The sequence below is a fragment of the Argentina silus genome, assembly GCF_951799395.1.
Source record: "Argentina silus genome assembly, chromosome: Y".
NCBI lineage: Eukaryota > Metazoa > Chordata > Actinopteri > Argentiniformes > Argentinidae > Argentina > Argentina silus.
In genome coordinates, this window is record NC_139654.1 from 8,007,789 (window position 1) to 8,079,877 (window position 72,089).

At 44.2% G+C, this 72,089-nt stretch overlaps 2 protein-coding genes across 2 annotated transcripts in view; one reads left to right on the top strand and one right to left on the bottom strand.

Annotated features, from left to right (window-relative positions):
• Nucleotides 1-4,544: 4,544 nt before the first annotated feature.
• Nucleotides 4,545-53,863, top strand: LOC310824320 (PTB-containing, cubilin and LRP1-interacting protein-like; the record flags this gene model as incomplete). Its single annotated transcript, XM_083697207.1, has 3 exons — nt 4,545-4,665; nt 14,697-14,843; nt 53,387-53,863. The coding sequence occupies exons 1-3, from the start codon at nt 4,636-4,638 to the stop codon at nt 53,861-53,863; spliced, it is 654 nt and encodes a 217-aa protein (XP_083553333.1). The 5' UTR covers nt 4,545-4,635.
• A 16,869-nt stretch (nt 53,864-70,732) lies between these two features.
• The window catches only part of LOC310824311 (somatostatin-2-like), a gene marked incomplete at both ends in the record, with an annotated part of 1,372 nt that continues 15 nt past the window's right edge, over nt 70,733-72,089 (bottom strand). The window contains 2 exons of the mRNA XM_083697192.1: nt 70,733-70,942; nt 71,958-72,089. The exon at nt 71,958-72,089 is cut by the window's right edge and continues 15 nt beyond it. Coding sequence (XP_083553318.1) covers nt 70,733-70,942; nt 71,958-72,089 — 342 coding nt within the window. The remainder of the gene's footprint in view (nt 70,943-71,957) is intronic.

Below are 72,089 nucleotides of genomic sequence, written 5' to 3' on the forward strand. Positions count from 1 at the left end.
CCCAGTCCGACACACATCCCTGCAGCCGTACAAACTGTGGTCTGTTGGTCAAGTAGTTCGTAATCCAGGAAACAATGGGGGAGTCCACCTGCATCCTCAGCAGCTTATCCGCAAGTAGTAAGGGCTGTATGGTGTTAAATGCACTGGAGAAGTCAAAGAACATGACCCTCACAGTGCTGCCAGCCTTATCTAAATGGGAGTGAGCTCTGTGTAGCAGGTAGATGATGGCATCATCCACACCAATGTCTGCCTGGTAGGCAAACTGCAAGGGGTCCAAGGATGTCTTCACCAGGGGCCTCATTTGTGCTAGCACCAGTCTTTCCATGGTCTTTATGGTGTGGGATGTCAAGGCTACTGGTCTATAGTCATTCAGAACACTGAGGTTTTTCTTTTCTTTGGTACCGGTACCAGGCAAGATGTTTTCCACATTGATGGGACCTTTTCCAGACTGAGGCTCAGGTTAAAGAGGTACTGGAGTACTCCACACAGCTGGTCCGCGTGGACTTTGAGCACCCTCTGGCTCACACCGTCAGGGCCCGCAGCCTTCCTGGTGTGGAGTTTCCCCAGCTCTATCTTCACCTGAGCCATAAAGCCACTATTAGGTGAAAGCTGTTAAAACAATGTTTTTCAATAAACTTTTGTTGTCATGTTGTGTTATTTACATGCAAGTTAATAATATGTGCAAATCTAGGAGGAGTAATTCAGTGTTGTATGGTTTCCCTATGAGAACAGTGTTTTTCTAGGAGTGGCCTGTGGCTCTCGGCTGATTGAATAAGAAGGTGGAGGTCAGCTGGTCTATGCTCCAGTATATGTGTTTCAGGTACAGGTTTCTCTGTCTGTGTGCGGTTGTGTTGTTCCTCTCAGGGTCAACCCCTCTATCTTTCCTGTTGGGGCCTGACCTGACTGATGTTTTGCCTTGGGTCATCCTCATATCTTTAAAGAGAAGAACCACATGATTCCTATTTATGTTGAATGATGTAGCAATACAGAATTACGTGAACACTACCTGTCTGTTGTCTTGTGTGAGTTCTGTGTTGATTTACATCCCTGTATGAAATGAATCCCTCACTATGAAATAACATACATTTAATCAACATTTGAGTTGAGAGGAGGGTAGAAATTCTTGAACGAAGCACAAGACTAGTTTAAAAGACAGATTTGTATGTCATAAAAAGGCAATGCCTGGAAACCAGTACTGTATATTTCCAGTATATATTATTATACCAGTACTGTATATTTCTAAATCCAAAGGAACCCCGGAAAACATAATCATTGTTTATTGTTCCACTGGGAAAAAACAAGATGTGAGCACAGCGCTGAGATTATCTTTATCAACCACAAAGCAACCCACAGACCACAACAGTTGACCACAACAAACAAGCAGTGGCCTGGAAAACACAGGCCTGTCTATAGAGTTAGCGTCAACACCCACTCATGAATATCTCTTTCCATCAGATCACTGTCCCCTCATGCAAATAGAGAAAATTGTTACGGTTCCCCCTTCTAACCAACCCTCTGTCACCACCTCGAGGCCGCGGTGGTCATCATTGGAGTGTCTTCCTCCCAGTTGACAGCGCACCTGGACCCGATCCCCAATCAGCACATCTGCGACCCACCCCAATCAGCACCCTACATAGACCCAGCCTGAACTCCACTCCAGTGCCAGAATGTACTGTGACCATATGGTAACCCTAGAGTATTCTCATCGCTACGCTTCAGCCCTTCAGTGTTTTCGTCTCCTTGTCGTTGCCTTACCCCTTGTCTCCTGTATCTCCTCCTGCAGTCCTGACCCCCCTTGGATTCCGCCTCGACCCTTCCACGGACCTAGCCCTTTCCTGTCTGATTACCCTTCTGCCTGCTCGACCCCTGCCTGTCCGATTACCCATCTGCCTGCTCGACCCCTGCCTGTCTGACTACCCGTCTGCCTGCCCGACCCCTGCCTGTCTGACTACCCGCCCGCCTGCCGAACCCTGAACCGACCCTCGACTATTCTCTCTGGATTATCCACTCTTCCCCCTTCCCTTTTCCCTATTATTATTATTAAAGACGCCTTCGGGCATAACCGTATTGTCCACTCTCTGTGCCGTCATTGGTTCCACCCGAACGTCTCTGCGTAACAAAAATTACAAAATATCAGCAATGGAAATGCCCATAAGTGTTGAGTGTCTTGAGACTTGTGTGAGGCCTAGGCCTATGACCTCTTGCTTTTATCCAGATGTTCTCTATGTAAATATCTATAAATACAGGCTAGCTGTGGCGTCATGTCACTCATCGTATATTTGTATAAACTGGATTGTAAACAAAATATTTATATTATAATATTATTCCAAGGATAAACATGACTCTTACTACCATTGTACTCCACAACACTTCTAGTATACATATCAACTGAGTTTCAACCATGAAGGATGTCATACAAACAATTATTGACCCTTTACCGTGGCCAAACAGTTCAAAGTGCCTAGTCTAGATTGCATAGGGAATACATCATGGACTGTCCACAAAAAAAAAATCTAAAGCTAAAGATGATTTTCATTACCACTGTACTCGACAACATTTCTAGTATACAGTGCCTATAGAAAGTCATCATACCCCTTTGAAATAGTTACTATATTTGTCGTACAGCCTGAAATCAAAACCCATTAAAAAAAAAACTTTTTCCAGCTTTATGTACAAATTTAGCCATACAACATCAAACTAATGAAAAAAAAGGCGACAGTTTAAATTTATAAAAAATTAAAAACAAGAATAACAGGGTTGGAAAAGTCATCAGTCCCCTGATTTAATATTTTGTAGAGCCACCTTTTGCTGCACTTACAGCCATCAATCTGTTTGGATATGTCTCTACTAGCTTTGCACACCGAGATTGGAGAATATTTGCCCATTCTTCCTTGCAGAATTGTTCGAGTTCAGTCAAATTCCGTGGTGAGCGGCAATGGACTGCTCTCTTCAAGTCCATCCACAGATTTTCTATCGGATTTATCGGCCACTCAAGGACATTCACCTTTCTATCCTTAAGCCACTGCGTTGTTCTTTTGGCGGTATGTTTAGGATCGTTGTCGTGTTGGAAGGTGAATGACCTGCCCATCTTCAGCTGTCTAGCAGAGGGACGCAGGTTGTCCTCAAGAATTTTGGTGTACTTGGCAGCATCCATTTTCCCTTCAATCCTGACCAATTGCCCAGTCCTCGCTGAAGAGAAACATCCCCACAACATAATGTTGCCACCACCATGCTTCACAGTAGGTATGGTGTGTTTTGGGTGGTGTGCTGTGTTTGGTTTTCGCCAAACATAGCGCTTGGAGTTCAGTCCAAAAAGTTCAATCTTAGTCTCGTCTGACCATAAAACCTTTTTCCACATGGCAACAGAATCTTCCAGGTGTGTTTTTGCATAGCACAAACGAGACTGAATGTGGCACTTTTTCAGAAAAGGCTTCTTTCTTGCTACCCTGCCATACAGGCCAGCTTGTGAGATTGTTGTCACATGCACAGACAGACCAGTCCCAGCCATAAAGACTTGTAAGTCCTTCAAAGTTGCCTTTGGCCTCTTGGTAGCTTCTCTGATCAATGTCCTCCTGGCTCGGTCATCCAGTTTGGACGGACGGCCTGATCTAGGCAAGGTGTTGGTGGTGCCATACGCCTTCCACTTCTTAATGATGCTCTGAACGGTACTCAGAGGGATAGCTAAAGCCTTCTAAATCTTTTTGTAGCCTTCACCTAACTTGTGCCTTCCTACAACTTTATCCCAGAGGCCTTTTGAAAGTACTTTTCCAACCATGGTGAATTCTTTGCAGAACCATGCACTTCTAGTAGTGGAATCCTCAAGAAACAGCTGGTTTTATTCTGAAGTAATCAAAACCACTATAATTGATGTCAGGTGGGGGGCAATTAGCCTGGTGTTTGATCTGGAAGTTGATTGGTGGCACCTGAGCAAGTTTATAATGGTATACTCTAAGGGGCTGATCACTTAACCAAACCAGGTATTTCACTAATTAATTTGTAATAATTGTCCAGAATTTTTAAATTTTTAATTTTCACTTTGATGATGAGGGTTATAATGTGTACATACAGCTCAAAAAAGTTAGATTTGATTTATTTTAATTTCTAGGGTGTAATGTGACAAAAGGTAAATATTTCACAGGGGTATGATGACTTTCTATAGGCACTGTACATATCAGATGAGTTTCAACCATGAGCGTTGTCATACGAACAATTATTGACCCTTTACTGTGTTCCAACAGTTCAAAGCGCCACCTCTAAATTGCATAGGGAACACATTATGGACTGTACACACACAAAAAAATCAAAGGCTAAACATGATTTAGCTGTCTCGGGGCCCAGCTCCTATAACATGACCAGAGCGCGTTAATGTGTTGGCTAACACGGTCAATAGTCCTCTGCAACTCCAGCATTGTATTGACTGGCTCCTCTGGCTGACTTCTAAAACCCTGCCCTCTGCAGGCTAGACCGGTAAATTCACGCAGGCGGAGCTTCGTCCTCGCGCTCCATTGGAATCACTGTCAGTTTTTTCCAGATTGCAGGAGAGAAGAAGCGAGCGCCGAAAGTGAACAGATGTGAGTTGGACTACAAATAGAAGAACACGCTGTCGTAGAGACGGAAACCTTTGATTCTACTAATATGTGGCAGCCAGCGACAGAGCGATTGCAGGTATGATTTCATCAATTCGTATTCCCGACAAACACAGACACAGGGGGTGGTTGTCTGTCTGATGTTGAACGGTATGAAACGCCATCGTGCATTAATTGAGCTGGTGTCTGTGCTGAATGAACTTACCAGTGCTTAATTCTTACTGCACGATATCGTTTTATCGTCTGAAGTCAGTTTTATTGTCAGACCGGCGCGATAGTGATCATTTTATGAATTCATGCCACCTCCTCCCTCCCCCGACTATCCCCATTACCCAACTACCTTGGATCGCGTTCATACAGTATGTTACGCAAGCCGAGGTTCAACGTTGGCTATCGCGCTTGTTATTGTACTTTTTTTTCACGTCTGTCGTCAAGCTTTTTTTCGGTTCAGATTAATGTTTTGTATTGGATTACTGTAGCAAGGGCTTGCCCAGGCGTTAAGAAGACTGAATAGCGTAGTAAACTTTGGTGGAGATACTATCTACATGTTTTACAACTGCAAGCAGTGAAATACCGCCACTTTTAGGTGAATGTTTTCTTTCTGTAACCTACAGGGACTTAATCTTCGAGTGATCCTCTCTTCTTGGTCACATACATTTTTTAGGTTTTAAACTGGTTTTGTTCTTTGTGAGCCACGGTTCTGTCTCGTTCGGTTTCTTCCCCTGTGTTTAGTCAGTGTGGCCTGCATTGGTACCAGTGTGTGTTTCTGGTGGTTATTTCCATCTGGGCTGGCCAAGGATGTATGAAGTATATTTCGCGAGGGGTTGCTGCCTAAAATGTTCTACCCAGAGAAAATGTTGCATATCACCTGTTAAACAAGTGAGTTTTTATGGGAGCATAACGTCGTGGTTAATTTAAGTGAAAAGCATGAAATGATCGGGTCTCAAGCGATCGCATGTAGTGAGAGAGAGCAATGTAATGCGAGACGGAGATGGAGTAAGGAACACTTTACATTTTGGCTATTTGCCCCGATTCCGACAATGACAGCCGAGCAACCATTTTATAGGGACAGCAACACATGCACAGTTTAATAACGAGAGGCGCCCTTTGGGTCAAGGTGGCCTTGCACCTAAATTTGTACCGTTACTGCATAGTCATTCTAGTTTTACACAAAATCATAAATGAGTATAATACTGATCATAAGTCATCCAACAGTGTCTATAGACTGATCATAACATAATCATTGAACCGTGTATGACTGAACAAAATCTAATCATCATGGTTATACAGATTGAAATAGATTGTTGTATGGCTATATTGCCAATATTGAATATAATAAATGACAGATAAGAAATCTGTCCCCCCTCACAGGGGGAAAGTGCTGAAATGAGGGTTCCAGAAAGCCATTTATCAAATAGTAATGGGGCTGTTCCAGCTCGCTGCGCAATAATGCCCCTTGTCACATGACGCCATGGCTGGAATTCCTGGCTGTTAACTGTGCCCCTAACGATGGTCATCGTAAGCACAGCATCTTGATGATGAAACCCTTATTATATAAGGGTCAGTGAAAAGATGGCCTAGTTAGTGGTGGGGACTCTTGAGATGGAGAAGAATCGACTCCAATTTGAGTCGACTCCCACAAATCTGTGACTCCAAATTCCAATGCTAATTTATGTCTGAGACAACAAAAACAGAAGCTAATGTCTTGTAAAGAATGGCAATCTTCTCCCAATGCATCACTAGGCCATTGCAATCGTTTTTATGCACACATCCGGACATCGCAGTAGTATTCATTTTAGGACAGTTTCTCCCCAGCTTTGGAGTCTGAGTCGAGAAAATAGTTGACTCCATCAACTCTGAAAGCAGGAGTCGGAGTCAGGGTCCAAAAATCCTGGAGTCGTACACCACTAGGCCTAGTAACCTTGGTGATGCTTGCTTGCTTGCTTGCTCACTGCACTGTTGCTATGGTGATGATCAGTCGCTTAGCCCTTTGACTACTGTAGTCCTTTATCTCTGTTCCTTAACAGTGGTGTTCTAGAGTTGTCATCTACCCTATTCATTGGTGTTTATTTTACTGTTTACCAAGGCCTCCTTTGCTCTGTTGCCATGGTAATGTCTGGCTGCATTTTTAATAAGAGCAGGAAGAGGAAATATGAGCAGCTGTGAGCAAGTGTTTTCAGGATATGTGGAGCCGTTTTTGCTCCATATACAGTGGCTTCGGAAAGCCGAAATGCTGCCATATAGCAGCAGTGGCATTTTTTTTAGGGACCAAGTCATTAGTGCTAGTCATCTTTTTTCTTTTTTTTTCTCTAACCTTAGGTGGAAGGGGTCACGTGCAACACCCTAGAAGTTACACTCATGAAGGTGAAATATTGTAATTCTTTCTCAGATCGCGCTGTCACACATTGTGAATTGACAAACAGCGCTTAATTTAGCAGTTTGACAGATAATGGAGCAGAAATTGTATGACAGTGTTGAAAAGCACACCGTGGACATTTTCAAATCCCGTGGATTTAAATGGTGGATAATAAACGGTGATGGTCGCACTGATATGCTCATTTGTTGAACATTAGTTAAAAAAATAGGCCAATGTGGAAGAAAGTCCATGCTGAAATAAAAATAGAAAATAAATATTTAAAATCCTATACAGTGACAGTGAACATTAGGCTGATTGAACAATAAGCCAAAAGTGTATGGATTATGGATAGGTATTTATATGGATTTATTGATGCATTGTTTTCCCTAATGCTAAGGCTAACCTGCCCGCCACCCAACCCGACCTGAGATAGCGTGGTGGTAGGAAATGGATTCTAATTGCCCATATTGTTGCAACAGGATGCAGGCTATCATGCAGGGTCTACGTCCTCTACCCATCATCTATTCCTTACTCAACCACATCCGTCTGCAAAATCAGTTTCAAGAGCTCCTTCTCTCCAGATCACAATGTGTACACACAGACATGCATATGAACATGCTCCACATTGTACCTGACGAGGATGGACAGCCCCGTCATTGAGGTTGTGTGCAGAATGTGTGCAAAAAAAATGCCAACACCACCAACCTGCAAAATCATCTGCGCAATAAACATGCTGCCGCCTATGCACAACTGGGGTTAACCACAGCCACTGCATCTTCTTCATCCACCTCTGGCCAGCGACAACTCAGTGTGGCCCAGGCGTTTGCGCTAGGGGTTAAATACATACGGGACAGCGACAAATGTCGAGGGCTGACAGTGTAACACGCTTTCTGGCAATAGAGATGGTTCTGTTCTGAACGGTCGAGAAAAAAAAAAAAAAAAGCATTTAAACTGTTGCTGAAATTCAACAAACAATATAAATTGCTGGGAAGAAAGTACTTCTCTCAAACAGCTGTCCCAAATCTGTATAATAAATTGAAGGATGAGGTACAGGCAGAGCTCAGAGACATCAACCACTTTGCGGTGACAACGGATATGTGGTCGAGTGTGAATATGACCCCTTACATGAGCCTGACTGTTCACGACCTCACCAAAGACTGGTCGCTCAAGTCCCGCTGTTTGGAAACTAGCTATATGCCAGAGAGTCACACAACCGACAACCTGGCTGAATGCCTGCAGTCGGGGTTGTGGGACTGGGCCCTGGATGAGAAAAAACTGTCCTGTATTGCCACTGATAACGGGGTGAACATTGTGGCTGCAGTGAGGCAACTCAAATGGTCTTGGTGAATTGTTTTGGCCACAATCTACATTTAGCTGTGACCAACGGTGTGGTCAGCGAGAGTACCCGTGCTATAGGCCTATGCAGGAGTCTGGTGAGCACTTTCTTGCAAAGCTGGCGAAAAAAGAGAGACCTTCTGAAAGCACAGACGGAGCTCCAACTCCCAAAGCACAGCCTTATTCTGGTGAGATATTAAGTTTCATCAGTTTTAATAATAACTATCTAATTTATAGTGTAGACTATGCTAGCCTATCCTAAATTAATGTTAATGTTGTTATTCAAATATGCCTTAGCCAATAATAACAAATAATTTTGTTGTGAAAATATGATGGGCCTATGAGTTTAAGTATCTTATAATTCCTATCATGCTCTAATTTATTTTATATTTTATTCCGCAGGATTGCGCAACACGGTGGGGGACTAAACAAAAAATGGATGGGGGCAGAAGCGGGGTCAGTGGTGCCACTGCTACTGCGCCCAGAGATGATGGCTCTAAAGATGGTGACTCTGCGCCACCCCCTGCCAAGAAGAGGAACCTCTGGGATCTCCTCAATCAGCAAAAGGGCCAGCAAAGCACTGCCCCTCTACCGAAGAGTGCGTGCTGTCACTGAAATGACGTGCTACCTACAAGAAGAGCCGCTGGACTCCACTGATGATCTCCTGACATGGTGGTGCAACAACCAGGGTCGCTTTCCTTTGATGGCGAAACTTGCTAGAAAATACATGTGTATTTGCGCAACGATTACAGCCTCAGAGAGAGTTTTTAGTACAGCGGGGAACATTGTTAGGGAAACGTACAACAGTCTACTTGCACTGACTACGGTAGGCTTAACGTATCTTTTGTGATCGTAATTTTTCTATTCATCAAGCGGCAGCTGCTTGATAAATAGAAAAATTATGAACACAAAAGATACGCTCAGCCTACCGTAGTCAGTGCAAATAGACAGCTGCTTGTTGTTATTTTATTTGCCTAGACTATTTAGTAAAAAGCAATATTTCTGCTGCATGCATTCATATGGCAGGCACTTTTGTTAAATATGTGTGGACTTTATTTTATGCCTGATGTTCTTGCTTTCTGTTGAATCAATAAATAGGTCTTCTTAAAAACGTTGGATGTGTTCATTAGTTATTCAGTAATAGCAACAGCAGTCCACCACAAGGTTATTCTGTCTCTGTCATGCATTAGAGTTGTGTCCCTGTTGTGAAACGGTTATAATGATTATTTGCATGACAACCGACCGTTACCCAAAATTCCATGACCGTCACAGCCCTAGAGAAGACAAAACGTGCAGAAATAGCGGTTGACTGTGGGCCTGCCTTGAGGTGTCACATGGTGAGTATAGGCCTATTCCTGCCTCAAGGATGGAAGAATTGAGATCCAAATTGCTAAAATTATACTAGGCAATGCTGCCACATGACCAATCAAGATGCAGGCTTTTGTATTAGCCCATGCTTATGACTCAAAGTCTGTTGATGTATTAGTTTGCTTTGGAAACTAGATGTTGAACACTGCGTAAGGATCATGTGTCACAGGTTTTGTCACTGTCAGAGTAGTTAATGTGTTGTGGTACTGTATATGTGTGGGTGGGTTAACTATGGTCATTTGCGTCAGAGTTGATTATGTTTTTATGGCCAGCCAGAGATGCCACCCTCGGGGTCTGAGGTTTGGTCCTGTCGATGCCCACATCCCACAGAACTGACCCACCAATCACAGCACAGGACCTCCCACGGATCTCTCTGGAGCCCGTTAACATAGGCTGACAGGTTCAGTGTGATACGGCTGGCTCATACCATGCTAGGAAGAGGGGTCTGAGTTGTGGTTTTGGAGCCAACCACTGTATGGGTTGGGGCAGCTTCCTGCTCTACCTGTCTGCCCTTGCTCCAGCTGTGTTTTTAATGCCTCGGTCAGACCGCAGATGTAGTAGGAATGTGTGTGTCAGACTGAAGAGGGTCGGACTGATGTTGGTTTATGTGAGTGTCTGGCCAGACTGAGATGGTCTGATAACAGTCTGAGACCAGTTTGAGATGGGCCACTGTCTCGCCTGCAGTCAACACCCTAGGTCTTAAACATCTGGTAGTGTGCTCTGCTCACTCATTCATCTTCAGACTGTGTGCATGTGTTTCTGCTCCCTTGTTGGAAACCTGGCCAAACCCCAGGCTCAAAGGGAACTGGTCTGTCAGCGACTGCCCCAGGTCTCCCTGGTCTCCCCCTCCACTGCCAGGACAGAAACAGGAAGCAACCACAGGCATACGTATGAGATTCACTGACCAGTATATACACTCACCGGCCACTTTATTAGGTACACCTTGCTGGTACTGGGTTGGACCCCCTTTTGTAGCCCATCTGCTTTAAGGTTCGACGTGTTGTGCGTTCAGAGATGGTCTTTTGCATACCTTGGTTGTAACAAGTGGTTATTTGAGTTACTGTTGCCTTTCTATCATCTCAAACCAGTCTGGCCATTTTACTCTGAGCTCTGGCATCAACAAGGCATTTTTCGGACCATTCTCTGTAAACCCTAGAGATGGGTGTGTGTGAAAATGCCGGTAGATCAGACCAGCCCGTCTGGCACCAACAACCATGCCATGTTCAAAGTCACTTAAATCACCTTTCTTCCCCATTCTGGTGTTTTGTTTGAACTTCAGCAGGTCGTCTTGACCATGTCTACATGTCTAAATGCATTGAGTTGCTGCCATGTGATTGGCTGATTAGATATTTGCGTTATTGAGCAGTTGAACAGGTGTACCTAATAAAGTGGCCGGTGAGTGTAGATTGCCATGTTATTGCTAGTGCAATGTGAATTGGAATGTTCAATACTGACCAGTAGACTAAATGTATTTGATGGCTGCATATGGATGTAATGTGAATGTGTTTTGTGGATTGTGCTTATGTGTTTGGGTGCCTTGTGTTTTTAAGATGTTGATGTTGGGCAGTTCTGTGTAAAAGCCCATGATGACCAAAATGTGAAATTCATCAGAGCATATGAAATTAGATGTCAAATGAATGCTATTTTGGGGAAACTAAGTAAAAAAATACATTTCTCAACCATCTTCCATCATACAAATAGGGATAAGAAAAGGCTTTGACTTCTGGTCAAACATATGGAAAACATCTTCCATAAAAAGTATTTAAAGGTGTTAAGGAAAACATCAAACCTCATTAATGTTAAAGTGTAGATCCTGGTGAACTAATATCAAAACCCACTGTTTTTCGGCTGTCCTTGTGGAACCCTTTTAAGTTCCATGTAGAACCCTCTGTGAAAAGGGGTCTACTGTACACAGAACCCAAAAGGGTTCTACATGGAACTCAAAAGGGTTCCTTAAAGGGTTCCATAGGGATAGCCGAAGAACCCTTTTAGGTTCTGTACAACCTGAACAAAAAGTGAATGTAGCCAATTCAATTTGAGTGATTCCGTTACCGATTTGATTTGGTCATTCTGTTACTGATTTGATAACAGAATGACCAGTTTTAATCACTTAATAATTCATAAACTAAATTGATATCATATCAGTATAAACACCATGTACTTGGTAGGTCTATCTATACTATTTACTTTTGTTAACTTTTATTATCCTCACTTCTCATGAGGCCAATAGTGAGAGATTTAACAGAATGATCCTGAGACTGGGCAACAATTCTTAAATTTACAGAAGCCAAACCATTTCCTAAAAACAAAATATAAGTGTTGATTTTAGTTGACCGGGGTCTGTACTTGAACATTAATGACATTTGATGTTTTTCTTAGACGCTTTTCCATATGTGTGACCAGAAGTTAAAGCCTTTGCTTATCCCTATTTTTATGATGGAAGATGATGAGAAATGGATATCTCACTTAATTTCCCCAAAATATAGATTCTCTTGACACCCAATTTGATATGTTCTGATGAATTTCACATTTTTGTCCTCATGGGTCCTTTTACACGGAACTGCCCATTACATAATGAAGACCTGCGAAGGCAGATTTATATTTCTTGTATTTTATGAGTTCTATCAATGACCGTTTTTAATGTTGTATATAAGTTGATAAAAGAAGACATTATTACCTTAATGAGAGTGTCTATTGTACTTTGTTTCCCTATTTTACCTACATCATCATGTACAGAATGACATTCAAATCCATAAATAATGAATTTCTGTGGGGGACCCATTTAGTCATTCTGTTACTGTCATTGTGTTACCAGATGTAAATCCACTTCACTTACTGTATCTCAATAACCAAAAGATAATTTTTCAAATTGAAGGTATCATATGATAGCTAACACCCCAGTCTTTCTGCAGACATGTTTTTTTAATTTGTTTTTGGGAAACATGGTTACATATATGGAAAAGCGAATAGTGAATCATCTTTGAATGTGTTTTTTTCCAGTGGGAATTGTTAGAAGTAGTCCTTGCGCATCGAGATGTATGGTTTGTTAGACTTTGCTCTGAAGTACTGTATACTCTTCTCTAGAGTGCCAGCCTTTTATCACATCAGAATGGTCACCATGTCCACTATGGAAAATGTTTTTTACATTTACATTTATGGCATTTAGCAGATGCCTTTATCCAAAGCGACTTACAACAAACACATTTGTTTAAGTAAGTGAATCATCTATCCAACAGTCATAAGACAAAGTAATCAATGCTCATACCAGGGGCCATTGGCAGTCGTAATGCCAGAAGCCTTTTTTTTTTTTTTTTTTTTTTTTTATGTATTTTTTTTTTTTTTTTTAATTATTAACAGGAGAGAACTTGTACAGGGGGGTAGTGGGGGTGAAGAGGTCTCTAGGGTATGGGGTAGGGTTAGTACAGGGGGGGTAGTGGGGGTGAAGAGTCTTTAGGAAGAAATGTTCTCTGTTGGTCCGAAATGATCTCTCAATCCGTCAAATTCAGGCAAAAGTTATTTGGGAAAAGTCACGTGCCTCACTCAAGCATGAAATGTATACCAGCGTTTACAAGGAAATCTGGGCTGTTCCTGAAAATGTGGTGTACCTTTCAAAAACACATGTCGCATGAGAGTATGAAATTCATCTTAGGATGTCAGCTAATGGTCTAGATGAGGAACAGACTGTACAGAGCCTAGCCTGAGAGAACACACTGTGTATTGGATGTCTGAGGAGCATCCTGCCTGGACAATACAACATTGTCAGTTCTTTGGTTTCAGACACAATCCCTTGCCCCAATCCACATCTCTGTAAGAGAAGAAAGACCAAGTCAGAATTATAAGCAATAATAGCAGTAACTCAATGAGGCTATTTTTTCGTCCAGAGGAATACAAAATGAAATGCTGTAAAAATATTATGAATAGAATTACAGTGTTATTCCGTGAGCCCACCCCGTCCCAGGCAGACCACAGGAATGTTGGCCGCTGTCAGGAGTGCTGATGCGGAGGTCAGTGAGTGTTTACACACATGACTTTAGTTTCACAACTACCTCTCCTCTCTTTTCCTCTTCTGTGAAGGTGTAGTGTGATGATGCATATCCCCTGATGCACCGTACAGTAAAATGGCACTGTCTCCATGCTAAGGATGTCCTCAGGTCTCCCAGGGCCATCATATTCATTTGAAGGAGGTGGGGTTTTAAGGTATTTTTTGGGGGTAGGTGTATTGTCTGGGAGTGGTTTGCTAGTTGGAGGTGTATAAACAGCTGTAGGTGTGGATTTGAGTATATTAATGTGTTTTGTAATGGTAAAGGGTGCATAATGTGTGTGATATGAGAGAGAGAGAGAGAGATCCGTCCGTCCGTCCGTCCTTGGTTTTCGGTTATGATTTGAGTCAGGTTCAATCCCAGCCAGATCGGCTAATCTAAAATTCTCAGGGCCTGTGGAATTTTTGGGTTTCATTGAAATAGCAGAGACAAAACCCAGCAGCTAATGAAATCATGACTCTCACAACTTCAACAGGAAATAAACTTCTGTGGTATTTTCCTGAATTTTCACCCTCTGCTGCCATGAAAAGGATATGCAGCTGCTCATATACTGTACAGATTATGGCAGAATTCCTCAAATATTCACATTTAACATGACAGTTAACAGTTGAACAGTTGATTGATCAGTTTATCTACTGTAATGAATGCTGCTGTATCTGTCATCATTAGTCATAACTAGAAGGAGCAGTCATGATCTAATAGCTCAAGCATGCCACTGTGTAATTGGTACAGTATACTGGGTCATTTATGCAATGAAATTGTACAAAAATGGTTCGTCAGATATGATCCAGATCCACAACCATAATATCATGTTAACCTGAAATTTCTCATAACCTCTATTTTATTGCCTCTAACTGAGTCTTTCATCTTACCTCTACTACTATGTGTTTTTGTGATCTGTCTAGTTACATTCTCTCATCATGTCTGTCTACCACTCACTATTGAAGGCATACTATCCGTTGTTGAGGTTCGTATATGACCAGTCTGATCTCTCTCTCCTCTCTTCCCCAGCACTTCCAGACGATGCTGAAGACCAAGCTGAATGTGCTGACACTAAAAAAGGAGCCGTTACCCACAGTGATATTCCATGAGCCTGAGGCCATTGAGCTATGTTCCACCACACCACTCATGAAGAGCCGGTCCCACACAGGCTTTAAGGTACAGTACCACCAGAAACATACTACAATTTTTATGTTTCAGGGCTTTCTTCTGGAGAGTTCATGTTTTGAGAGATCGAGAAGTATGGGTGTACTGTATATAAGAGTGTGTCTCGGTTATGATTTGAGTCATTGGCTTGTGCTGTTGGTGTGTGTGCTGGAATGTACACTCATCGGCCACTTTATTAGGTACACCTTGCTAGTACTGGGTTGGACCCCCTTTTGTAGCCCATCTGCTTCAAGGTTCGACGTGTTGTGCATTCAGAGATGGTCTTCTGCATACCTTGGTTGTAACGAGTGGTTATTTGAGTTACTGTTGCCTTTCTATCATCTCGAACCAGTCTGGCTATTCTCCTTTGACATCTGCCATCAACAAGGCATTTTTGCCCAGAGAACTGCCGCTCACTGGATATTTTCTCTTTTTCGGACCATTCTCTGCAAACCCTAGAGATGGTTGTGCGTGAAAATCCCAGTAGATTAGCAGTTTCTGAAATACTCAACAACCACGCCATGTTCAAAGTCACTTAAATCACTTTTCTTCCCCATTCTGATGCTCGGTTTGAACTTCAGCAGGTCGTCTTGACCATGTCTACATGCCTAAATGCATTAAGTTGCTGCCATGTGATTGGCTGATTAGATTCTTGCGTTAACAAGCAGTTGAACAGGTGTACCTAATAAAGTGGCCGGTGAGTGTATAAAAGAGCTGTAATTCCTAAACCCTTCCTCCAATTTGGATGTGAATACCCTCATATTAAAGCTGAGAGTCTGCACTTTAAGCCCATATTCATTATATAACTATAACTTGTTTGTTTTGGTAAACAGCTAAAATAACAAAAATTGTATCAGAGTCCAAATATATATGGACCTAACTGTATGTCTGGGTACCTTCCTAAAATGTATCTAATTTGTTACCTCATACGGTGAAGCATTTTTTGTTGGTCTTATTTCATAAATAGAAGCAAAAATCGAAGTGCATATGTGGGGGGACATGCAGCGTTCGGCCTGTAGAGGGAGCTACAGGACCGTGGCCAGGGTGACGTCGGCGAGGCTCCGTTGCACACCTGTTGCAAATGAAGCCTCGTTGACTAGATGGTTTAAGATGTGTGTGCCTCTGCGTTCGAGAAGGAAGGAGGGCGACTGGAAAGTCGCCGAGTGTTTTGGGTTTTTACGAACTTGATGAACACTTTACGAACATTTGATAAAATAAACGGGATTTTCCCAGACCACACCACCTCGACTCCGCCTCTGTGTCACGGAACTTGTTACAGCATATTTTGCAGCAACTTAACTCACGAACTCCCTAAATATAAACAGTTAATCAAATGCCCGACCAGGGAGGAGAAGATTTTGGATCACTGTTACAGCACCATCAGCAGAGCTTATGACAGTTCCGCAGTTCCCCGCGCGGCTCTGGGACTATCTGACCACGCTCTTATTCATCTGATCCCGGCATACAGGCAGAAACTAAAACTTTCTAAACCTGCTGTGTGGACATCTAAGAATTGGAGCAGTGGAGGAGCTGCACGACTGCCTTGACACCACAGACTGGGAAATTTTTAGGACTGCTTCTAACAGCCTGGACGAATACACAGAGTCTGTGACGTCATACATCAGCTTCTGTGAGGACATGTATTCCAACACGCACCAGGGTGAGTTACAACAATGACAAGCCCTGGTTCACAGCAAGACTCAAACAGCTTTGTTTGGAGAAGGAGAGGGCTTTCAGGAGTGGAGACAAGGAAAGGTTTAGACTGGCGAAGTACACGTTTGGCAAGGAGATTCAGGAGGCCAGACGACAGTACTCAAAGAAGCTAGAACAACAGTTTGCAGCCAATGACTCCTTGTCAGTCTGGAAAGGCCTTCGAGTGATCACAGACTGCAAAACCAAATCCCCCCACTCTATGGATGACCTCAGACTTGCAAATGACCTGAACGACTTCTACTGTAGATTTGACAGACAATGGAGCAGCCCTGACTCTGACCCACAAAACCAACCCTCCCCCACAGCTATCACACCTCTCCTTCCCAGCCTGGACAGAGACACTAACCTCTACAGCCCCCTCCCCCCCGTCGCACCTCTCTCCATCCAAGAGAGAGACGTCAACAAACTGTTAAAGAAACAGAACCCCCGCAAGGCAGCTGGACCAGACGCTGTCTCCCCCTCCACACTGAATCACTGTGCAGACCAGCTGTCTCCAGTGTTTACGGACATCTTTAACACTTCACTGGTTGAATGCATGGTACCTGCCTGCTTCAAAACATCCACCATCATCCCAATTCCCAAAAAGCAGAGGATCCACGGGCCTTAATGACTACAGGCCAGTCGCCCTGACCTCTGTGGTAATGAAGACCTTTGAGCGCCTCGTGCTCACCCACCTCAAGGCCATCACCAACCCCCTCCTTGACCCACTGCAGTTTGCCTGTGGAGCCAACAGGTCTGTAGACGACGCAGTCAACATGGGACTTCACTTCATCCTCCAGCACCTGGACTCCCCCGGGACCTATGCCAGGATCCTGTTTGTGGACTTTAGCTCTGCATTTAACACTATCGCCCCAGCTCTCCTCCAGGACAAGCTATCCCAGCTGAGCGTTCCTGAGCCCACCTGCACGTGGATCACTGACTTTCTGACAGACAGGAAGCAGCAGGTACGGCTGGGCAAGCTTGTCTCGGAGCCCCGGACCATCAGCACCGGAGCCCCACAAGGCCGTGTGCTCTCTCCTCTACTCTTCTTCCTCTACACCAACAGCTGCACCTCTAGCCACCCTTCTGTCAAATTCCTGAAGTTCACGGATGACACAACCCTCATTGGATTAATCTCCAATGGTGATGAGGCCGCCTACAGGGAGGAAGTTGACAGCCTGGCTTCCTGGTGCAGCCAGAACTACTTGGAGCTGAACGCCCTAAAAACTGTAGAGATGGTAGTAGACTTCAGGAGAAGTCCAGCCCCAACCGCCCCCCTCATCATGTGTGACTCCCCAGTTAACATTGTGGAGTCATTCAGATGCCTGGGGACAACAATTTCAAAGGACCTCAGGTGGGCAGAGAACATCACCTCCACCATCAAGAAGGCCCAGCAGAGGATGTTCTTCCTGCGGCAGCTGAAGAAATTCAACATGCCGCAGAAAGTGATGGTTGAGTTCTACACGGCCATCATTGAGTCCATCCTCAGCTCATCAATCACCGTCTGGTTTGCTGCCTCCACTGCCATGGACAAAGGCAGACTGCAGCGGATCATTCGGTCAGCCGAGAAGGTCATCGGCTGCAACCTGCCATCTCTCCTGGACCTGTTCCACTCCAAGACCAGTAAGAGAGCAGGAAAGATCATCGCTGATCCTTCCCATCCTGGTCACAACCTCTTCCAGAGACTTCCATCCGGCAAAAGGTTCCGGTCAATCAAGACTAAAACCTCGCGCCACCTGAACAGTTTCTTCCCCATGGCAGTGGGGCTCACAACCAAGCCCCCTGCCTCTCACTGACCCCCCCCCCCCCACCCTGTCACACGAATAATGCACTGACAGTGTAATTTATAATTATTCTAATTTATAGTGTACATGCCCCACAACCATTTCACAGCCTCTAGCCGCATTACCATTTAGTCTCACACAGCCTACAAGATATATTGTTGTTGTTCTGCTGCTCTTTTTTGTAAATTTGTAAAGTTGTTATTGTTATTTTGTTAATATTTTGCTATTTTGTAAATTTCTTGTCAATATTTGCTATTTGTTTTTTATGTCCATGCACCAACCTCACCAAGTCAATTTCCTGTATGTGCAAATATACATGGCCAAATAAAAGAATTCCGATTCTGATTCTGACAGCCTTTCATTCTTTTATAACGTTTTTTTATTTGAAAGCATTCCATGTATTTGAGGATTAATTTGCGATTAACAGGACAGTGAGCCAATCAGATGTTTGTTTGTTTTCAAGGCGCATTCCATCTTGCGCTACGCTACGGCGACCAGTCATAGTGTTGTGGAATTCTAAGTTAAAATACTTTGAAATAAAATGCCAAATACTAGAGCTGATGGTTTATTCAGAGACTTTTATTTCAAATAACAAAAGCCGAGGTGGTTCACAAAGCATCTCCCATTTTTCTTTCAGTCCACCATGTTTATACAATTCAAATTTAGGTTCCATCCCTCATATGCAAATCATTTACACTTCCTGGCTGTTCGCCACCAATATCATTCACCCGGTTCCTATACCTCGTCACCCTCCCATTTCTAAAGAGAGTTCTCGGGTTGCTACAATATTGGTGGTGAGCTCATCGTAATTATCAAAAAGAATATTACATCATCCTTGGTACTGATTAGTACTGTTCCTGTTAAGATATTTCTAGTGCTTGGTACCCTTGGATCTGATCCTTTCAAGTACTGACTTCTAGGCACTTCCTGTTATCAGTCCCTCCATAAATCATCAGTCCCTCTATCCCTTAACCTGTTTTCTCATGGAATATTTATAATTGGTTTTCATAACTCACTTTTGGCCTCTTTGTCCTGTCCTATGTGGAATGTTCTCTCTTTATTTGCTATAGAAATTGACCATAATAGCCTACAAATGAAATAGATATAACTAGCGGCAACCTGTCCTACGAATGGTCAAAAATCAATACTCCAAAATTAGGAGCATTAAAAATATCCTGCATGAAAGAACAGGTGTCTATCCCCCTCCATCCCCACAGTCTCACATCGAAAGTGGATCAAATCGAAAGTTGTCGGTATAAGCTCATGTTTGTAGACTAGGCCTACATTGTAGCCTAGTGCTTATTTAATTTGTGTGGATTCATGAATTTACTTTGCTTTATTTGATAGCATACTTTAAAAGCAGCCCACAGATGTGGGTTAGTTGGGAGGCAGTTACGGGATTAAATTGGGCCGGTGTTACGAGTTTCGAGCTGACGCTGCTTCATCTCGGGAACGCTTGCACTTGCAATTCAGCACAGGTGTTCACATTCGGATCATATATTTTCACTGAGACATTTAGTCATTTAATCTCTGATGCTGCTGCTCTACAAACAGAAATTCATTCTTAACCATGCCATGATTGTATTAATTTATCGTTCTAGTTTTAAATCATGATGAACTATTGGATGTGAATCGAGCTATACATCCATTGGAACGTAACTGATTCCACGAAATACTGTTCAGTTGTCAAGTAATGCAGTCATTCATTTTGCGGTCTGTGTAGGCTAGTCATTCGATACATTTGACAAAATAAATTGTTTGTGGATTTCAAATGAGTGAACATCTGTTTGGGGCGGGGTTTAGCCTATTTCGAAGAATCCTTGGAATATCTAGAGACCGCATTGAAACAGATTATCACAGTGAACAGACGATACAGGTATGAGTGTGTTCAAGACAGACCTCATTTTCATCCAACTCTGTAGGCTACTTTAAGAAATTATGCAGTACACACATGCTGATTCTTTCATAACATGTATTGATGCTGCTTGGGAGAAATGTGCATGGTTTGTCAAATTGGATAAAAAAGATCAATGATTAAAAGTATATTCATAAGTATATTCATGTCATGGGTCATTCCAAAATCAAAGTGTTACAAACATTTTCAGACCTCAAATGTTCCACTCTTGGGGTAAGTCCATGTCCCATGGAAACAATAGCCTTAGAATACAGGCAACACATTTCCTTCCTTCATTCATTTTGGATTAAGGGCATGTAGCTGGATATAGACACTTTTGAAGTCTGAAAACACAACATTCACTGATTTCAGAGTGAGCTAGTATATTAACATCTACCCATTTTTGTATGTCTGGACATTCATGGCCAATAGAATATTGCAGCAATGGCCTGCTGGCTTCTGTGAACCCCACAGTGAGGTTGAGCAGAGCTGCTGTGAAATTCTGCAAATATGTCATTGGCCTCTGCTGCAGTTTTGACCACCTTGGCCAGGTGAGGGTTGTTATTAGACTGTGCACATTTGTAGAAGAGTTCCTCATCTTGTCAAATGAAATTCAGACGCAATCATATTGGACACTTTTATAGAATTTTCAAAATATAGTTACATTTATGCAATTGTGCACTATTGAATAGTGCTGTTAGGCTTACCCTTGTACTCATAGGTACTTGCTCTTCTCTTCAGATCAAATCTCACTTGGCGGTTCATGCCCTCTGTTTAAGGTTCACAATGGCCTTATGCATGTCAGGGTCCATGATCATTCAGTTCACGATTGACCCCAACACTGCTGAGTCTGTTTCTTTTCCCTTTTATAAACCTATAAATGAACATGTCAAAGATTAACATTTTGCTTAAAACTGCTGAAACTGTGCAGAAACAATTAGCCCCTACCAAAGGCACTTGTGTAGATGAATTGGAAAGGTATAACCAATCCGGGTTGTATTCCATCCTATCTGGTAGCAAAGTGGAGATTTAAACACATAGATTTAAGCACTATCAAATTCTTCATTCATGTAGAGTGTACAATGTCGTGTGGACCATCCATTGACCTTATGTATACATTTCAGAATAATTTGGGCTTACATAGAGATGTGAGATGCTTGTCTAATCCATTATTAAGTGGAATATGTGCTCGATAAGATGTATTTCTAGTTGGGAAATTGTGTTCCCCAGTCATAAAAAGCTCCCACTTTAATTAATGAAACCAAGCTCAAACAATTCTGAAATGCATTTGTCACAATATGCATGCATTAATGTCATTCATCAACAATTCATTACCATAATATACAAATATCCCATATTTTCTTTGTGATACCAGTGTGTATGTGTGCATGTGAAGAAGAAGCAGTGCTTAAGTATTACACCCAAACACTTGCAAGCAACATAGTAGGCCTAAACAGCTAAGCAAACAAACAATGACTCAGGTTCACAGCAACTTTTCATGCATGAGATGCGTAAGATAAAAAACAAAACAAAAAAAACAAACAGGTAGGCTAACTGTCTGCTTCTCTTTTGACTCAGCCTTCCTATGATAGGACACCGCCACACACATTTACACACAAACTTCCCTGTCCACAACCCTGTTGATCAACAGTATCTTCTTTGGATGTGGTCTCTAGATATTCAAAATAGGCTGATCACCGCGCAGGCACTGTTAACTCAGTTGAAATCAACAAACAATTTGTTTGTTCTGCAGTAGCAGAGATACAGAATAAACTATGTAATGTCTCTATGAGAGTGTTTATCCAACCATAATGTGACATGCGAACACGCACCACCATGGGCATAGCGTCTGTACTGCCCTCCTTGGCAGTAATTACACGCCACACAATGCACTAAGAACAGTCCTTAGCTGTGTGGAGGGAGAAGAAGCACTATTTCTGAGATAGGCCTAAGGAAAAGTGAAGAACCTCCTTCTTTGTACACCTTAACCTCGACCTTTCGGACCTTCTCGTCCTTGCTTGGGAAAGCCTGTGTTACCAGTCCAAGAGGCCATTCGTTCCTTGGAGTTTGAAGGTTCTTCAGGAGTACGACACTGCCGGGTTCAATGTTTGGGTGAGTTGACAGCCACTTCCTGCGTGGCTGCAGCGTTGGAAGAAACTGCTTCCGCCATCTGTCCCAGAAGGTGTTCGACAGGTGTTGGACCTTTAGCAGACCATCGTAGTCTATGAAGGGATCAAGGTTACTCAGGGGACTGTTCCGTGGGATCTTCCTTTGTTCCTGAATGCACTTGATCTCTTGTCCATAGGACTCCTCTTGTACTGTTTGAAGGATAATGGTTGAGGCCTGATTTCTTTCCTCAATGCTGATGTCCGACTTACAGTGATGCCAGCCTTTGCAGGGGGTGTGTCTTACTGAACTGGAGTGGAAAAGGCGAGCGATGTGCACAAGACGAGCCACTGCCCTGGTGAGTGACTTCCAACAGGAAAACTTAGCAAACCGTTGGGAACCCAGACGGTCGGAAGATGTCGTCGTACTCAGGGTAGAGGCTAGAGGTAGTATGTCTGGGTCTGAACTTGGCTCAACCAGATCGTAACTGCTCTCGGAGGCTGCAGGCTCAGGTATGTAGAGAAACTTGGGTCCGACTAGCCAGTTGGTGTGGGCAAGTTGACCTGCACCAACGGAGCGGGTTGCGTGATCTGCCGGGTTCTGGTCTGTCGGCACAAAGTTCCACTGATTTGGGTTGGACGATCTTCTGATCCGTAGCACTCTGTTGCTGACATAGACGTAGAAGCGCCTAGTTTCGTTATGGATGTAGCCCAGTACAACTTTACTGTCTGTATAGTAAGACACGTCATTGAGTTGAAGGTCAAGTTCTGTGGACACCAGGTCGGCTAGCTCTACAGCGAGCACTGCTGCACAGAGTTCCAATCTGGGGATTGTATGCTCAGGACGTGGTGCTAGCTTGGCTTTCCCCATGACAAATCCGACTTGCTTGTTGCCCCCAGCATCCGTTACCTTCAGATATGCCACTGCAGCGATAGCTTTAGTTGATGCGTCACAGAACACGCAGATCTCTCTTCTGTCGGCTGCTGCAGGTGACATTTTGGTGTAGGATCTGGGAATTGGTAGATGGCACAGTTCAGTTAATGAAACTCTCCATGCTGTCCAAGCTTCCTCCTTTCCGTGTGGCAAGTGTGCGTCCCAGTCCCCACTCTCAGCTGTGAGCTCTCGTAGAATCGCCTTGCCTTGAATAGTGACTGGAGCTGCGAAGCCAAGAGGATCGTAGAGGCTATTGATAGTAGATAAGACACCTCGCCGTGTGTAGGGCTTTATCTCCTCGGAGACGCTAAAGTGGAAACAGTCTGTGTGGAGGTTCCAGCCGAGCCCTAGACTGCGTTGCATTGGAAGCTGTTCGTCGTCAAGGTCAAGATCTTTCAAATCGCTTGCTCGATCAGAAGATGGAAAGGCTTCCATGACCGCCGTGTTGTTTGCTGCGATCTCCAGCCTCGACTGTAGGTAGGGACTTCAGACCGTCGTCTACATAGAAGTCACGCATCACAAAGCGTTGAACATCAGGGTCGACATGGAGCTTGCTTCCTTGAACAGACTGGTGGAGGCCGTGTATTGCCACTGCAGGGGATGGGCTATTGCCGAAGACATGGACCCTCATGCGATAGTCGACGATGTCTTTGGAGAGGTCGTTGTCTTGAAACCAGAGGAATCGTAAGAAGTTTCTGTCTTCTTCTCTCACAAGGAAACAGTAAAACATCTGTTCAATGTCCGCTGTGAAGGCAACTGCTTCCTTTCTGAAGCGGATGAGTACCCCAAGGAGAGTGTTATTCAAGTCGGGTCCCGTTAAAAGCACATCATTGAGGGATATGCCGTTGAATTGGGCGCTTGAATCAAACACGACTCGGATTTGCTTAGGCTTCCTCGGATGGTAGACACCGAATGTGGGTAGATACCACCGTTCTTCTTCTTCACTGAGGGGAGGAGCTACCTCTGCATGGCCGTTCTTGAACATCTTGTCCATGAAGCTGAGGAAGTGCTCTCTCATTTCGGGCTTCTTGTCGAAGTTGCGCCTGAGAGATGTGAGGCGTTTCAGCGCTTGAGGCCTGTTGTTCGGGAGTCGTTGGCGTGGAGACTTAAAGGGCAATGGCGCTACCCAACTGCTGTTTGAGTCCTTGCACAGTCCTTCCTGCATTATTTTCATGAAGTAGGCATCCTGGATTGAGGGGGCTACTTGGTTGTCGTCTTTGGTTCTCGTGAACACGGTGCAACCTAGGTGGTCGGTCTCACACACAGACAACTCATCTAAGCGTGTTGAAGGGTGCTCGCTGACTAGTCCGCTGTATCTCTGCCTGACATGGAAGACATTTGGACAGGGTTGGAAGAGCGTAGGACGTCCAAGATCAGTGGCGCTGGTGAAGAATGTGGTGACCGTTGGTGGTGTGTGGACGTTGCCTAGACACACGTTGCCGACTATCACCCATCCCAAGTCCAGTTTCTGTGCATAGGGTAAGTTGTGAGTGCCATTCACCTGTTTTCTGACCTTGTGAACACGGAGTATGTCGCGACCCAAGAGCAGCATGATTGGAGCCGCTGAGTCAACCTCTGGAATGAGTTTCGCCAGCGACCTGAGATGAGGATGGTGAAGTGCTACAGTGGGAGTTGGAATTTCCTCTCGGTTGTTCGGGATGTCATTACACTCGATGAGGCTTGGTAATGGGATGCGAACACTTCCGTCAAGAGATTCCACCTCGTAGCCTGTAGCTCTCCTTCCAGCCACTTGTTTCACTCCAGCACACGTTCTCAAAGTGTACGGGGCACTTCGACTTGTGTCGCTGAAGATTTAAAAAAATTGGGATCGAACCAACGATCGGTTGCTTTGATCGTCTAAGATGGCATATACTTTCTTAGCCATGTCTCTACAGCCAGATGGATAAACTTTCACGAGGCATATTTTGGAGCATGACCTCTCAGCAAGATCTCCACCACAGACTTGAGTACACTGGGTGCTGACATGCGCTTGAGATGAGGCATCCTCCCCGCCGTGCTCTGATGTGGGGTCGACCTCCACTGTCCAAGGTGCTGGCCCAGGGTGGAGCACTGTAGGATGCCTTTCGCTGCTGCATTCAGTACACTGTACTTTGACTGTGCAGTCCTTTGCTATGTGCAATGTAGAGGAGCAGCATTTAAAACAGACGTGATTCTCTTTGAGGAAGCTTTTACGATCTTCAATGGACTTCTCCCTGAATGCTCGACATTTGCGTAAGGGGTGTGGTTTTTTGTGCAGTGGACAAAACGTGTTGCAGTCGTCGGACTTTGAGGGGAAATCACTTGCTTCTAATGCTGTTTTGGAGAACACTTCAGTTTTGTGCACTGAAATGTCTCTATGCTTGTTAGGCTTCCAAGCTGTCCTCTCGGCCTTCAAACCAGTCTCTTGGTTGTGGAAGTTGAAGCTTGGATCGTTCCGGACGTTTGCTTCTTTGCTGATGAAATCTACGAAGACGCTGAATGGTGGAAAGGAAATTTCGTGCTTGCGCTTGTATGATGCACCAACTGACGCCCACTTTTCCTGCAGGTTGAAAGGAAGCTTCCGCACAATTGGGTTGACCCCTCTCGCCGTGTCAAGGTAGGTAAGGCCAGGTAAGTCTCCTTCCTCTTTAGCCGCTAGGAGTTCGCTCAGTAGATCGCTTAACTTAACTAGTTTTGAATAGTCTTGACTTGTTATTTTGGGAAAAGTGTCAATTCGTCTGAAGAGGGCATCCTCAATAACTTCAGAGGAGCCATAGGTCTGGTCAAGCCTGTTCCATATCATGTCCAGTCCTGCATCCGGGCGGTTTATGTGGATCGCTCTGATTTGCTCCACATGTTCGGCTGAATCATCGCCTAGCCACTTGAGCAGAAGATCCATCTCTTCACTGGACGTCAGATGTAAGCCATGGATTACAGACTGAAATGACCGTTTCCAGGCCCTGTAATTCTGTGGTTTGTCGTTAAACTTGAGTAAGCCCGTAGTTACAAGCTCTCGTCTAGCCAGATATCTTACAAAGTCACTTGCATTTGAATTGTCAAATTTAGAATTTGGATATGCCGAATGAGGGGAACGACCACTGTCCAATGGTGACGTGAGGGCCTGCGGTGGAAAGGCGTGTCCACGCTCAAATTGGACTCGGTTGTTATGAGTGTGTTCATTGGTGTAGGTATGGGGCTGCTGAGACATCTGGTGATGGAGCTGAGATGCACTACTGCCCTGGAGTGGTGTGAAGGGATTGGCTTCAGGCTTAAGATGTGTAGTTGGAGTGTTAACACTCACCTCAGGTTTTTGACGTAGACTGCTTTGTTGTGGTACTGCACCACAGCGTTGGCCTTGGCTGAGGACGTATTCTGTGGTGCGCTCAATGGGTTTTAAAGGAGGCCTTTCCCAGAGCTGGTTGTTATTTGTGTCTTTATTCAAATCAGCAGCTGCTTCGAGTGCTTCAGCTTCAGCCACTGCTGCAGCTGTTTCCTTTTTGATGTTGAGTATTGAAAGTGATGCTTCCAATTTGGCTTGTTCTAGCTTTAACGTAGCCTCCTCTTCAGCGAACGCGAGGCGTGCTTTGGCTGCTTCTGCTTTAGCCCGTGCTTTAGCAGCAGCAGATTCTGTTGTTGATGATCTTGATCGCACTGAAGTGCATGATGCTCGAGACCGCGTCTCCCATGTTACTGCTTCATCCATCATTGTTACTGTCAATTATGATGATTTAGAAGAATACTTGCTGTGTTGATCGCCCACTGGCTGCGTGTGACGATGTCTGTTCAGCTCCTCCTGCTCACACTGCGATGCATCGCTTGTTGAGAAGCCGTTGTTTCACTGTACTGCCCTCCTTGCAAGGGGATGCAACTCGACAGTTCGCCCACTCCTCCCTGACAACAAGACTCTGAAGCCACCTCTTTTGTTCCAGGTTTAATGTCGTCAAAGAAGTGTGAAACTAAAACATACAAAAATGGATAAATCAAGTTACTGTAAATAAACGAAGTCAGTGTTTTAGATTGAAATGCAACATATACAATGGTTGTTAACCCATAAAATCATGAATTGACTTATTTATAACTGGTGTTTGGCCAGATGGCGAATTTACATACATTCCTATGGCCGTTTGCAACAAACACACAAACTCAACAATCGAGTTGCCAAACTTCAAAATTACAACAAAGTTACGTTACACGACAAAATAAGAAACATCACATACCAACGATGCCTCTATAAAACTGAGGATGCCCACAGATTGCAGCAGATTACCGATCGTTCTGCACCACAGGAATTCGTACTGGATACTGAACTTTACTTCCTGTTTGCTGTCATATGACTCACTGGCGAGCTCTGGTCTCTTAAAGAGACACTCACACTATTACAACTGCACTAAACAAATGCTAAACAGAACAGCGTCCCATAAGCTAAGCTTCCCCAAAAGTAAATTGAAATAAATGTACCAAAATATATAGTTACTCCTGTGCTCATAAAAGTCATCAGTTATAATCAATAGTCAGTAATTTATTCTTAAGCAGAGGCGTTATTATCAACTTAACACCTTTACCAAGTAATTTGCAAGAGTAGGCTACAGAACCGATGGATTTTCCCAAACAATGTGCTCACCAAAATTCACAGTTAGGGTGACTGGCGGCTGGCCTATAGTTTAAGACTGACACTGATGGAGTAAATTCGTCATGGAGTAAATTGTTTTCATTTCTCCTCCTTTTTATAGTTCTCTCTGTTCTTGATCCTGCCCTGTCTTTTAAACCGTAACCGCTGGTGAACGGTTGACTGCTGCGTCTCGAGCGTGTGCAGCATTCAGTGAACGCAATTTGGCTACCTGACTTTGCAGAAGACCATAGAGACGGGGGCATTTCTAAATTACGATTAGGCTACATATATTGCAAAGGGGAGCGAGAGTGTCTGCTATTATCTTTGGTTTTCGGGATTGGAACCTTTCTGTTTTCGGGGGTTGGTCTTGGGCCACAGTACAATACCCAAATGATGCGCCTGCCCATCTCGGCCAGGCAGCTGCACTGATTGTTTCGGTCCATATTAATTCCAAACTACACCAACACTTGAATAAATTCACAGAAATTAGAGTGTACCGTCATAGCTCCGTTAACACAGTTTTCATCAGGGTGCTTTACCAACAGCAGGAGCACAGCCTCCCTTCCACACCAAACCCCAGCCCGTGGAGACAGATGGCCAAAATGCACACGGAACAAATAGTCATATAAAATGTAGGCCTATTGAAAAAAGTATTCCAATAGACCCAATTTTGCCCTGTTTTATTTAATGGATGATAATTGTAAACGGGCCCTACATGTATTGTTGACATGTTAAAATGTGTGGAATTGCAGGAAATGCGTTTTTGAAAAACATTTCTGGGGGAGGACCCGCAGACCCCTGTTAAAAAATTAGCTTCCCCAAACTTTAAACTCACGCTACGCCTATGTGCACCACCTGTGGTGAATACTGCACAGTGCAAGTGCTCAATCGCTTTAGCCGCACCATCACAAGATGAATCGGTGTCACCTTGAAACTCGTAACACCGGAGCCGGCACAGGGTAAAAATTAGTGTCAGGCGGAGCTGACAGTAAACTGTGACTTTTTAAAAACTGGTGCTGTATAACGATTCATATTCTAACTGGTTGAATGGTTCTTCTGTATCTTTGCTTGCAGAAGCTTGCACCTGTTCCTCATGTATTTGTCGGTAGGTCTTAAGTAGAGATACCTCCCACACCGGTTTGATATCCACAGTAAGCAGGATTATCAACACTTGGGTGGGTTGTCTGTGGGGTCGTAGATTAGGCCATCAGGAGAGGACCCACGGGGTGAGAAGTTGACATTCTTGTTCTGACAGTACTCCCGGACAGAAGCAAGCTCCATTGCCAGATTCCGCTTTATTGCTGCTGTCTGAGGGGTTCCTCTAACAATCCTGTCAGCCAAGTGTTGTGCTGAGTTCTGTCTTCTCACATGACAGATTTCTCTGAAACGGGAGGAGGTTAACCATTAACCCTAAGACGATATTTTTTGTGCCATTTCCCAAGTGGTCCCCAATGACAATCACTGAACATAAAAACACAGTCTGTTGGCTCCAGTCTGTAGCCAGCCAGGGGTAGGGTTTGTGGTGGAGGGGCATAGATGAGGCTTGTGTTGGAGTTTTAGATGATGCGCCGGTAGAGCTGGCTGCCTGTTTCAGCAGCCAGCTTTTAGTTATTTATAGTAGTTTTTATACTGTTTGTTAAAACCGACATCGAAATTTAACCAAAATAACCATGGACACGAAACTTTTTATTTACTTTTCCACCGTTTTACTACTCATGGGGACTGTTATTCCTGGTGGATTTGCGTGCTGCAAGACCGCTATTGTTTACTTCCGAGAACAGCTGATCGCGTTGGCTCAGCCGGCAATGGTTGTCTGCCAGTGGCCCACTGTACCTAAGGAAATAAGGAGACGCCATCGGGGTAGCAGAGCAGGGGTGAAGCGACGGATGAAGAAAAGGAAAAAAAAAACATATCTTCCTTCTATCATCATGGGCAATAAAATGGAGGCGCTTACAGCAGTGGCGAGAGGACAGAGGGAATACCGTGAATGCAGTCTTATGTGTTTTACGGAGACATGGCTGCAGGAGGTTATTCTCAACGCAAACACAGGATTCACCGTCAGTGCGGTAAAAAACGAGGCGGAGGAGTTGCTGTATTTGTCAACAACAGATGGTGCAATCCTGGCCATATTCACGTGAAGGAAAGCGTCTGTAAGCCCAGACATTAAACTTTTGGCCGTATGACTTGGCCCATATTATTTGCCACGTGAGTTCTCATGTTATTGTTGAGGTTGCATATATCACCCCCTCTGCCGACACGGAGGCAGCATGTGAGACTATGCACGCTGTTATCGTGAGACTACAGACCCAGCACCCCAGTGCATTCATTGCAATCTCTTTTTTAACCATGTCACCCTGACAAAAACACTGGCAACGTTCTCCCAGTTTGTGAAGTGCCCCACTAGGGAGACCAAAACACTGGACCTGTTATATGCTAATGTGAAGGACGCCTACATCTCTACAGCACTCCCCCCCCCCGGGCAGATCGGACCACAACCTAGTCCACCTCAAGCCCATGTATGAGCCTCTAGTCCAGCAGCACTCCACTAGGACTGTGAGGAGATGGACACAGGAGGCTGATGAAGCTCTGCAGGACTGTTTTGAGACAACGGAGTGGGATGTTCTCTGTGAGTCACATGGGGAGGACATTGATGGGTCTTTCACATTGCATCTCGGACAACATTAACTTCTGTGTGGAGAACACTGTACCTACCAGGAGGATGCGGTGTTTTCCCAACAACAAGCCTTGGATTACAACTGACCTAAAGGTCCTCCTCAATGACAAGAAGAGAGCCTTCAGGTCTGGTGACAAGAAAGAACTGAAGCGGGTGCAGAGGAAGCTCAAGGAGAAGCTGAAGGAGAGCAGGGACACCTACAGGCGGAAGATGGAGGACAGCCTGCAGGACAACAACACAAGAGGTGTGGAGCAGTGTGAGGAAAATCACCGGCTACAAGCAGGCTAACGACCCGCAAGTGGCTGGAGATCTGAACAGGGCCAACGAGTTGAACCAGTTCTTCAACAGGTTTGACTCTGGGGCTCATTGTTTCCCTTCTTCTCCTCCCCCCAGCTCCTCCAGCCCTGCTCAGCTACTGGACCAGCCCCCCTCCCCTGTCTGGACCCTCTCCTCCTCCTGCCCTGTCTGGACCCATTCACATCTCTCACCTACCGCTTTGTCCCACCCAGTACCCTCTCCCTTCCCTCTCCAGCCCCTCTGACTCAATTCACATCTCCCCTCCATTCCCCTCGTCCTCCAGCCCCACCATTTCATCACTTCACAACTCTTTAGCGCCCCCCCATCATTCTGCCCCCAGAAAACCACTGCCACAGCCAATGACCCCCCCACCACCCCCTGCTCCAGTGTTTTTATCAGTACGGCTCAGGTGATGAGAGAGCTGGGGAAACTCTGCACCAGGAAGGCTGCCGTCCCTGACGGTGTGAGCCCGAGGGTGCTCAAAGTCTGTGCGGACCAGCTGTGTGGAGTACTCCAGTACCTCTTTAACCTGAGCCTCAGTCTGGAAAAGGTCCCATCAATGTGGAAAACATCTTGCCTGGTACCAAAGAAAAGGACCCCCAGTGTTCTCAATGACTATAGACCGGTAGCCTTGACATCCCACATCATGAAGACCATGGAAAGACCGTTGGACCCCCTGCAGTTTACCTACCAGGCAGACATTGATGTGGATGATGCCGTCATCTACCTGCTACACAGAGCTCACTCCCATTTAGATAAGGCTGGCAGCACTGTGAGGGTCATGTTCTTTGACTTCTCCAGTGCATTTAACACCATACATGTCACACCCTCCATGTCACGCCCTGCCTGGACTACCCGCTATCCTGCCCTGCCTACCTGCGTGCCCAGTCTACCCTGCCTTTTCATTCCCTCCAATTCCTTCATTAAATACTCTATTATTTTATACCTGTGTCCAGACTCTGTGTTCTGCATTTGGGTTCACTAGCCCTGATTCATAACAATACAGCCCTTACTACTTGCGGATAAGCTGCTGAGCATGCAGGTGGACTCCCCCATTGTTTCCTGGATTACAAACTACTTGACCAACAGACCACAGTTTGTACGGCTGCAGGGATGTGTGTCGGACTGGGTGGTGAGCAGCACTGGCGCCCCCCAGGGGACAGTTCTGGCTCCCTTCTTCTTCACCCTCTATACCTCAGACTTCAGGCAACACAGATACTTGCCATCTGCAGAAGTTCTCGGACGATTCTGCTATTGTGGGATGTGTCAGTGGAGGCCAGGAGACCGAATACAGAGGACTGGTGGACAGTTTTGTTGAATGGTGTGAGCAGAACCACCTGCTACTCAACATCAGCAAGACAAAGGAGATGGTGGTGGACTTTAGGAAGACTAGGGTCCCCCTGTCTCCTGTTTCCATCCAGGGAGAGGAAGTGGAGGTGGTCCAGAGCTACAAGTACCTGGGGGTGCACCTGGACAATAAACTGGACTGGACTGGACTGGACTGGTAACACAGATGTCCTATACAAGAGGGCTTTATTTCCTGAGGAGGCTCAGGTCCTTTGGCATATGCAGGACTCTGCTGAACATGTTCTACCAGTCAATGGTGGCCAGCGCAGTACGCGGTGGTATGCTGGGGGGGCAGCATCAAGGAAGGTGACACCAAGAAGCTGAAGAAGCTGGTTAGAAAAGCTGGTTCTGTACTTGGTGTCACCCTGGACACTGTGGAGGAGGTGGCCAATAGGAGGATGAGGACCAAACTCCTGGCCATCATGGACAATCCTTCCCATCCCCTACATGACACTGTGGCAGAGCAGAGAAGCAACAGACTACTTTAGCGCTGTTGGAGATCTTTTCTATCTGCCGCAATAAGACTGTTCAACTCCTCCTTCGGCTGGCTTGATCGGTGTGATCAGAGTCAGGCTGGGGGATGTTAAATCACACTGGACTGTTCTTACTGTATATAATGTTTCAGATGTCTTTTATTTTTATTCTATTGTCAATTTATTTTGTTATGTGAGCGGCTGTAACGCCTTCATTTCTCCTCGGGGATCAATGAAGTACCTATCTAGTACATGCTCAATCTATCATGGTGGAAGGTAGTGTTGATGCTTGTTGACACCGGCTGTTGGTAAGACAGCACACTACCTGCCTGGACCTTGCCAAGAGTACATTCCACTAATGGGACTTTGTTGGTGATACCCATTGTCGTGACATGACAGGGAAGTCCTTGTAAATCTCTGACACATTTAATATGGACAGATCAGGAAGGTCTCCCCTAAGGTCTTTGTAGAGTGTGGCTTTACACCCTCTGTGTGTGTGCGTGCAAACTCTGTTATGCCAACTCTGCTCGCTTTCTGTGCAGCTGAGGACAGGGCGGACCGCTTGGGTTTTCAGTTGTGAGTAGTGTGCGCACTACTGGTACAGCAGAGCAACTGAATCATTGCATAGTGCCATACCAGCAACACAAGAACAGTAAGAATGTTCCATTAAATATTGCTTATTTCCTAAATGCTTGTGTTTGGTTTGGTCAATGCAGAAATGTATAAGTTGAGACAATGCTTATCAATTACTCATTTTGATGCAGTAGTAAGAAGTACACAAAGTTTACAGATCAGAAATGAGGAAAATATATCTTGGAACTTCCACAAACCAGTTTCTGGGGACCATATCATCCAATCATAATACACACTGTTAGAGCTTAATCTTCATTGTCCATTACAATGCACTGGCTTACCTAAGTAAGCTGACTTAACTATGGCTATGTTAAATTTCCAATATTATCGCAAATTATTACATTTGCAAGCAGTCTGACAACCAGACTCCAAGTATACTGAATCCCCAGGAACATGGCAGTGAGAATCAGAACTTTATGCTATCTTAATCTTATCTCTTAGTTTTATCTATATCCTACTCTCAAGCTGTGAGGTTTCTCACTCTTTTTCATTGACCTGTAACAGGTCGCCCTCACACTCACAATCTCCTTTGGCACTGTTTGATACTGATAAAAGAGAAATGTTCATGTTAGTGGTAGAAGTGGTCCTTTATTTTTCATTCATGTTAGTCAGTAGCTGCTGGATAGCACTGTTTATATTGTTATTGGTTATGATGGTTTCAATATCGCCTTAGAGGAGACGCCCTACTATGCTCTTCATGCCATGTTTATTGTTTAACAGCACATTATGTAAATTATATAGGGTATTGTACTGAGTCCTAGATATTAGAATATCTATCATTTCAATACATCTTCTCTCAGCATTCAAGCATTCATAATAATCCTTCTGGATAACACTGTTTACACTTCTGCTATAAGTTAATGATGTGACTAGCTAGCACAATCGGCAATGTACATTCTCTTGCAATTACTCACCTTCAAAGTTGTCAATGTAGCTGGATATGTACATTTTAAACCCCTTCTCTTTCTTGCTGGTCGGAGCTGCAGATGATGATTGCACGATCCTGTGTACATCGTTGACGTTTATTTTCGTCAATGTTAAGAGGCATTATTGTGTGTAGAAAGCCTTGTGAAGTAGCTGTCAGTGGTTACTACATTACAACAAACGCGACCGGAAAGTCCCATGCCAAGTGGAACTACCCCGGAAGTTAGTAATCAAATCTGGTGCACGTAGGCTGTTGATTTGTCATTCAGAGATTTTCCTCATAATGAATGTGCTGCCCAGCTCATTTTTGCCTGTCTGCATCATTTGCCAGGGAAGGGAACGTTCCGCGAATATTGAAACATTCTATCAATGAGGCGGCTTGAAGAATATTGAAGCATTGCGAGGTGGCTCAGAGAAAATCGCAACATTGTTTGTAGTCTGTATCACCGAGCGGCTCACGCAAACTTTCCCATGCCAGTTTGTTTGATATCATTGTGTTGCCTATGCAGCTCAGCCATCATAGATGAATCACTAACTTGTGATTTTCAAATACATTTAGAAGCTGACGTATGTGCACATTTTCCTGCATGTATTGAAAGCTATTTTCAAAGATATGTCTATACTGCACTTGTATGCGGAGGTGAGCGCAAAAAGAGACAACTTGTGTGCGTCGCTCACATTGTTTTTCAATGCACTGTCGCTTGGAAGAGGGGAAATCCATCCCAGAAAAGCGTTTATGCTCTATAGAGGAAGGGGCGGGTCAGTAGCCTCATTTCTACCGACAAAATTATCTCTCTTTTCAAAGGGTGTGATCCTGTCTCTGAGCGAATTTGTCATCAACTATATGCAACTGATGATGAGAAGAGAAGATGACTTAAGTTTAAAAGTGAGAGCGAGACCTATTATTGTTATAGGCCCATGGGCACGCCAGACTGACCATGGAAAGATCTGTATAGACATTGTCACATCTATCTTTTCAAAGGGAGTGTTTCATGGGTGTAATTGGCAGCGATGTAGAGTGGGTTGGGGGAGGTGTGATCCTGTCTCTAAGTGAATGTGTCATCAACTATCGGCTATTGATAAGAGAAGATTACTTCAGTTTAAAAGTGCATTTCACACAGGGTCGCAACACACTTTACATTAAGACAAAAACACGATAAAGCAATGGTGAAAAATAAAAGGACATTGTAACAAATAGCTTTACATTCTATCGCACGTATTCCTGAATGAAAACCATGCTGCAAAAAGTCAAATTCTGATTATGAATTTTAGCGCCAATGATTATGACACAGGTTTAGCGGAAATGTCGTCACTGAGTGTATAGGGGGCATGCTCATACATAACAAGTCACTGATTTGTTTAGCTCGGATCTCTGTTTATTGCGTTTATATTCATGTACAATTACGCTAAAACATTTCCCCTGCTGCCCCAGCAAATCTGTCACCCAAACCATTTTTAAACTTGTATATTACCAAAATAAGATTTTATAAGCCCAGAACGTTTCTTCTGGAACTTATTTTTATAGTTAGTGGGCGTGCTTCAGCAATTCCAACTATTGTTCTTCGAAATACTTATGATTATTATTCCAAGTCTTCCCAGTGCTACTCAATGACCTGTTTATGAATGGACACATTGAAGTCTGAAGTCAGACGATTCATTTCAATAATAGTTGCTTGTGTCGCTAATCCGCCAACGAAATGCGTACTTCCTCGTAGGGTTGGGCGGTATAACGGTAATATGGTATGTCACGGTATTTGAAAATGCCCACTTTTTTTTTTTAATAACGTCATAAAATGTCTGCTTCATTATCTATCAAACTGCCAAATTAAGCGCTGTTTGTCAATTCACAATGTGTAACAGCGCCGCTGCCAGCGTGGTCGGAGAAAGAATTACAAGTGTAACTTTTAGGGCGTTGCACGGGACCTCTTCCACCTAAGGTTAGAGAAGGAGAAAATGACTAGCGCTCATGACTTGGTCCCTAAAAAAATGGCACTGCTATATGGCAGCATTTCGGGTTCCGACCAACGATAAAAGAGAGCCTGCAGATTTGGGCGATGTTACCTGCAAGATTTGCATGAAAAAGATGACGGCCAGAGATGGGAACACGAATGGGAACTTATCTCTACACCCGCACCTCAAACTGAAACACCCATTAACAGCTGCACGGATAGGATATCTGTATGAAGTGCTGCTGTCGGGTTCAGCTATTTGCTGACAACGGATATGTCGTCAGTTAACATGACGCCATACATGTCGTTAACCGTCCACTTTGTCACACCTGACTGGAAACTACAGTCAAAATGGCTACAGACTAGCTTTTTTTTCCAGAAAACCACACGGTGGACAACATTGCTGATGCACTCCGCGCGGTACTTGGATGCCTGAATTGGCCATTGCTCAACTGTTTTGGCCACAACCTCAATCTGGCGGAGACAAAAGCCAACAAAAGCCAAAAGAGAGACCTCAAAAAGAAGCAAGCGGAATGAGGACTCCCTGAGCATAGTCTCATAGCGGTAACTAAATCAATATTTTATAGACAAATGATAGCCTATAGGCTATATGACAGGACACGAGACACATTATATTAGGTATAGCAGTCACCACATAAATAATTCTGTTGTTTGTTCTGATAAAACAATACCCGCCATAGAAGTCGCTTTTCTTTAACCAAGGCTAAAGCACATATAGATAAACTACAGTAACCTTAATGGGTAGCCTACATCGTAATCATTGATCGTATTTATTTTGTTGTGACGCTTAATCACTAATGCCCTATTGGGATCAATGACTAACAGAAGGAAACCTGTAGTGTAATTTATTCCTTTTCTGTGCAAATCCTTTTTTGTAATATTTATGATATTTATTTATATTATGAGAAGCTCCTAATCTGCCTAGGTGTTCAAAATATACCAAGCGATTAGTTTCAATATGGCCACGATATTTCATGTTATTTCATCATCAACAAATTTATTGTCAATCCCATCTAGCCCACTAAATCTAATTTTATTCTCAACGTAGCCTAATCAGAAACGCCTAGGAGTTAGGTAATGTGAGAAACTTGAGGTCTGCATTCGAAGTTGACTCAAATTGTAATGTTTTGACAAATGAATTAACTGTTTGACTCAAATGGTAATGTTTTGAGAGATGAATTAACTGTTTGATCCAAAGCATATCGGTCGCTAGAGGACGGTAAAGTATATTTATAGAAAGCCTTACCTTCAGCCACGATGTGTACAGTGATTATCCACTTGATATAATCATCCGAAGTAAATTACCATCTCACAGAAAACATGGCCCAGATATCACCAAGACACGATGCTGCTAACTTTGGTGTACTCAACGATGTGTTGGCTAATGTACAGTAATTATGCCTACAATTTGAGATGCAAGATAACAAATGCTAGCACAGCACAGCTCATCAACATCACGATGAAAATGACACGCTGAATTACCTGTGCATTATAAGTAGCCAGGCCATATATCAATAGGCTATGTTGCTTCTTTTTTTTCATGGAAAAAACTTTGGGCCCCCTCCACTAGTACGATTAGTATAATTATGAGCACAACAAGGCAGCATTTTGACACACAACTGATCAGTTCGAACTATTGAAAGGAATTAACGCACACATTCTCAAAGTTTTACAGACATTTTTTTTTTTGGGGGGGGGGGCGCTGAATGTGGTAGAATGTGGTACAATCTTCAGATTCAGACCACTTCTCACTTGCCGATTCTGGGAGGCCGTTGATTACAAGGTTATTCCTTCTTGACTGGTTTTCTAAGTAGTCTGCCTTCCCCGTAATGGCAAGGAGCCTCTCGCACACTGTGGATAAATTTGATTGCAAGGTACTGCTCTGGCCAGTGATTTTGACATTGGCCGCTCTTAGATCATCCACATCCCTCTGCGTTAAGATGACCAAAACACACCAGGTCTAATAGACCTTATTTCCAGCGAAACTATCCGTAGATCCACAGAATGATACCCCAGAAAACCGTGTCAATAGGCGGTGTGGTGGAAGTCTAGGATTTACCACTCTGTACTTTAGCTCTTCGGAGGTAAGAATCAAGAAACAAGTCCTGAGTAGCCACAATATCTGAGTCCGGTATTTATTGCTTGCAAACAAGAGACAAGAGCGTAACAGCAGCCCAGCGTAGAACCGGGGGTCCGTTCAGCACAAGTCTAAAGAGACAATGATCAGGTTTGTCTTTTATACAGTTTGAACATATTGCCAGGCGCCTACAAGGCTATCGGCTGATGGCCTTGTGCTTACGTGAGAAAGGGCGGGAGAGAATGAACAATGGGGAGGCTTTCTTACTGATTAATCGCCGTTCAACATTTCACACCTATCGACAGGGTTAGGGTTAGGATAATGGGGTTCCCCCATTATTGCTCTCTCCTACCACTCCCTCAGAGATCACCGCTGTTCATATGGTAAATCATACAGTGCTTCTCAGAACAATGGCTATAGAACTTTAGAGGTGTGGCAAGAGAAAATGTCATCACAGTAGTTACACAAGTTGTATCAGTCATATGAAAGTGTATAACCTGAAAATAGTTCTATGAATGTATTTTCCATAACAGCGGTCAGTTCTCACAGAACTGTTATTGAGAATATACAAAATAATAATGCATGTGCTGGCCTATACTGAACACAGAATGTTATTTTATGTACTTTAGTGTTTAGTGTTCAATTGTTGCGGCACTTCTGGATGCAACGCCTCAAAGTCTAGCATGGATCATGAAGACGTTAGCACTTTGTCGTCAAGGCTATATCAGGGTTATAAAAAACGGCCAATGTGTATTTTAAGTAATTGTAGAACATCAAATTCACCCTGGAATCATCCTCATTTGGCCAGGAACAATACCGACTCCACTATTGGAATTGCATTGGGAATCGTCTTTTGGGGCATTACAGTGAACATTACAATGGTACCACGAGTGGCCACTAGGTTTTGGGGTGTGCCCGCCAGACAGCCGATTGATCCCCTGGTGCGGCGACTCCTACAATTTTTAAGCTATTCACACCAATCCAACTTTAAAACCTGCAGAGAGGTATAACTCTCCTTGCTATGACCTTTGGTTTTGATACTGTGCCTATTAATTTTTTTTAACTATACAAGTTTGAAAGTGCACTTTTTAACATGGAGGTCTCTGAAAACCAAAAGATGCAAGAACCACTACATCTGTTACACTTTTTAAGCTAATCACATATTTCATATGTTTTTATCAACCCTAATGAAATATTTCTGATACCTATTAAACCTTTTAAACTATTAAGCTTTTTGTAACAAAAACTCTCATATGGTTAACATAGGTTGTCTTTATACAGATGACACATAATGGTAGGTGCCACAACGTCTATCAGCTGATGGGCCTGTGCTTACGCAGGGAGGGGGCGAGCGAGTGAGAACAATGGGGAGACTTTCTCATTGATAAATCGGCGTTCAACATTTCACACCTATCGGCAAGATACGTCTGTCCCCCCATTACTGAAAACAGTTCTATCAATGGATTTTCCATAACAATCCCTCCTTTTAACATTTAATTCCTTGAATGTTAACAACACTTCAGCCTAAATATCATATTTCACAGGACGGAGGTTATCATATCCTCCTCGTCCACATCAGATAAGTTGTACCTGGGTTAGAAAGGTCAACCCCTGTCTCCATTCGTTCGAGTACCATGTTAGTTGTCATTATGTGGGTGGCCGCCCTCCTTGTACATGCCTTGCAAACCACCAACATCACGATACAACAGGTCATCAAGAAAGCAATAATTGCACATATGGTAACCAGCAACTTCGCTACAAGACTGAGCTGCTCTTCCTCCCAGGGAAAGCCTGCCCTCTCCAAGACTTCTCCATCACAGTAGAAAACACTACTGTGACCTCCTCCATACAGCCAAGAACCTTGGGGTGATCTTTGACAACCACTTATCCTGTGTGGCGAACATCACAGCGACAGCATGCTCCTGTAGATTCTTCCTCTACAACATCAGAAGGATACGTCCATTCCTCACCAGAGAAGCAACTTTTGGTCCAAACACTTGTAATCTCTCGCCTTGACTACTGCAATGGATTCTTGGCCGGACTCCCCGCCTCCTCCATCAGGCCTCTGCAGCTCATCCAGAACGCTGCCGCTCGTCTGGTGTTCAATCTCCCCAAATTCTCCCATGTCACGCCCCTCCTCCGCACCCTCCACTGGCTCCCGGTAGCAGCTTGCATCAAATTCAAGACCCTGGTGCTTGCCTACTAGGCGGCAAAGGGAACAGCCCCTCCCTACTTGCAAGCAATGGTTAGCACCCAAACCCCTGCAAGATCACTCTGCTCGTCCACCTCGGCTGCCCGCCTGGCACCGCCGCCTCTACGTGGATGCAGTGGCCGCGCTACTCGGTCACAGCTTTTCACTGTCCTGGCGCCCCGCTGGTGGAATGAGCTTCCCACTACTGTCAGGACTGCAGAGTCACTTCCGATCTTCCGCCGTAGATTGAAAACCCATCTCTTCAGGCTACATCTTAACAGTCCCTCCTAAAGACTGCTTCACCCTCACTAACCCTAACCCCAACCCTAGAGACCTCTTCACCCCCGCTACCCCCCCTGTACAAGTTCTCTCCTGCTAATATACAGTGGGGGAAATAATTATTTGATCCCCTGCTGATTTTGTTAGTTTGCCCGATTACAAATAAATGAGCGGTCTATAATTTTTATGGTACTTTTAGTTTAACAAATAGAGACAGAATATCAACAAAGAAGTCCAGAAAAAACACATTATATAAAGTTATAAATTAATTTGCATTTGATCGAAGGAAATAAGTATTTGATCCCCTACAAACCAGCAAGAATTCTGGCTCATAGAGACCGGTTATATGCCCATGAGGCACACAGATTAGTCCTGTCACTTTAGGAAAAGTACTCCTAATCTCTGCTTGTTATGGGTATAAAAGACACCTGTCAATAGAATCAATCTCTTCCATTCCAACCTCTCCACCACCATGGGCAAGACCAAAGAACATTCAAAGGACATCAGGGTAAGAGTTGTAGACCTGCACAAGGCTGGAATGGGCTACAAGACCATCAGCAAGAAGCTTGGTGAGAAGGAGACAACTGTTGGTGCAATTATTAGAAAATGGAAGAAATACAAAATAACCATCAATCGCCCTCGACCTGGAGCTCCATGCAAGATCTTGCCTCGTGGGGTAAGGATAATCATGAGAAGGGTGAGGGATCAGCCCAGAACTACACAGGAGGAGCTTGGTAATGATCTCAAGGCAGCTGGGACCACAGTCACCAAGAAAACCATTGGTAACACACTACACCGTAACGGATTGAAATCCTGCAGTGCCCGCAAGGTCCCCCTGCTCAAGAAGGCACATGTACAGGCCCATCTGAAGTTTGCCAATGAACACCTAAATGATTCAGAGAAGGCTTGGGAGAAGGTGATGTGGTCAGATGAGACCAAAATTGAACTCTTTGGCATAAATTCGACTCGTCGTGTTTGGAGGGAGAGAAATGCTGAATGCTACAATCCCAAGAACACCATCCCCACCGTCAAACACGGAGGTGGAAACATTATGCTTTGGGGTTGTTTCTCTGCTAAGGGTACAGGACGACTTCACTGCATTGAGGGGCCAATGGACGGGGCCATGTACCATAAGATCTTGGACGAGAACCTCCTTCCCTCAGCCAGAGCACTGAGGATGGGTCGTGGATGGGTCTTCCAGCATGACAATGACCCAAAACATACAGCCAAGGCAACAAAGGAGTGGCTCAAGAAGAAGCACACTAAGGTCATGGAGTGGCCTAGCTAGTCTCCAGACCTTTATCTTATCGAAAATTTGTGGAGGGAGCTGAAGCTTCGAGTTGCCAAGCAAAAGCCTTGAAACCTTCAGGATTTGGAGAGGATCTGTAAAGAGGAGTGGACCAAAATCCCTCCTGAGATGTGTGCAAACCTGGTGACCAACTATAAGAAACGTCTGACTTCTGTGCTTGCCAGCAAGGGTTTCTCCACCAAGTACTAAGTCATGTTTTGCTTGGGGATCAAATACTTATTTCCTTCGATAAAATGCTAATGAATTTATAACTTTATATAATGTGTTTTTTCTGGACTTCTTTGTTGATATTCTGTGTCTATTTGTTAAAATAAAAGTACCATAAAAATTATAGACCGCTCATTTCTTTGTAATCGGGATCAAATAATTATTTCCCCCACTGTATGTGTAATTAATATATGGATCCGGAACAATAGGGGCGCGCTCTTGGACTGCTTCATTAACCTTTTTAAGATCCCGAAGCACCAGGTCTGTGGTTGGCCTTTCTGTTTGGGCTTTTTTTTTACGGGGAATATGGGAGTACGACAAAAGGCTGTCAGGACATGGAACAATAATACCTTTTTCCAATAACGCATCAAAAACTGGTGTAATACCATTTACGGCTTCCTGTCTCAGGGGATACTGCGACTGTCGTGGTCTGTGAGGCCCCTTGATTACAACAACCAGCGGCTGCACATTCTTCATTAGACCAGCGTCATATCTTGTGCTGCGCTCAGAGAGCAGGCGGTACTCCCGATAATCGACTGTCATCTGCAGTCATTACAGTTCCCACAAACTCAGCGATGTTATTTTGCTCTGGGATAAGGCGCACACTTCCTACGAACGTACACTCAAAACGGCTACGGTAAGCCCTTGCTGTTGGCGAGTACTCATCCCCTCCCTCACATGAGACCCAGTTGGTTGCAAGATGATACCCGAGGCCCTACATCCTGCCCCCGTTACGGCTTAGCGAGAGATACATGGGGGTCTGATCCGCCTATCTCACAGACATAGCGCAATATCCCTGGTCACTACAAATAAAGCCACTGTCCTGACAATAAATCACTCTTCTCTCTGAACCAAACTTTTTCAAAACTCTCATCCTGACTTTCGGAGACCTTAGCTGTACAATGAAAATTATCTTTTGTCTGTGAACATACAATCTCTAATTCTTAACTCGGCTTCTGCCAACAATCTCTGTGCAATTGATCTCAGCCCGGAGACGGGCAAGTTCCATCCGGAAAAATAATTTAGCGGTCCATTACCCAACGACATATTTATCTCACCGGGTAATGCCATTGATGGGACCTCTCCCCCCTCCTCTGACTGTCCATAGCCCTCCTCGTGCCTCTCGGATTGTTGACAGTCATTCCGTGTTTTATAGCTCCGTTTCTCTCCTTATCAGCCTGCGGTGCCGTCAGGGGTTGGTGCCGTGGTGGGCGGACAGAGAGACAGTTGAGATCAACCTGCTCAGACAATAAAACTATAGGACACTGGTTAGAAGACCCTAGCCTACCTAACTTGCGGTTACTTTCCTGATTCAACTTTGCGTCTACCTTCTTGATTCAACTTGCTTCACCTTCCAAAGTCAAAGTGGCTTTATTGTCAATTCTTCACATGTCAAGACATACAAAGGAATCGAGAGGACGTTTCTCACTCTCCCACGGTGAGACAGATAAAGTGCCCAGGCACAACAGATAACACATACTAAAAGTAAAACATTCAATAAAAATAATTTAAACAGTGCAAAAAGAGCAGTCAGTAAAGACAGTAAAATAGCAGCCAAATACTGTGTATTATGTATAAAAAAATATAGTGCAATAGTGCATTGTAGCAATAGAATAGTGGATTGTCCAGAGTCCGTGTGTTTTGGGGGGGGGGGGGGGGGGGGGCTGAAGGGTTGGGAGGGGGGGGGTGGTTTCAGCTTCCTGACAGCTAGGAGGATGTGGCTGGGGGAAGTGAGGGGAGAGAATTTAGCTTCCTGACAGCTTGGGGTATGAAGCTTTTCGTGAGTCTGGTGGTGTGGGCACGGAGGCTCCTATACCTTCTTCCAGAAGGCAGGAGGCTGAACAGACTGTGTGCGGGGTGGCTTGCGTCGCTCACAATCGAGGTAGCTTTTCGGGTGAGGCGGGTGGAGTAAGTCTCTTGCAGGGAAGGGAGTGGGGCACCAATGATCTTGGCAGCTGTGTTCACAATGCGTTGCAGTGCTTTCCTACTGTGTTCGGTGCAGCTACCGCCCCACACAGTGATGCAGCTGGACAGGATGCTTTCAATGGTGCCTCGGTAGAATGTTGTCAGGATCGGTGTGGGAGCTTTCGCTCGCTTCAGCTTGCGGAGGAAGTAGAGGCGCCGCTGGGCTGTCTTCGCCAGTGATGCGGTGTTGGTGGTCCAGGAGAGGTCCTCACTGATGTGCACCCCCAGGAATTTGGTGCTGCTCACTCTCTCCACAGCAGCACCATCGATGGTCAGTGGTGGGTGTTCGGTGTGCCCTCTCCGGAAGTCGACCACAATCTCCTTCGTTTTGCTGACATTCAGCAGGAGGTTGTTGTCTCTGCACCACGTGGTCAGAAGGTTGACCTCCTTTCTATAGTGGGTCTCGTCGTTCTTGGAGATGAGACCCACCAGAGTTGTGTCGTCCGCAAACTTCACCATGTGATTGGTGCTGTGGGTTGATGTGCAGTCGTGAGTCAGCAGGGTGAAGAGCAGGGGACTGAGCACACAGCCTTGGGGGGGCCCCTGTGCTGAGTGTGATGCTGCTCGAGGTGTTGTTGCCGACTCGTACTGCCTGTGGTCTCTCGCTGAGGAAGTCCAGCAGCCAGTTGCAGAGGGAGGTGTTGAGCCCCAGCTGGTCCAGTTTGCAGATCAGTTGTTGCGGGATTATGGTGTTAAATGCTGAGCTAAAGTCTATGAAAAGCATTCTCACATATGAGTCTGCTTTTTCCAGGTGGGTGAGGGCTGGGTGGAGAGCAGAGCAGATTGCGTCCTCTGTGGAACGTTTTGCTCGGTATGCAAACTGAAAGGGGTCCAGGGTGGGGGGGAGGATGGACTTAATGTGAGACATGACTAGCCGTTCAAAGCACTTCATGATGATGGGGGTCAGTGCTACCGGGCGATAGTCATTGAAGCAGGATGGAGCGGATTTCTTTGGCACAGGTATGATGATGGAGGTCTTGAAATGTGATGGGACAGCAGCTTGACGCAAAGAAGTGTTAAAGATGTCCGTGAAGACATCCTTAAGCTCCTCTGCGCAGTCCCTCAGCACACGGCCTGGGATGTTGTCTGGGCCTGTTGCTTTGCGGGGGTTGATGGTAGAGAGTGTCCTCTTCACACTGGCAGCAGACAGGCACAGGACCTGATCGTGGGGGGGGGGTGGAGTTTTCTGTGGGCTTGTAGTGTTTGTTGCTTCAAACCGTGCAAAGAAGCTGTTGAGGTTGTTGAGCAGAGAGATGTTGTTGTCGCAGGTCTGTGGCGCGGGCTTGTAGTCCGTTATGGTCTGAATGCCCTGCCACAGGCTCCGCGTGTCTCTGCTGTCCTTGAAGTGGCAGGTAATCTTATTTGTGTAGTCCAGTTTTGCTTTCTTGATGCCACGGGACAGGCTGGCTCTCGCTGTTCTTAGGCCATTTTCATCCCCGGCTCTGAAGGCTTTGTCTCTGGCCCTCAGCAGCCGATGGACAGCCCCTGTCAGCCATGGCTTCCGGTTAGCCCGAGTGATGATGGTCTTTTTGTGGGTCACATCATCAGAGCACTTACGGATGTAGGAGAGGACAGTGTCTGTAAGCTCCTCATTGTCCGTATGGTTGTTCTGTGTGGCTGCTTGCTTGAACATGTCCCAGTCTGTTGTTGCAAGACAGTCCTTGAGAGCAGACCTGGACCCCTCCGGCCACACAGTTATCTCTTTCCGGACCGGTTTTCCGACTTTCACTCTGGGCCTATATGCTGGCATTAGCATGACAGTGATGTGATCAGAGAGTCCGATGTGGGGGAGGGGGGAGGCCTTGTATGCTCCTTTGTGGGAAGTGTAGACCAAGTCCAAGGTGTTTTCCCCTCTTGTTGGGAAATTGACATGCTGATGGAGTTTTGGTAGGACAGTCTTAAGGTCAGCATGATTAAAATCTCCAGCGAGGATGGTAAATCCATCTGGGTGTGCTGTCTGTTGTTCACTGATGGCCTGGTACAGTTCACAAAGTGCCGCATTCCTGTCACTGTTGCTGGAGGTTGGAGGGATGTACACTGCGGCTAGCAAGACCGCAGTAAACTCCCTCGGCAGATAGAAAGGACGGCACTTTATGATCATAAACTCCGCCAGTGGTGAACAGTGTCTGCATACTACCACAGCGTCCCGGCACCACGCATCACGAATGTAAACACAAACTCCGCCGCCACGCTGTTTACCTCCGTTGACGAGGGCTCTGTCCGCTCGATAGCATGTCAGCTGCTCAAGTTGTACAGCGGAGTCGGGGATGTTGTCGTTAAGCCATGTTTCAGTGAAAACAAGTACACAGCAGTTACTCACTGTCCGATTAGCTGACCTCAGCAGTCGTATATGATCCATTTTGTTGTCCAAGGATCGTACGTTAGCCAGGATGATGGATGGTATGGCTGGGCGAGTTGGACTAGCCGCTAGCCTAGCCCGGATACCTCCGCGCTTGCCCCTCTTCTGCTTCCTCGCACACCGCTTCCGACCTCTCCTTTCCGGGGGAGTGGTGGCAGTCGAGTCGAGTCGAGTCGGGTCGGGTCGAGTAGTCGCGGGCCGGCGAAGTAATCCGAGCTCTTCGAGTGTCTCTGTTGTGGTGTCCAAAACGTTGTAAATCTTGCTCTCGCAGATGTCTAGCAGAGCCTGTCGACTGTACTTGTATTTCGACGCAGACAGACGAGACGAACACGACAAACTTTCGGGCAAACACTTATTAAACAAACAAAACACCGCATTCTCTGGAGCGCGAGTGGTCGCTGCGTGTGCACGCGCCGCCATCGTGTGTAATTCCCTGGTTCCCCCTTACCTTCCTCTTTCATCGTTAGATGCTCCACCTGTTTCTTGTTGTGACCGTCTAATTGTCACCTCCGATTTCCATCCCCAAACCTTCCAATCTACCTTACGCGACCCGTTCCGTAACTTCTTTATCTTACCAGCAGCATGATTTCCAAGCCTATCTTCTAGTATGCTAATCTGTCTCTTGCTAAAACTCCCGTTCAATGGAAAACCTGAAATCCCCCACATAGGCAATTGTTTGCATGTCCATCAACCATATTTTTCAATTATTATCCCTCCGTGCTCGAAGGCAACGGTTCGCCTTACTGGCCGCTTTCCCCATTATCAAATTAGTATAGCAACTTTTTCAGGAATTTCAGAAAGGTTAAGTGTCGTCAACGACAATAGGTGAGTTCCTTACCTTTTATTCACCTGTCTCCACACCGGTTAGGTATACCAAGAAAAATGTATGTCATCTGACATTTCTTCTCGATCAATGTGTTCTACCCGGTTTTTGTGACTACTGCACAACCAACAATCATTAATTAGCCCGTCGGCCCTCAGCGAGAATTTTATCTAGATTTAAAAACTGTGTGTCCTCCACACAAGTGTCCCTGACACTTACCTATGCCAAATAGGATTTTCAACAGCACACCCATGCCAAATCGGATTTTACAACTGCCGACCTATTACCAAAATAGGATTTTCAACAGTACACCCATGCCAAATAGGATTTTACAACTGCCGACCTATTACCCAAATAGGATTTTCAACAGTACACTTATACCAATGTAACAATGTCCGTGTACACAGAGAGGCAGAGGCAATGGTGTAGTGAGGGAAAGGTCCCGTTTATTCATAAAGTCAGTAATAAGTTGTCCGTTTGGCTTTCCAGCCTCCTCAAAACACTCGGCGACTTTCCAGTCGCCGTTCTCCTGCCAAACAGAGACACACACATCTTAAACCATTTAGTGAACGAGGCTTCATTTGCAACAGGTGTGCAACGGAGCCTCGCCGACAACCCTGGCCACGGTCCTGTAGCTCCCTCTACAGGCCGAACGCTGCATGTCCCCCCACAACCAAATTTTTACAACTGAAGGCCTGTTACCAAAACAGGACTTTACACTGAAGATTTTATAACAGCGACCCAGCACCCAGCTGGGGTTTTTTAGTTCAAATATTGTGGTCTTACCTCTTCCGAGTTCAGTTCTGTTTTGGAATCGCCGTGCCTGAGAATTCCGCCTCTCTCCTTTCAGGCGCCTTTCTCTCAACCTTTGCGTTCTGAACTTTCAAAGGGAGGATTTCGGCTCCAGGAATCTATCCTGTCCGTATACAAATTTTTACCTTCTTGGCAAAGAGACGACAAACTCAGGGCAGGCAATCCCGGGCGAGCCCCCAAATTGTGGTGGATGTCTAGGATTTACCACTGTATACTTCAGCTCTTCGGAGGTAAGAATCAAGAAATATGTCCTGAGTAGCCACAATATCTGAGTCCGGTATTTATTGCTTGCAAACAAGAGACAAGAGCGTAACAGCAGCCCAGCGTAAATCCGGAGGTCTGTTCAGCGCAAGTCTGAAGAGGCAATTCTCAAGGTTGTCTTTATACAGATGACACATAATGGTAGGTGCCACGACGTCTATCAGCTGATGGGCCTGTGCTTACGCAGGGAGGGGGCGAGAGAGCGAGAACAATGGGGAGATTTTCTCATTGATCAATCGGTGTTCAACATTTCACACCTATCGGCAAGATACAGTCATGAGAAAAAGTTAGGACACCCCCCAAAATATTAAGTTATTCTCTTAAAAATATGGACATATCAATATGTTATCTTCTTTCTAACAATGTCTATAGATAAAGGGGATGTAATTGAACAAAAAACTATGAAAATGTAACTTTGTAATCATTTATTTAACGAAAAATTAACAATAATGCCAATTCCTACTGAGGAAAAAGTTAGGACACCCTATGCCCTAATAGCTAGTATTGCCCCCCTTGGCTGAAATAACCTCAATTAGACGTTTCTTATAACTGTCTACAGGTCTCTGACATCAATTGGGAGAAAGTTTTTCCCACTCCTCCTTGCAGAATTCTTTCAGCTGTGTGATGTTCGAGGGGTGTCTTGCATGCACAGCCAGTTTCAAATCAATCCACAGCATCTCAATAAGATTAAGATCCGGGCTTTGACTTGACCATTCCAGAACTCTCAATTTATTTTTCTTGAGCCATTCCTTGGTAGATTTACTGGAATGTTTTGGGTCATTGTCATGTTGCATGGTCCACATCTGCTTCAGCTTCAACTTTCGAACAGATGGTCTCACATTTTCCTCAAGCACCCTCTGATACAATACAAAATTCATAGTGGATTCTATGATGGTGAGCTGACCAGGCCCTGCTGCAGAAAAGCAGCCCCAAACCATGACATTTCCACCCCCATGCTTCACAGTTGGTATGAGGTTCTTGTTCTCAAATGCTGTCTTGGTTTTGCGCCAAACATGTCTACTCTTACTGTGCCCAAATAGTTCAACTTTGGATTCATCTGTCCAAAGCACATTGTTCCAGAAGTTCTGGTCTTTCTCTAGGTGTTCTCTGGCAAACTTTAGTCTTGCCCTGATGTTTTTCTTTGACAGCAGGGGTTTCCTCCTTGCACACCTCCCATGTAATGCAAACTTGTTCAGTCTCTTTCTTATGGTGGATGCATGTACTTTGACATCAATTGTGGCAAGAGATACCTGTAGGTCTCGTGATGACATTCTGGGATTGTTGGAGACTTCTTTAAGCATCTTTCGGTCAGCTCTTAGGCTGAACTTGCTTGGGCGGCCTGACCTGGCCATGTTGGTGGTGGTTTTAAATGTTCTCCACTTGTAAATTATTTTCCGGACAGTGGAATGGCCAATTTCGAATAGTTTGGAGATCTTTTTATATCCCTTCCCAGACTCATATGCATCTACAATTTTTCTTCTGAAGGCCTCGGAGAGCTCTTTTGATCTCGCCATGGTGATGCAACTCACTTCAACAATCAAGAGCAAACCAAACTAAATATCTGAGGTTTAAATAGGACAGGCTCCTCCAAAATCCTCTGTAACAATGTTCTAATCATTTGCACCTGATGTGGTGCTCTTTATTATAATTTTAGGCATTTTAAGTGGAACTAAATGTGGGGGTGTCCTAACTTTTTCCTCACAAGAAGATTGCATTTCTATTAATTACATTTTACCAATCATTTTTTAAATAATTTGTTTCAGTTGTATTTGTTTAGTTATATTACCTCAATTTTTCAATATTGTTCAAATGAATATCAAATGTCCATATGTTTGAATATGTTGAAGAAGACAAAGGTTTTCATAGGGTGTCCTAATTTTTTCTCATGACTGTACATCTGTCCCCTCATTACTGCTCTCCCTCACCACTCCCTCCGAAACCACCGCTGTTCATATGGGAAATTATACAGTGCTTCTCAGAACAATGGCTATAGAACTTTAGAGGTGTGGCAAGAGAAAATGTAATCACAGTATTTACACAAGTTGTATCAGTCATATGAAAGTGTATAACCTGAAAACAGTTCTATCAATGGATTTTCCATAACACTATCTATCTATCCTTCAACCTTCTCTCATCTATTTACCTATATGCTACCCTCTGACCATGTTTTATCCATTGGTCCATCCTACTATCTGACTTTTTTCAACTACCCAGCTAATCCATCTATCTAGCCTCCTCTGTGTATCCATCAATCTAACCTTCCCTCATCAATCTATCTAACATTCTGGCATCTTTCCATCTATCTTACTCTCTCATCTATCTAACCTTCTCTCATATATATATATATATAAGAGACCACTCCAATTTTTTCTTAAATCAGCATCTCTATATATATACAGTGGGGGAAATAATTATTTGATCCCCTGCTGATTTTGTTAGTTTGCCCGATTACAAAGAAATGAGCGGTCTATAATTTTTATGGTACTTTTATTTGAACAAATAGAGACATAATATCAACAAAGAAGTCCAGAAAAAACACATTATATAAAGTTATAAATTCATTTGCATTTGATCGAAGGAAATAAGTATTTGATCCCCAAGCAAAACATGACTTAGTACTTGGTGGAGAAACCCTTGCTGGCAAGCACAGAAGTCAGACTTTTCTTATAGTTGGTCACCAGGTTTGCACACATCTCAGGAGGGATTTTGGTTCACTCCTCTTTACAGATCCTCACCAAATCCTGAAGGTTTCAAGGCTTTTGCTTGGCAACTCGAAGCTTCAGCTCCCTCCACACATTTTCTGTAGGATTAAGGTCTGGAGACTAGCTAGGCCACTCCATGACCTTAGTGTGCTTCTTCTTGAGGCACTCCTTTGTTGCCTTGGCTGAATGTTTTGGGTCATTGTCATGCTGGAAGACCCATCCACGACCCATCCTCAGTGCTCTGGCTGAGGGAAGGAGGTTCTCGTCCAAGATCTTATGGTACATGGCCCCGTCCATTGGCCCCTCAATGCAGTGAAGTCATCCTGTACCCTTAGCAGAGAAACAACCCCAAAGCATAATGTTTCCACCTCCGTGTTTGACGGTGGGGATGGTGTTCTTGGGATTGTAGCATTCAGCATTTCTCTCCCTCCAAACACGAAGAGTCAGATTTACTCCAAAGAGTTCAATTTTGGTCTCATCTGACCACATCACCTTCTCCCAAGCCTTCTCTGAATCATTTAGGTGTTCATTGGCAAACTTCAGATGGGCCTGTACATGTGCCTTCTTGAGCAGGGGGACCTTGCGGGCACTGCAAGATTTCAATCCGTTACGGTGTAGTGTGTTACCAATGGTTTTCTTGGTGACTGTGGTCCCAGCTGCCTTGAGATCATTACCAAGCTCCTCCCGTGTAGTTCTGGGCTGATCCCTCACCCTTCTGATGATCATCCTTACCCCACGAGGCAAGATCTTGCATGGAGCTCCAGGCCGAGGGCGATTGATGGTTATTTTGTATTTCTTCCATTTTCTAATAATTGCACCAACAGTTGTCTCCTTCTCACCAAGCTTCTTGCTGATGGTCTTGTAGCCCATTCCAGCCTTGTGCAGGTCTACAACTCTTACCCTGATGTCCTTTGAATGTTCTTTGGTCTTGCCCATGGTGGTGGAGAGGTTGGAATGGAATAGATTGATTCTATTGACAGGTGTCTTTTATACCCATAGCAAGCAGAGATTAGGAGTACTTTTCCTAAAGTGACAGGACTAATCTGTGTGCCTCATGGGCATATAACCGGTCTGTATGAGCCAGAATTCTTGCTGGTTTGTAGGGGATCAAATACTTATTTCCTTCGATCAAATGCAAATTAATTTATAACTTTATATAATGTGTTTTTTCTGGACTTCTTTGTTGATATTCTGTCTCTATTTGTTAAACTAAAAGTACCATAACAATTATAGACCGCTCATTTCTTTGTAATCGGGCAAACGAACAAAATCAGCAGGGGATCAAATAATTATTTCCCCCACTGTGTATATATATATATATACGTATACTCCCCCTATTTCAGGGCTCCAAAAGTATTGGAAAGAATAATTTTATGTCCAAATAAATTACTTGTGTTTAGTATTTGTAACAAAACTTCCGGAAAAAGAGAAACAGTCAGATAGACAGCATTATATTTTCCTCTGTTTTCCATTTATGCCCTCAGTAGTTCTTGTCGTCTGTGTCAATCCATTATTGACTCTGTATGTGTCTGTTTTTCACTGTCATATCAAACAGTATGGTATTGTATGTTTCAGAAGGACTCCACAAAAATGTCTCTCTTACTGTGATGCCCTTTGCAATTTTGTTGTATATGAACTGTAATAACTGTAATAATCTCTTAAAACCTTTCTCTTGACCTGCTCTGTCTGATTGGAGTTTTAAGGCATTGAAACATGCTTCACCACCACCCCACCCCTTTGTAAACACAAACTTGAGTAAAAAGCCTCAGAGTGCTTTACTCGCAGCAGACCCCTCCCCTGTGTATTTTTATAAAGTCATCAAGTGCTCTCACATGTTGGCCATTATCCCTGGACCGAGGTCTGAACTGGCCCTGCTCCTACAGAGAACCAGATTGTATTCCCCTCTCACCCTGTCCCTCGAGTTAAGAGTTCAGTCCCTTGCCTTTCCTGGTATGCAGTGTGTCTCATTACTATGGTATTCTGCAGTATTTGGCTGCAGCCGTAGGGAAAAGGGGCCTGGTCACAATCCCTCATTTTAACTCTACATAGTGTTTTCTGTCTTACCTCCTCTCAGGAAATAACACACACAGTCCCACAGCATGTTAGCACCATCACCACAAAATAATAGAAAAACCTCTCATCACAACTGCATCTCCCAATTCTATGTCTGTGTGGAGACAGTTACTATAGTGTGACGCTGTCAGATCATTAACAGCCTCTGTGTTTGTCTGTGTGTGTCTTCTCTGTGGCACAGGTGACGTACCTAGGGAAGGTGACCGTCTCGGGGACCCAGTTCCTGTCGGGATGTACAGAGTCTGCAGTGGTTGGGCTGTGGGAGCGCCGGGCGCTGGCCCAGGAGGATCTCCTCCCCGCCAACTCCCTCCTGGAGATCCGCCCCTTCCAGGTGCGCCTGCACCACCTGGATGGGCGTGGTGAGGCCTCCGTCACCATGGACACCTACCAGGTGGCGCGCATTGCCTACTGCACAGCCGACCACAACGTCAGCCCCAACATCTTTGCCTGGATCTACCGGGAGATCAACGATGACCTGACCTTCCAGATGGATTGCCATGTTGTGGAGTGTGAGAGCAAGCTTGAGGCCAAGAGGCTGGCCCACTCTATGATGGAGGCCTTCCGTAAGACCTTCCACAGCATGCGCAGCGACGGACGCATCCACAAGAGCAGCTCCTCTGACGAGTTCGCCGAGGACTCCACCCCTGACGACGGCTGAGTGATGACCCTGCCGTGACTCCGTGGGGAGGTGTACACAGGGTCAAACAGAGCGCGCCTTCTCTCACTCTCTGGTACCAACACGGAACAAAACAAACTGACCCACACAGACCACCGCCAACGAAAGGATGATGAGGTAGTTTTTTTAAAGGGAAAATAGAAGACAAGGGAACAACAAGAGATCTAAAATTACAGGGAAGGAAAGTTGGAAAATTTGGAAATGGCTTTGGAAATGGCCAAAACATATGTGTGGCCATTGAAGATCTACCCATAAGAGATTGAATAAGTGTTAGTTAAATTCCCATTTTTACGCTGCTGTCTGTCTCCTGCGATGTGCAGGGACACTCCTCTTTACAAGTCATGACACTCATGATACCACCATGATACTTTTACCCCCATTCAGAAACCCAGATCACTTTATAGTGTCTGACTTAAAACAACAGGACTATGGAGTTATGAATTATGCCTGTAGCATTGTTTAATGTGTGTTTAAAAACAAGCTTTGACTCGAATATATGTGTGTTAGACAGCCAGGAAAGGAGAGGTCCTGACATATTTATTAGGCAGTGACAGCATTCACCCTGACCACATTTGATTCCTATTTTTGAGTACTGATATACCAAAAGTGAGTATTTTAGCTGTGTCTTGCCTGTCGTTTATGTGCCTCACCTCTCACCAGGCTGGTCTCTCACTCCCACAGTCCAAAATGTGCGTGTGCGTGTGTGATAGCGCGTGCTGTGAGAGAGAGGGGGAGAGCGAGCAAGACCTGTAATGGCCTAGTAATCCAACTAGAAGTGTAAACTTCTTACAGCCCTCGCAGCATCCATTTAGCATGCTTCGCAGGACTTTTATAATTGAACTCAAAACAGTACTGTGACCATTTGCCCAAAATATTTTTTTAAGACTCGCATAAACAGAGGACCCCAAACACAACCGTCCGTAAGAATGCCTGAAGCCTCTTGGCCTCTGCTGAATGTATGATAAGTCTATTGTGCTGCAAGCTCCTTTAGTTACTTCATGTATTAAACGCTTTATTGTTATGGCAGGTAATGTGGAATCTATAAGGGCAGTTTTCTGTACAGACACCATAGAGGAACAATTCTGTGGCATTGGCTGGATAACTGAGTCTGTGAGCAGACTCATACAGCTCCACTGCCCTGTGCTGTCTCTCTCCAAGGGAATGAGGGGCCATCTTGGGGCAACTGGAACCCCCCACAAGAGCTACACCCCACCTCCCTTTCTAACCAGACTCGTTTGAATGGACTGGGATCTGTCAGTGGGGTTAGTCATGTATTTGTCTGTGATTGAAGCAGAATTTGAGATGGCTCTGGTCAGTACATATATAAAGATATACAGTGGGGGAAATAATTATTTGATCCCCTGCTGATTTTGTTAGTTTGCCCGATTACAAAGAAATGAGCGGTCTATAATTTTTATGGTACTTTTAGTTGAACAAATAGAGACAGAATATCAACAAAGAAGTCCAGAAAAAACACATTATATAAAGTTATAAATTAATTTGCATTTGATCGAAGGAAATAAGTATTTGATCCCCTACAAACCAGCAAGAATTCTGGCTCATACAGACCGGTTATATGCCCATGAGGCACACAGATTAGTCCTGTCACTTTAGGAAAAGTACTCCTAATCTCTGCTTGTTATGGGTATAAAAGACACCTGTCAATAGAATCAATCTCTTCCATTCCAACCTCTCCACCACCATGGGCAAGACCAAAGAACATTCAAAGGACATCAGGGTAAGAGTTGTAGACCTGCACAAGGCTGGAATGGGCTACAAGACCATCAGCAAGAAGCTTGGTGAGAAGGAGACAACTGTTGGTGCAATTATTAGAAAATGGAAGAAATACAAAATAACCATCAATCGCCCTCGGCCTGGAGCTCCATGCAAGATCTTGCCTCGTGGGGTAAGGATGATCATGAGAAGGGTGAGGGATCAGCCCAGAACTACACGGGAGGAGCTTGGTAATGATCTCAAGGCAGCTGGGACCACAGTCACCAAGAAAACCATTGGTAACACACTACACCGTAACGGATTGAAATCCTGCAGTGCCCGCAAGGTCCCCCTGCTCAAGAAGGCACATGTACAGGCCCATCTGAAGTTTGCCAATGAACACCTAAATGATTCAGAGAAGGCTTGGGAGAAGGTGATGTGGTCAGATGAAACCAAAATTGAACTCTTTGGCATAAATTCGACTCTTCGTGTTTGGAGGGAGAGAAATGCTGAATGCTACAATCCCAAGAACACCATCCCCACCGTCAAACACGGAGGTGGAAACATTATGCTTTGGGGTTGTTTCTCTGCTAAGGGTACAGGACGACTTCACTGCATTGAGGGGCCAATGGACGGGGCCATGTACCGTAAGATCTTGGACGAGAACCTCCTTCCCTCAGCCAGAGCACTGAGGATGGGTCGTGGATGGGTCTTCCAGCATGACAATGACCCAAAACATACGGCCAAGGCAACAAAGGAGTGGCTCAAGAAGAAGCACACTAAGGTCATGGAGTGGCCTAGCTAGTCTCCAGACCTTAATTTGTGGAGGGTGCTGAAGCTTCGAGTTGCCAAGCAAAAGCCTTGAAACCTTCAGGATTTGGAGAGGATCTGTAAAGAGGAGTGGACCAAAATCCCTCCTGAGATGTGTGCAAACCTGGTGACCAACTACAAGAAACGTCTGACTTCTGTGCTTGCCAACAAGGGTTTCTCCACCAAGTACTAAGTCATGTTTTGCTTGGGGATCAAATACTTATTTCCTTTGATCAAATGCAAATTAATTTATAACTTTATATAATATGTTTTTCTGGATTTCTTTTTTGGATATTCTGTGTCTATTTGTTAAAATAAAAGTACCATAAAAATTATAGACCGCTCATTTCTTTGTAATCGGGCAAACTAACAAAATCAGCAGGGGATCAAATAATTATTTCCCCCACTGTACATTGTATTTGAAACTCATTCAATAAGCTTATGTAAATACAAATGTATCAGTTTCCAAATATTACAGCATAAATGTTGATAACTATTTTAAATAAACAACAAGAACATCATAACACAGAAACAGTGTTTTAAAGCCAACTGTGAATATGAGTCTCAGAGTTGGGTGTGTAAAGGGGAAGTCCAGGCCACAGGGCTGAAGTGCCAGGAGATAATGTTTATGAAGCTGTAGATTACCCTGTCATGTCTGTCTGAAAGCTCAGACTTGCTTTAAATGTTTGGAAATGTTACCATAACGTCGATACAGTATTTGCAAAGATAAAGAAAAAATAACATACAAACGATATACCAAGACTGATTGGTGATGATGAGGTGTCTTTTGTTGCTATATGAAATCTCAAGCGTCACTGCTGAGGTCACATCCATGTTGATATACGGTAATGTTTGTCTCCATAATGGCTATATTATAGTACTGTGAATTGTTTCTGTTACACATGTGAATCGGGCTGGATTTCCAGGTACTGTATGTTTTAGGTTGGAGTATGTCACAGCCAGAGGTTTGTTCTGGTCCTATAGAGGATTTTATTTTGCATTTCATCCACAGACCACAAAACCCGTTTTGTTGCTGCTCACTCCCCTCATACAGTACACCAGCTAAGTGTGGCAGCCATTTTGCCATTTTCTGCCCACATCAGTCGCAAGGTATTCTCGTAACTCTGCTGCTTATACAGATGGCTATCATTTTGCAGCTCAGAACTGCAGCGAATCAAGAGCAAAATGGATGCTGAAAAGAGTCAGAAGAATGACTGCTGAATGGGAACAGTGCCTCCTTCTGGCAGGTAGAGGAACACTGGTTTAGTTACCCCACATTCCCATTCAGATATTGGATACCATTTAGCCAATCCCCACAAAGAAGAGAATAGATGAGATATGACAAAGAGATGGTCTTTTGCAGTGACATATTTTTTATGTGTGGAAAAAAAATATGCATACAAAACTGTCATGGCTCCATTGCAAATAGATGATAAAAATGACAATTTCTCCAGAACTGTTTGCTTGTCTATGCACAAACCCATTGAAGACATTGACAGATGGACCAGGAGAACTAGATGCAACCAATATGTTTATCATATATATATATATATATATATATCTCCTATATCTCTGTGTCTACACACACTGTCCACAGGGTTTGCTGTGTTGGTTGTATGGTGACTGAACCTTGCTCAGCTTATCTTAAAAGCTGGGTTGAATGTTCTCCTGTGCTCAGTCAGTCACAGTGTTCCTGTGTTTGACCCAACTCTCGGAGTGTGTCAGTGCTGGGGGCCCGTGGGGCCCAGAATGAGGCCACCCCATTGGCCTGGCCTGCTTCCTTCAGTCAGCACACAATACCACTCTATTCTTCCTCCAGCTGGCGTCTGCTGGGTCCCTGTGCCACCCTTCCGCCAACATGCTTGAGGTCCGGTCCTGGAGAAGCCTTGCCAACACAGCTTTCCTCACTGTCCCCCTCTCTCCAAGCAGGGGCCCTGGGCCTCATGGAGAGACGGAGAGAGATGGATTAGGGTTAGAGAGAGTGTGTGCAAAGAAATGCGTGTGAATGGACCAGGACACTCACTCATAAGCTCTACTAAGAATGATGACATTACACCAATAGCCCTGACCTCTCTACTGTCAGGATCCAGGCCCTGCAGATGTTTGCCTTTTACATGTATATGTTCATTTCATGTGTACAGGATAAGCTCAGCTCAGATAAATATGTCCATCAATCATGAAAACATATCTTGACATGCTGCTATACTGTATGCTGCTTTTGCTTCTATGAATGAAGAAGAGATTGAAAATAGATATTTTTTCTGGACCTGCAGACAAAAAGAGAAAATGGGCATTTATAATGAAAAAAGAGAAGTGGGAAGAAGAGAAGAGTGGGAGGCCAGTAAACAAGGCAGAACAAAACAGAGCAGATGAAAAGGAGAAAGAGAGAGAGAGGGAGGAAGGAAGATAAGCTTAGTGAAGTGTATTTGTATTTTCCAGAACAGAGGGTCCTTCAGTGTCTGACACCCAGAGCATTTCCCCTTCTCATCTCTGAAATCCAATGATGCCGTTGTCCATCCCGGAAACTAGCAACATAGCCACTGCAGGCATGCGCAGAGAGGTTTGTCACTGATAGGTTTTATATTTTGTGAAAGTAGCTGGACAATGAAGTGCAAGTAAGTGGGAAGATATGGTATGTGTCACAAATGTTTTTATTCATAGGCATAGATGGTGGGCAGAGGCACTCTCTGCTTTAGTTTTTGAGATGATCGATCCCTGGCGTCATTTGTCAATTCTTGCACATTTTTTTAAAACAACTTTAAACACATTTGCTAGTGCTATTTGTAGTTATGCGATATCTATTCTAGTACAGTAGTTATGTTGCCACAGTTATGTACTGCTATGACATTTATCTAACTCCTCGTCTGCAATGCTATGCCATATTGCTTTCATTTGGTTAATACAATTCTCTACCCTCTCACCTGCCTTCCTCTGATAAGGAGGGGAGCAACTCAGCCCTGCTACCAGAGATATGGCCCTATTCACTAATATGGACTTGAAGCTGGACCTGCCCAAGACAGAGCAGACCTCACAACTGTACATTATGTGGGGTCCAAGGCTTTCCTTTCACCTGATTGCTATACCTCATTGTGAACCCGAAGTCCTCTACTTCCATACTACTTTGAAATAATCTGCCCTGAAATAGGGGGACTAGGAATAAAAAGTGTTGTCATTTCTAAATGGTGAAACCAATATGTACACAAACCTTCAAATAAAAGCTGAGAATCTATACTTTAACCTCATAGTAATTGTCAAATTAAAATGTTAAATCCAAACTTTTGGAGTATAGAGCCAAAAGAAGAAACATGCTTCACTGTCCTGTTACTTATGTAGGGCACTGTACGTACAGTTGTGAGATACACTCGGGTTAGACCTGTATGGAGATAGATTACTGCCAATGTTATCGTAAATAAATGTACAATTTACAAAATAAACAAAATAAATACAATATTTATGGCTTGTATCTGTCAGAAAAAAAGTGTGAAATGACTGGGTGTGTTTCCTCAGGGACAGGTCTATGGAAATAGATTAGTGCCAATACTATTGTAAATAAATGGAGTACAATTCACAAATGTGTACCATGATCCGTGAACAAAAAACACAAAGCACAAATAGAATTGACTATCCACAAACAAAAACCTTATTTTTTTTAATAAATGCAAAATGATTTGTGAGTAAATGCTCTATAATGTGTAAACAAACATCATGATGTGTGAATAAAAACGAAAGCAGTGACAAACATCTCTTCAAAGTTATAAAAAAAATTATTAAAAAAAAGCATTGTGTTGAGTTCGAACTGTCGAATCTGCGGATCACATTACGTCTGTGGATCTGTTTACATTTGTTTACAGAATTTTAGCACTAACTTTCCGCTTGTACACGGAAAACGATTCACAAATGCAGGGTTTAAGCTAAAGTTTAAACTTTATTTAGTTCTGAGGGTTTATTCTTTCAACGCGAATGGATGTTTTGCTGAAGCCTTCCAGCTGGAAAGCAACTACACGACAGGTAAAGTTAGGTAGCTACTTTTATTTAAATTAAATGCATAGCTAGTTCACATGGCATGTGCTACAAAAAAATTATTCAAGATAAGTTGAAGTTATTATATACTCTATGTTAAAGATTGTCTAGGGACTGATGCTGAAACAAGGTAAGGCTGAAGTTTGACTTGTAGTCGTCCCCTCTGTACCCTATCTCAAGTATCTGCTACATGTAGATAATGTACCTGGGAGCTGCATCGAACAAGCTATCAGCCACCACACTGGCCTTCTTCAATGAGTCTGTTCAGCTTTTTGGGTTTACACTCAGGTATGATTCTACAGTATGTGCTTTTTTGGTGGAGCTGAAAATGGTACTTTTCTTTCTTGTGGCTTTAAGAAGAAATGTTATCGGAAAGTAAAAACTAATGTCTTTCAGTATGGACAGCGTGCAGATCGGGGCCGGCTCTACGCAGGGGCAAGAGGGGGCAACGCCCCCTCAAACAAATGGCCTGCCCCCTCAAATCAAAAATTTAGAAGTGAAAAATCCGCCGAAAAAAGCACAAGTTAAATGCTTCCCCTCATCTCTCATCTCCGTGCAGCGTGTCTTCACACAGCCTGCAGTCAGCAGAGATCGCCCCTCTCCCCTGCCCCCTCAGCCCTCCGGAAACATCCAATCACTGTTAGTATGCAAATGAGCCAAGAGCAGCCTGACTGTGGTGTCAGGTTTCCAGACAGAGCGGTTAAGACTTTGAGGAAGCAGCTAAAACTCCACTAAACTCGTCGTAGCGACCCGTGAGATAACTAATAATTAACAACAACTAAAACAAAAGTTAATATAACATCCATATATATTTGTGCAGTCAACTGGGGAATAGTCTGCTGTTTTTTCCCCAGTGGGACTCAAGTGGGAAAAAATAGTGAGATGGAGAGAAAGGAGGAGATTTTAGTTATTAAGTTGCTAATAAATAAATAAAACCCCCAAAAAAGAAGAAAAAAAGAAAAAAGTTAGTGTGTTATATGTTCTGCTCTGTATCTGTTGTGTTGGACAAATTATTTTGAGAACTTGTGATGCTTGTTTATTTTATTTTTTTCATAAGACTACCTTTCAGTTTTGTAAATATTGATTATAGTGAAAAGTCTTTCCTTTAGGTTCAAATGTATTTGACAATTAGACCATCCAGTTAAGATAAATGTTATGTTGTTGGTTGTTAAAATCTGGATGAAGGATATTTTATTTTACTTTTTATTTTTCAGTTTTCCCCCTAAGGGATTGCCACCTTATTGTGGTCAGGGGGTTTGTGTGCCTCAGTGACCCTAAGAGCTATACCAGCAGGCGCTTTAGTCTTCAGGTGGGACACCCAAGTTGGACAGGTCTTAGGGTAGAGGCCTGACAGAGTGCAATCCACTTCTCCAGGTTGAGGGCTGGACACACAGCTAACAGCCCATGCCGTGAAGAAAACACTGTTATAAAAAAAAAAGTGCTGGCACATGATGTGTACGCATAATGCCCCCTTCACATTTCTGACTGCCCCCTCATATGTGCATTCCTAGAACCGGCCCTGGTGCAGATAATCATGAGTACAAGCAGACCATGGTGTGGAAAACATAGCAGTGGCACGTCTGATGTTGTCAGTGCGTGGGCCCGAGAATGGGAGTTTTATTGCAAGCAAAAGTGTGCACAACCAAAGGTAAGTTGTAATGTACAATTATTTTAGTGTCAATTAATTTCTAGGATTTCAAACAAAAAATGTCTGTTCCATAAGCAAATGGGAATCTAATGTAGTGTACATATGTCATGAAATCTGTTGGTTTGGAACTATGTCCAAAGTTCTGTATACTGTGAGAAGTTATTTATTATTGAAAAATGTTGTGGCGAGACGTGTGGATGGCGGTGACCAATGTTTCCATTTCCATTTCCACTTATGGCATTTAGCAGACGCCTTTATCCAAAGCGACTTACAACAAATACATTTGTGAATCATCTATCCATCAGTCATCATAAGATAAAGTAATCAATGCTCAGACCAGGGGTCATTGGCAGTCACAATGCTAGTTGTGTTTTATTAACAGTTTTATTAACAGGAGAGAAACTTGTAGTGGGGGTAAAGAGGTCTCTAGGGTTAGGGTTAGTACAGGGGGGTAGTGGGGGTGAAGACGTCTTTAGGAGGGACCGTTAAGATGTAGCCTGAAGAGATGGATCTTCAATCTACGGCGGAAGATGTGTTCTACCACGTTCTGCACACATGGAGGAACAGGGCCTGCTGGACCTCAGCAGCAGTACTCAACTATTCTGCTGCCATTATGTGTTCCTGCCCTGTCTGCAAGCCAATCTTCTTGTGTTCTGTGAGGCATGGGACAACCATCCAATGAGAACAGAACCTGACACCAAACCAGTTGTGGGAAATGGGTCAAGTTTGTAATCCCATTGTGGAACCAGAGAATCTAGAGGTACAGTTTTGTAATTGGCTGACCATTTTTTAATTTAAATAAAATGTCTTTTTTCATAAGTTTTTTCATTATGCATTAATAAGTATGGTTTGAGCAATAGTTGCACATTGTTTTGTAACTTAGCATGTGATTAAACTAGTGAACAATTTTATTTTTTTACTATGAAACATTGGTTTATGGCTTACCTATAATCACTAAATCAATTTCGAAATACATAGTACAACAACTTAAAACACTCTTGCACAGAAAACATTGATGCAATGTTGTACAATCATTATTAAAGCTTTTCCAATTGGGGGATTTATTTTTTCTTTCAGGAGTTGCACATTCCGCTAATCCACTGGGAGGGCAGTGGTCATCAAGAAGACCCCCACTCTGAGGTGACTGTTCCAGTGCATGACAGCCCACTGACTGACCAGCAAAAGGAACAGCTGAGAGCAACCATTGACTCCATGGAACCCTCTGAGTTATTTGGCATTGGGGGGGTTATTTTATTATTTTGCCAGTGAATTCATCCCAAAGGCATTGTTCTTCTCATCATTACATACATCATTACCATAAGCGCATCATGTGCCCCTACATCCAGTGGCATCGTTTCAGTTAAAGACAGTTTGGACAGAGGGTTCCTCTCCCAGGAAAATGTTGGTCTTCTCTAAGAACATGTAATGATTTCTACATAGTTATCCTTTTTAACGGCAGTTCGCTTGCTACCACGCCTCAACATTTGGTGAAAAACACACTATCCTGCATCAATTTAGTCCCTTGTATAAAGGGCGCATATTTCACTACACAGGGGGGCCTGACTAACCAGACTACAGTTTGCTTATACTGTAGGTTTTCTGTTAGTTTGCATGTTCGATTATTTTCCTCTTTTTTTTTTGGTGGCTGCTAACACAGGGAAACCGGGTTTGGAACCCATTGTTACTGTACATGTTATTTTTTTATTATGCCAATGTAGGCTGTATTACAGTTTTTTTCAATTGCTTAAACACAAAAACTGGTTCCTGTAGCACAAAAACCCATACCCTTACATCATTCCCAAAAACACACACACATTTCCCATAACCGTAAACACTATTCACCTGTTTCCACATGTTTCAATATTCAAAACTCTTTCTGCAAAACCTTACTCAAAAGTAGCCAAATAAATCATTCATTGCACTACATCAATTCCAACATCAATAGTGTCACCACACTCAAACGGATCACCACTTTCCCTAATCAGAAGCCATGGATGAACAGTGAGGTCCGACTCCTGCTGAAGGCACGCGACATTGCCTTCAGATCAGGGGATGCTCGGGCCTATAGCTCATCCAGGGCTAACCTGCAGAGGGGCATCAAAAAGGCCAAGCACAACCACAAGCTGAGGATCGAGGATCACTTCAAGAACAACTCTGACCCCCGACGCATGTGGCAAGGCATCCAGGCCATCACTGACTACAAACCCACTAACACCTCACCCCTCTCCATCGACACCTCCCTGCCTGATGAGCTGAACCACTTCTATGGCCGCTTTGACAGGGACAACAAGGAGGTGGCCATCAAGGCTGTGCTCCCTGCAGATCACCAGCCCCTCACTCTATCTCCCACCGACGTGTGTGCGGCACTGAGCAGGACTAATGCACGCAAGGCTGCTGGTCCTGATGGCATCCCCGGACGCGTCCTCAGGGCCTGTGCTGTGCAGCTGACTGAGGTTTGGACTGACATATTCAACCTGTCCCTAGCCCAAGCAGCTGTCCCCGCGTGCTTCAAAACCACCTCCATCGTGCCGGTGCCAAAATACTCCACTGCAAACAAGCTTAAATGACTTCCGCCCAGTTGCACTCACGCCCATCATCATGAAGTGCTTCGAGAGGCTGGTCTTAGCTCAACTCAAGACCTGTCTACCACCCACACTGGACCCCTTCCAATTCGCCTACCGGCAGAACAGGAGTACAGAGGATGCAATCTCAACGGCACTTCACTCCGCCCTGTCCCACCTCGACAAGAACAACACTTATGTGAGAATGCTGTTCATTGACTTCAGTTCAGCATTCAACACCATCATCCCCTCCAAACTGATCTTCAAACTCAGTCAACTGGGCATCAACTCCTCCCTCTGCAACTGGATCCTGGACTTCCTAACCAACAGGCCGCAGTCTGTTAGGCTATACAACCACACCTCCTCAACCCTCACCCTGAACACCAGCGTTCCACAAGGCTGTGTGCTGAGCCCCCTCCTTTACTCCCTCTAAACCTACGACTGCACACCTGTACATGGCTCAAACACCATTGTTAAGTTTGCAGACGACACAACAGTGATTGGTCTCATCAGCAACAGCGATGAGTCGGCCTACAGGGAGGAGGTCCAGCACCTAACAGTGTGGTGCAACGACAACAACCTGGCTCTCAACACCAGGAAGACCAAAGAGCTCATTGTGGACTTCAGGAAGTCAAAAGCTGGCACACACACCCCCATCCTCATCAACGGGACTGAGGTGGAGCGAGTCACCAGCTTCAAGTTTCTGGGTGTCCACATCTCTGAGGATCTCTCCTGGACCCTCAACACCTCTACCCTGATCAAGAAGGCTCACCAGCGTCTCTTCTTCCTGAGGAGACTAAAGAAGGTCTATCTGTCTCCTCAGATCCTGGTGAACTTTTACCGCTGCACCATCGAGAGCATCCTCACCAACTGTGTCACAGTATGGTATGGCAACTGCTCTGCATCTGACCGGAAAGCACTGCAGAGGGTGGTGAAAACTGCCCAACGCATCACCGTTCCTCACTCCCCTCCATTGAGGCTGTCCAGGGCAAACGATGCTTGCGTAAGGCACGCAGCATCGTCAAGGACATTTCTCACCCCAATCATAGACTGTTCACCCCAGTCCCCTCCGGGAGGCGCTACAGGTCTCTCCGCACCCGAACCAGTAGGTTCAGAGGTAGCTTCTTCCCTGCGGCTGTCACCCTACTGAACTCGAACTCTGCACCTAGGTGACAACCTACCAACCCCTGCACCACCCCCCCCTCCCCGGACAATTGCAATTACAAACTGCTCTTACTCCATACCACTGCTCTTCTGTACATATCTGTCTATACTGTTCATAATGCACATATCCTATATTTTTCTTTAATACTACTGTTAATACACTGTACATATCTGTACATACTGTACATACCTGTTTATACTGTTCATACGGCATTCCATATTTATTCTGCTATTTACTCTAATGTTACTGTTAATACGTATACCTAGACTGCATTGCCTATACAGCTCATATGCTGCTTACACTGTTCATACTGCATCCTATTTATTCTGCTATAATGCTACTGCTAATTCATATACTGCTTACACTGCACTACTTATACTATACTGCACTATTATACTGCTCATATACTGCACTACCTGTATATACTGTTCACACTGCACTTTTCTGCTTTTTTGCACTTCTGGTTAGACGCTAACTGCATTTCGTTGTCTCTGTACTTGTACTCTGCACAATGACAATAAAGTTTAATCTAATCTAATCTAATATATGTTCATTCAGCAAACACATGCTCTCAATATAATGAACTCAAGTCATCACAACCTAAACTCAAAGAGCACACTTTTCTCCAGGTGCAAAATTGTTAACACACCAATCAGAATTGCAGGGTCAATAAATAGGGCCTAGAGGCATGTTCATGTGCTTTGGAACAGTGGATCCTAACAATGCAGAAGTTGCAAGACAACAGAGAGGACGAGGACGAGGACGACAACAACAAAGACAAGTAATCTCAGCTGAAATCCGTGCCACCCGAGTTCATCATGTGCTCATACATGGGAGGACTATGAGAGAAGCTGGACAGCTAGTGCAACCCAACCTAAGCCATTACACGGTTGCATCCATTGTCTACTTTCAGAAGGGAAAACAGGTAATTTGCCTTGTTGTTGATACATGTAATGTTGTAGTGCATATAGACTGAATCTCCACTTTGTTCTCAGTGTAGTTTTTACCACAGTAATGGATGACCATAGGAAAAATCATTTTTGTAGAACTGAGAGGCGGCCATCTATTGGAGGTAGACTTCTCACAGTGTTTTGTTTGTGGATAGTGAATTACAAGTACAAATCAAGAGGTGTTTGTTTGTGGATAGTGAATTATATTTGTGTTTTGTGTTCATGGATCATGGTACACATTTGTGAATTGTACTCCATTTATTTACGATAGTATTGGCAGTAATCTATTTCCATAGACCTGCCCCTGAGGACAGACACACCCCTACCACAAACCTGTAGTCATTTCACACTTATTTTCTGACAGATACACACCATAAATACAGGACTGAGGGTAGCATGTGGCTGTTTCTTTGGCCACCTTAATTTAAATTGTTTGATGTAAGTGTTTGTGAAAGCTTGAGTTAATCTATGACAGGGGTTCCCAAACTTTTTCACTGTGGGACCCACCAGCTGAGGTGTATTTTTGCTCAGGACCCACCATGTAACTAAAGTCAGACATGGGCAAGATTATACAGTGCATTCGGAAAGTATTCAGACCCCTTCACTTTTTCCACATTTAGTTATGTTACAGCCTTATTCTAAAATGCATTCAATTCATTTTTCCCCTCATCAATCTACACACAATACCCCATAATGACAAAGCCAAAACAGGTTTAGAAATGTTTGCTAATTTATTAAAAATAAAAAAACTGAAATATCACATTTACATAAGTATTCAGAATCCTTTACTCAGTACTTTGTTGAAGCACCTTTGGCAGCCTCAAGTCTTCTTGGGTATGACGCTACAAGCTTGGCACACCTGTATTTGGGGAGTTTCTCCCATTCTTCTCTGCAGATCCTCTCAAGCTCTGTCAGGTTGGATGGGGAGCGTCAGTGCACAGATATTTTCAGGTCTCTCCAGAGATGTTCGATCGGGTTCAAGTCCAGGCTCTGGCTGGGCCACTCAAGGACATTCAGAGACTTGTCCCGAAGCCACTACTGCGTTGTCTTGGCTGTGTGCTTGGGGTCGTTGTCCTGTTGGAAGGTGAACCTTCACCCTAGTCTGAGAACCTGCTCCAGAGTACTCAGGACTTCATCAAGGATCTCTCTGTACTTTGCTCTGTTCATCTTTCCCTCGATCCTGACTAGTCTCCCAGTCCCTGCCGCTGAAAAACATCCCCACAGCATGATGCTGCCACCACCATGCTTCACCGTAGGGATGTATTGGCCAGGTGATGAGCGGTGCCTGGTTTCCTCCAGATGTGATGCTTGGCATTCAGGCCAAAGAGTTCAATCTTGGTTTCATCAGACCAGAAAATCTTGTTTCTCATGGTCTGAGAGCCCTTTAGGTGCCTTTTGGCAAACTCCAAGCGGGCTGTCATGTGCTTTTTACTGAGGCTTCCGTCTGGCCACTCTACCATAAAGGCCTGATTGGTGGAGTGCTGCAGAGATGGTTGTCCTTCTGGAAGGTTCTCCCATCTCCACAGAGGAACTCTGGAGCTCTGTCAGAGTGACCATTGGGTTCTTGGTCACCTCCCTGACAATGGCCCTTCTCCCCCTATTGCTCAGTTTGGCCGGGCAGCCAGCTCTAGGAATTGTCTTGGTGGTTCCAAACTTCTTCTATTTAAGAATGATGGAGGCTACTGTGTTCTTGGGGACCTTCAATACCTCGACACAATCCTGTCTCGGAGGTCTATGGATAATTCCTTCGACCTCATGGCCTGGTTTTTGCTCTGACATACATTGTCAACTGTGGGACCTTCTATAGACAGGTGTGTGCCTTTCCAAATCATGTCCAATCAATTGAATTTACCACAGGTGGACTCCAATCAAGTCGTAGAAACATCTCAAGGATGATGAATGAAAACAGGATGCACCTGAGCTCAATTTCGAGTGTCATAGCAAAGGGTCTGAATACTTATCGTAAATGTGATTTTTCAGTTTTTTATTTTTAATAAATTAGCAAACATTTCTAAAAACCTGTTTTCACTTTGTCATTATGGGGTATTGTGTGTAAATTGATAAGGAAAAAAATCCATTTAATCCATTTTAGAATAAGGCTGTAACATAACAAAATGTGGAAAAAGTTAAGGGGTCTGAATACTTTCCAAATGCACTGTAAACCAGTTTTACCATCTCAACTTGGTTGTGTGTGTGTGTGTGTGTGTGTGTGTGTGTCAGCTGTCTGGTGACATTATTCAACACAAGAATTTTAAATATCTACAGTGCCTATAGAAAGTCATCATACCCTGTGAAATCTTTACCTTTTGTCACATTACACCCTGGAAATTAAAATAAATCAAATCTAACTTTTTTGAGCTGTATGTACACATTATAACCCTCATCATCAAAGTGAAAATAAAATTGTTAAACATTCTGGACAATTATTAAAAAGTAATTAGTGAAATACCTGGTTTGGTTAAGTGATCAGCCCCTGAGAGTATACCATTGTAAACTTGCTCAGGTGCAACCAATCAACTTCCAGATCAAACACCAGGCTAATTGCCCCCCACCTGACATCAATTATAGTGGTTTTGATTACTTCAGAATAAAACCAGCTGTTTCTTGAGGATTCCACTACTCGAAGTGCATGGTTCTGCAAAGAATTCACCATGGTTGAAAAAGTACTTTCAAAAGGCCTCCGGGATAAAGTTGTAGGAAGGCACAAGTTAGGTGAAGGCTACAAAAAGATTTTAAAGGCTTTAGCTATCCCTCTGAGTACCGTTCAGAGCATCATTAAGAAGTGGAAGGCGTATGGCACCACCAACACCTTGCCTAGATCAGGCCGTCCGTCCAAACTAGATGACCGAGCCAGGAGGACATTGATCAGAGAAGCTACCAAGAGGCCAACGGCAACTTTGAAGGACTTACAAGTCTTTATGGCTGGGACTGGTCTGTCTGTGCATGTGACAACAATCTCACAAGCTTTACACAAAGCTGGCCTGTATGGCAGGGTAGCAAGAAAGAAGCCTTTTCTGAAAAAGTGCCACACTCAGTCTCGTTTGTGCTATGCAAAAACGCACCTGGAAGATTCTGTTGCCATGTGGAAAAAGGTGGGCAATTGGTCAGCATTGAAGGGAAAAATGGATGCTGCCAAGTACACCCAAATTCTTGAGGACAACCTGCGTCCCTCTGCTAGACAGCTGAAGATGGGCAGGTCATTCACCTTCCAACACGACAACGATCCTAAACATACCGCTAAAAGAACAACGCAGTGGCTTAAGGATAGAAAGGTGAATGTCCTTGAGTGGCCAAGTCAGAGCCCTGACTTAAATCCGATAGAAAATCTGTGGATGGACTTGAAGAGAGCCGCTCACCACGGAATTTGACTGAACTCGAACAATTCTGCAAGGAAGAATGGGCAAATATTCTCCAATCTAGGTGTGCAAAGCTAGTAGAGACATATCCAAACAAATTGATGGCTGTAATTGCAGCAAAAGGTGGCTCTACAAAGTATTAAATCAGGGGACTGATGACTTTTCCAACCCTGTTATTCTTGTTTTTCATTTTTTATAAATTTTCAGAACTGTCGCCTTTTTTTTCATTAGTTTGATGTTGTATGGCTAAATTTGTACATAAAGCTGGAAAAAGGTTTTTTTTAATGGGTTTTGATTTCAGGCTGTACGACAAATATAGTAATTATTTCAAAGGGGTATGATGACTTTCTATAGGCACTGTATATGTCAATCAGAGGCTTGTGTCAGTCATACTGTTGAGTGTGACAATATTTGTCAATGTGTGTCAACAGAGTAAACTTAAAAACTGTAGTAAAACAAATTAAATGGTTTCTGCTTTATTTCATAAATTAGACAGGTACATTATTCTCTTGATTTCATGAATTTGTCAGACACAGCTAGTGTTCATTGTATGCATTAGTCAGGTGCAGGTCAAGGATGTGGGGATGCGGAGTGATTGGCAGCATTGTGTCATGAGGTGGGCGGAGCTTCAGCAGGAGGTGAAGCCCTTCCAGTAGAAGTTCTTGCAGCCAGCTTTGCGCTCACGTGGGGGCAGGTTGTTGGGGTTGACCACAGAGCGCTCCAGCTCCACACGCAGGTCCTCTTTGGCCCCCGCAGTGGACACCTCACTCTCCTGGGCTTCCGCCTCAGGCAAGGACAGCTGGGATAGTATGCCCTCCACCGCTCGCTTACTCCAGTCCTGCAGCGCACGCACACACACACCAGATGTAATCATTGTTTATTTTCACGTCAATTATGCACAGAGAATGAAAGTCTAGCAGTAGCACACAGAGACAGACTGATGGAAAAGTGGATGGGTAGACAGATATATGAGGAGAGTTTTGTTTTCCATCAACATATAATAGAGAGGTACAGTATATAAAAAAAAAAAATCTCTGACTTTACCACGTTTGGTAGAAAATATTTTGTTGTAAAATGGAAACATTCAAAATGTTCAAATTCAAACATGAATTTTGCACGAATCAAAATATACTGTCAATGACTTAACTCAAAGTGAGTGAATCATTAAAGTAGGTGTCAGAAAGTCGCACTCAAACATATCATTGTCGGTTAGAGGAGGAGATGGTAAAAATCTCTGTGTATGAATCTGTCTGTGTATGAATAAAAAATGTATCAGCCTCTATTTAAGTTCAGTCCCCTATTACATTTCACAACAGCTCCTTCAGTGTCATTTCTGCTCACCTGGTGCTGTGATACACAACTGTCTATGAGACAGATTACATGATGGGACACGCTCATGCCGGAAAATTACTTCACGGCCACATGGTGCTCCAGTATTGTACCTCTAGCTGCTGACGAGCGTACTCTCAATATACATAAATATGTTTGTTGTTTTTGATGAGGCACATGGTGGATTTATGTGTGATGGTGTACTAGTCATTGTGTTACAATAACTGTGATTTACAGTACCTGAATCCCATTGTGATTGGGTATCTGTTTGTCTATGAAGAGTCACTGGGTGAATTGTACTTGCCTGCTTTACTGAAAAGCACAACTTCCTCACTGTTTCAGTAGAACAGTCACTGGGGTTCTGTGGATTGTATTGTTGGTGAAAGTGTTTTTGAATTGCTATGCATGTACAATATTGCATGCTGCACTGTGTACAATACATGTACTAGTCTATACAGATCAATGCATGTTATTGTCTCACTAGCAGTGTAAGCTATCTATGTGACATGCCGATGGCAGCTCACCTGTGTGGCCATGCTGGCTGTGTGGGCTCTCTGGAGGAGTCTGTGGTGGCGAACGTCCAGGTCGGGCTGCGAGGCAGTGCCATGGCTACAGAGGGCCAGGGCCAGTCCAAGGAGTGCCAAGGCACAGTGGAG